We start from the raw sequence: 71309 nt of genomic DNA on the forward strand, positions 1-71309 counted from the left end.
CAATTTTCTACTAATATAATTTTCCACATCTTTCCAAAAAAAAAGTCTTGAGTAGATACAATAATAAAACAGATGCAAAAGTGTTTCTCTTTCCTGACCACAAAATTCGGAAGCATATTAAATATTAAGCTTAAATCTTTCTAAAACATGTTTAAAAGGATTTATCACAAAACAAAACCTGTTCAGAACTACAATGTCCAAGAGCACCAGATGTCGCTTTGTGACGTCACACACCCTGCTTTCGTATTGAAGTGGTTGTAGCTGGTGATGGTTGCAAAGAAGAAACAATGCAGGTTGACTGAACGCGACAACATAACAACGTTTTGGTAACCTTTCGTGCATTAACGTAGATATAACGAACATATTATATCGTCGTATCGTAGTGTGTGTGTGTTTTGATGACGTGTTTTAATAGGACCGAGTTAGAGCCTGAAGATTAAATAAGGCAGAAGTAGCTTAGCTTAAGCTTTCATAGTTAGCTTCTACCTCAGCCTCAGCTTCAGCCTCAGACAGATAGCTCGATAAAACGTCGGGTTTGCTACTGCAAAGCACCTAGTATTAACGAATCATATATTATAATATATTATAAAATATATATGAATATATATTTTATAATATATTATAAAATATATATGAATATATATTTTTAAATATTCGCCTCATGTTTGTGCTATAAAATTTGTAATGGTACACATTCTGACTGACTGTAGCCACTGTTCTCATTTCTTCAGTAATTCATCACTGGGTAATGAGCGCTACTGGTCATTTGTGTAGGGTTTGATCATTCTGGATACAAAGTTATATAGTATCTTACCAATTTTCAGTTTTTCCAGTTGGAAAACATCCAGTCCTTCGGGCTAGATTTGTTCTCTATTGTTTGTTTCCATCTGTATACCGCTGTCCTTAAAGGTGTGATTTGAAGTGTTTACATCTTGTTAAATGCTTCTGTCTAAATCATTTTGTTTTTATTTGTTTCGAATGTATTGTTTGCGTTTCAGGATGTTAAATCTAAAAACGAAATCTTTTTAAATTGGATTCATTCCGAATCTGAGGACCATGGAGCTTGCCGGTCAGTCGGTCAACGATCTGTTTGTTTCTAAAGGAGATTTGTCTCTAACATTGGAGCATGTGGCTCCTGTGGAAACAGCATTAGATCGCACGGTACAGGACATCACGGAACAGATCATTGGCCTTGGAGAGGAGAAACTGGACCTTTATGTCCCATCAGAAGCGATAATTGAACCAATATCCCCAGCAGAGATAATACCAGAAGAAAGTGCACTTGCGATTTCAACTTATGAGTCGACAGAAAATGCAATGACTAGTCATCCTTATCAGTCAAACGTTTCATCGGATCCGGGTCTGCCAAATGAGTTAGTTAGCAGTTCAATATCGGACTCAAATCCCAGTGAAGCAACAGAGGATTCAGCAGCCAGGATAGCTATTGCTCCATCATATGACCTGTCCCTTGGAGACCTGACACCTAACCCTACAGCTCCTGGAGAGACAGGAATCTCTAAAAAAGATGTAAGAAAATTGATCCCACCCAAGAAGGACAGAATGGACCCACTAAAAATAGATATGTCGAATCCTACAGTGATCCCGCTCACCTGTAAGTTTACCTGACCCTTACATTGAATATGTATGAAAGGCATAGCTGTTAAGTATTGTTGTGTTGTAGTTTTCTGTTTTTCTCTACCTGTATTGAAACTGACTTGAACTTGTAGTATGTCGAGAAGTTAATTGTTTATGATCCACTTGCAGCATCTCAGTTCTCACTTCAATGTCTGGAGTGTCACATCATCTTCAGCGACGACAAGAGCAAGCGACGTCACCTCAAAATGAACCACCCAACTGAGTATGAGCAGTGCATGCTTGGAGATGCATTGTTTGCATGCTATGTGTGTGATCGACATTTTACCTGCTCAACGGAGCTCCTGGCACATCAGCGTGCTCACACAGAGAAGCAGCCCTTTAAGTGCCCCATTTGTGAAGAAGCCTTCAGCCGATCATCTGAGCTTACAAGCCATAAGAAATTACACTATAATAAACAGGGTTATACCTGCTCGGACTGCGGCAAACACTTCAAAACCCTTACTTTGCTTAAGTACCACCAACGTGTACATACTGGAGAAAGGCCATACGTTTGCTTACATAAAGAATGTGAAAAGAGATTTACTATGCCCAAATCTCTCCAGAAGCACCTGGAAGCACATGAAAAGGAGGAGCTCGAAGGTGTAGAAAACATGACAAACGCTAAATGCAAACCAAGGATAAAGAGGAGTATGGGTAAGTATTACTGTCTCTTCAATTGTTACGGTCAGTTATGTTATTTATCACTGCACATTGTTATTTAGCATGGCACATTCGTACTGCAGAAGCCTTACATGGACATAACATTTGCTGACATGAAGAGGAATCATAGTACTGTTTTGCATTGGGTGAAATATGAATATTGGTCTACTTCTAGTATATCAGAATGCTTTCACATGTAATCTGTCTCTTTTTGTGACAAAGTTTATTATAAATAGCTAAACCTTCTTTTTATACATTCATGTCAAGAATCCTCTTTTGGTAGGTAATGGAGAAAATTATTACTCTGTAGATCATAATAGCGAATTATAGAATTCGAGAAATAACCTTTCGATCTTTTAAGCAGATAACCGACATCATTTTTTTATTCTTTTTGAGTCTCAAAAGTCTTTGTTTTCACAACTGAGCCGTTATTAGCAGCCATGTAGTCCTAGTCCTATCCTAAGCTATTTTACCTAGTTTTAATCTAAATAAATGTTTGCGTTTAATGTAAATGTACTTCTTTGCATTGATTTGCTATGATATAACTGCTGAAAAAAGTGAATCCTTTATATGTTGTAAAATATATATATATATATATAAGTAGTCCTCCAGCACCAGTGTGCTAACCTGTGTGTTGACAGTAAGTATAAATGGTTGGTTCTGTTTTACCCCTACTAATCACCAGAGGCTGTGTGCTACACCTGGATACCTCCTTGTGTGCATGTATCATATAGTATTTTGATGTACAATGTAGTATTTGCAATAAATCTTCAATGCTATTTGTATAGTGCTTTTAACAATAGGCAATGTCAAGAGGTCACTGGAAAGATAAAACTTGCTGAGAAGATATTAGGAAAAATTCTTGAAAGGAACCAGACCCAAAAGGGACGACACCAGATATTGTGTTTAATATCTCTTTTATAATTGTGTACTATATGGTCAAAATTGCAATCCATCAGTGAAGTTTATCTTGTTGAAGTTATCAGCTGTTCACTGATGGAGCCTTGATTTCAAAACTGTTTATGGCTATTGCCATCTTTATGGTTTTGAGGTGTCATGTACCATGTATCTCCAGGCTGTCCATATGGGGCCATGTTCAGCCTCATAGGAACCTACTACAAGTACTGCTGACTGTACACAATTAAATAGTAGGAAGTTAATTACCATCCACTGCACTGTTTGGTACAGATAGTCAATATTTGCACTGTTGATCCTTCTTTTTTCAAGACCTCTACAATTTATTTTGGCATCCTGACTGATTGTAGCCTATTCAGCCTATACATAATCAATGCTTGGAGTTTGTCAGAATTTGTGGGGTTTTGTTTGTCTACCTGCCTCTTGAGGATTGACTAGAAGTTATCAATAGGTTTAAGGTCTGGGGAGTTTCTTGGCCATGGACCCAATTTTGATGTTTTTTCCTGAGCCACCTAGTTATCACCTTTGCCTTATGACAAGGTGCTCCATCATGCTGGAAAAGGCATTGTTCCTCACCAAATTGTTCTTGGATGGCCAAGAGAGGTTGCTCTCAGAGGAGGTTTTTGTACCATTCATGGCTGTGTTCTTAGGCAAAATTGGATGAAAAGCAACCCCACACATGTGCAAGCGCTGCAGTGGTGTTGCCCTGATCCCGCAGCTGAATCAACTTTAGGAGATGGTCCTGGCACTTGCTGGACTTTCTTGGGTGTCCTGAAGCCTTCTTCAGAAAAATTTAACCTCTCTCCTTGAAGTTCTTGATCTGATAAATCAATTATTTCCAGGGATTTTTTGGGAATGAGTTTAATTTCATGGCAAAGAGAGACTTTGCAATTAATTGCAATTCATATGATAATTCTTCACGACATTCTGGCGTATATAAAAATTGCCTTTTTTTTTTTTTTTTTTTTTTTTTTTTTTGTTTGAAAGAGGGCGTTTTCCAAGACTTCCAGAAACCACGCCCACTTTATGTCATGGTAACAAATCCCCTCAAATTTAGTGAATGCCGCTGCGCTTGCTGCCGGCTCATTTTCTGCTTATCAGTCGCCGGTTACTGTTAAGCGGAACATGAGCGCCGCAGCGAGCGAGGAAATTGTAAATAAAAGAGCGAAAGTCAGCTCGTCAGTATGGCAGTTTTCAGTGGTCAGACCAATGTCGTCTGCAAATTATGCAATAGCACTAAACGTGCACTAAATTTTCAGGTTTCTCTGTGTTTATATTTAACACTTTGCACTATATTATTACACTTTATTAAGCATTTCCTACATTTTCTTTCATTTTGCACCTTAAACGTTGAGATAATTAAGTGTTCATTGTGATTTTAGACATGTTTACATTGTAATTATTTGAGCTTTCCTGGTTGTTGACATTTCTGTCTTAATAACTGATGGGATTATGATCAGGGGAAGGTTAAGTTTAAAATAAAAATGTTAAAAATATATATTTTTCTCCTGGTCCTTATTTTAAATGGGCCATAAAAAATATCAGTAATTACCGATATGAAACACTGATATCGTGATACAGTTTTCAGCTATATCGCCCAGCCCTACCTGACAGATATCTGCGGTTCATAAAATGTCATGTCAACTGATTTGTCTCTGTCTGTTAAAATGGGTAATCTCTGGCTACGCTTACTAATTAACATAATCTTTCTAGCAAATGCTTGCAAAACTAGCGGTGATTTTCTGGGTTTATCTAACTGTTATTCTATATACTTCACATGTTTTTTTGTGTGTTATTGGACTGCTAAGGTTATATAAATTAATTGTAAAATATTCAGTGATTGAATATATTTTACAGCCTATCCAAAGGCATGGTGGAAACTTTCTGCATGCAAAATACATTAATTGGGAATGTCATGATTTATGTGATATTTAAATGCACGTTTTGCTTTTTACTGTTCTAGGTACATCCCCTAGGAAATATGCATGTCTACAATGCAGTGAATATTTCAAGACTGCCAAATCAATGGTGCACCACAATAATACAAAGCACTCACAGTGCTTATCCGTTACACCATCCAACAGTGCTGTGGCAGCAGGAAGCCCATGTGTTGCCACTCTGACTGAAGTAGTTCAACTCCCTTTACCACATTTGGGCACCAATGGACAAGCAGCACAGCAAATAAGCACACTTGAAGTTGAACAGATTAAAAGACTGATAGAAAAAATGGGAAACGTCCAGAAAGTAAATCAGCTGGTCATTCTTGGACTCGATCAGTTATCTTTACAGTCACAAAATGCTGGAATACAACCACCACAAGGACTCATGCAACCGTTGCATTTTGACTTCACACAGCCAACAGTTCAACAAACTGTACTACAGCCAGTATTTGACAGGACAGGACATGAAGGAACAACAGCAGCTGTAAATGTGCAAGAAACATTATCGAAATCATTAGAGGTTGACGTTGCTGTTGAACAAAATAAAACTGAGGTCCAGGGTGAGCCAACTGTTTCTGCAGAGTGTCCAGAGAAACAGGTGACAGCTGTTGAATCAAACAGTACAGGAGAACAGGAAAACGATGTGAAGTATGAACTTCTGCCAGAACTAACTGGACAGGACATTTTACCTCCTCAGTTGGAGGCCAGTCATGAACGTATGCTTACAACAGAGGAGCAGCAGTGTCAACAAGCAATAGATGTAGAAACTCCAGAAACGGGGAATGATTCCTCTTTGACTTTGATAACTGATTTAGAAAGTAGAGTAACAAGTAAGAAGGAATTAGTGACGAAGCACACAGATATCACAGTGTTGGAGAATGTCACCACAAATGCAGAGCCAAGTCAAATGGCCTCCGAGGGTGTAGATTCATTAATAGAACCTGAGACCCAAACTGTTCAGGGGAATGTAGTTAGGCCTGATATGACCAACATCAGTGCAGATCCTCTGACTCTAAAGGCATCTGAGGGACTATGTTTATTAGTAGAACCTGAGCCACAAACTAGGCAGGAGAATTTAGATCAATTTGATGAACCAGTGAAGACCAGTGACGATGCAGAGTCCCAATGTCAAAAGGAAATGGAGGCAACAGATTCGGTATTAGAACCTCAATCAAAAAATGAGCAAAGAAATCCTAATCTTGATAATGCTCAAGAGAGTGAAGCTCAGATAGAGCAACAGCATTTGAGGGAAATTCTGTCATCAGAAGATCAAATAATAAAGGTGAGTAAACCATCTCTTGGAAATGGACAACATGATCAAGAAATGTCTCACTCGGAGCATGGACCCCATACTGAATCCAGTGTACAGCAGAGCAGAGTGGATCCCCAAGACCAGACTGTTTTGGGAGAAGACTTCCTGTACATTCAGAAAAAAATGCCAATAAAGAAAAAAAGTTCCAAAAAACAGGTGAAGTCTAAATCCCAGTACTTAGATAATCAGGATGAAGTTGCAAAAAGTGCGTTACCCATAACACCTAATAAAAAAATCAGAACTGGATCAAAGACACCAAAAAAACAAGAGAAGACAAAGAATCATTTTGGATCTAAACAAAATAAGAAAAAATATTCAAAGACAAAACTGTTAAATATATCCAAAACCAGTCTATATAATAATGATCAACAAGACACTGATTCAGAAAATGTGTCCCACAATAACATTGAAAAGTTGAAACCGAAACATAAAAAAGGAAGGAAAGCTGAAAAGTCTCCTGGGATCATCCAGGCCCTTAAACTCCCCAGTGGGAAAAAAATGAAGGTGTCACAACAAGCAGATCGAGGGAAACCTCAGAAAAGGAAGTTTGAAAACCAAAGAGATTTGGTAAAGAAAGGAAAGTGTTCTCAGGAGACCCAGCAAGAGGAAACTCCTGTGCCAAAAAAGAAAAAGCCAGGCAAAATTACTGGAGCAACTTCCCCAAAAAAAGCAAAGGATAACATCACAGTGAATAAAGTAAATAAGAAGAGCCACAAGAAGATAGCAAAACAAAGGGTGAACGACAAAAATGTATCCGACACCCCGGTCATAGATCAAATAAAGCAACAGGCCTTGCTTTTGCTGAAAGGTCATAAGCAGCCACAGCTGAAGGTGCACAAACTAGATGCTAAGACCACAGGATTAGACCACCAACTAATACATAATTGTCAAACCAAAGAAATCCATGGTTATCAGACTACAGTGGATCAAGCAAAGGTGGAGATAAGAAATGAACCACTGCAAGCACTTAGTCAAAAGAAAAAAAAAGAAAAAACACTGGGAAAGAAATCCAAATTAGATTCAAAGCAATCTTCTCCGTTGCAAACATCTATTAAAGGTGACATCCCATCTGGTGTAAAACAAAAAGTTGCGAGAAAGCGTAAGGCTTCTGCAAAAATAGATCAAGAAATTGCATTGAGCCCTCCGTTTTCTCGGATCATAATCGGATGTCACGATTGTGGTAAGAGCTATTCTGAGGTGTCTGCTTTACAAGAGCACATGGCGTCGATGCATTCTGAAAACGGAGCCCACCGGTCTGTTGTACCCTGTGATGTTGAAATGCCAACAGTTCGCCTAAGACAGAATGAAATAATGCTGACGAATGCAGTCCACTCAAGTGGCTTTGAGATAAATGTACCAACAGACTGGGATGTGGAGTCGGAGATGAGAGAGATTGGTTTGGGGGATGAACACAGGAATGGGCACAGGCTTTCATTCCCAGCCCTCAATCCTTCCCCTTCTTTTCCAACGACAACAGCTTTTGTCGAAGAAGGGGGTAAACAGGTCGACACTCTAGGTCAAGATTCTTTGCTTGGACATAAAAAGGCAATTGGTAAAAATTCTGCCTGTCATGTAGAAACAACTGAATCTAAGGTCGGGGAACAGGATGTAGATTCCTTTCCACCAGTCTCGTTGTCTGAACCGAAGAAAATCATGGAAGAGAAAGAGGCATTGCCCTCAGCTGTGAATTTAGTCAGGATTGAGGAGCAAAATGGAGAGAGTTCCCAATTACCCACAAAGTCATGTAGCTCCCACAATGTCTCTGATCCACAGGAAGGGGAAACAAGCCACAACACACTCAGTCCCAGTCCATCATGTGTTCAAAACCAGCTGCCTACAAAATCTGTTAATCCAGCGTCCACTTATACTGCTGGAGCTTCCAAAAGAAAACAGACCGATATTAAGCAAGAGGCAGACGAGATAGCAGTTCAGACAGTAGCGAGCCAAACGAACACTTCAATAACAAAAGGTAAAAGAGGACGAGGAAGCAAAGGTAGGGGAAAGAGACAATTCGGAAAAAGGCGCTCTGCTGAAAACAGACCTACAGAAGAGACGGCAGCCGATGAAGAAGACTGTCAGGTTGTCTTTGAGCTTTATTCACTCACGGGTAGCAATGAGGAACAGAAAGAAGAAACACTCAAAAACAGAAAAGACGTTAATGCCACCGCAAGTTCTGTACTCCCAGCCACAAAGGACTCTTCAGAAGTCCCGGACCTATACGTGTTACCACAACCTGTATCTGCAAATGATTTGGAGCTGATGACATCAGAAAATGGTTCACTGACGCAAACGTCTGAAGAACATGACAAGAACAGTAGCTCAAGTATCTTAAGGACGGAGAGAATCTCTGTGGCTGGAATGAGGGGACAGGTATGTTTCTAATGAACATTTAATATAGACTTAGATTTAATTAGATTTAATAATAATAGTTTGGATTTCAGGCAGAACATTTTCTCTATATGAAATTCTTAAACCAATTTATGGCCACGATGCGAATACCGCAAAGAGCTTCAATCAAGACTTGATTTTCTCAGATTCTTATTTTGAGATTAATTTTGTTTTGTACACCTTTGAAGGGCAATCTACAGTCAGATAATGGATTATCTTCTGCTGACACTTCAACCGTTGTGAAAATAGAAGCCAGTCCATCCGTTCTCACACTTCATGATGTCCAGGCTAATGATGTAGATCTTTTACAAGGAGTCCAGATGATTTTGGTCAAAGCCGAGGATCAGCAAATTTCAAACGATCCCCAGATTTTACAGGAAGCTGAAGAAATGCAAATTCATCACAATGCATGTCTAGGTAAACATTGGTTTGCAATTTCTTTGGCTTTTTTTTTTAAGCTGTTGTTTATTTTTTGAATACCTTTTCTCATCACACACTACAGAAAAGCACCCGGACCGTTCCACATTTGGAATTTCCTCTGGTTCTCCTACAGTGGCTCAGTCTACTGCCAAGCACTGTATTTTCTACCCTGTAAAGGAGGAAGAGAGGGAGATGTTGGTGGAGCCTCAAGTTAATAACCAAGGGACCTCAGGTTCAGAAGTGTTGGAAGATAGGACAGGACCATGTAAGATCAATACATTCTTGGAATAGTTTGGAAGTGACTTTCTGGACAACATCTCACTAATGTGTCCTTTTTACCTGTCCTTATGTAGGGGGCGCACCTGGATTAGAAGAGTCTGAGATAAGGATAAGATGCGCACAAATGGAAACGCACCATAATTTATACTCCAGTACTGAAGAGAGTGAGTAACAGTTTAGTTACAGCAGTATATTTCATTAAAATGTTTTGTTCTAACTAGAGGATTTTTTTAAGGGAAAAACTGGCTGATACCAAAGTAGTGAGGCAGTAAACAGTAGTACATAAGACAATAGATAAACTCTAATTTGCACAATAACCATTTTACAAAATGAGTGACGAGACTAAAATCGTCATCTTTACCATTAAATGTAAATGCTAGATTTGACATTTATTTAAGAAAAAAAGCCCTTTTTTAACGTTTAGTGCCCTCCTTAATATATTTAACTATTTGTTATACAGTTGTCTAGTGTTAGCTAAATCAAATGTATGTATATGTTGTACAATTATTATGCATATTCATATCGATCATACATATTCATTTTATTTTATCCTGATTCACGTGTTATTTTTGCCCTGATGGGGTTGGGAATGTTGCTGAAATTCTGTTGTGTTATGGTGTAAATTGGCCCCTATTATAACCCTTTTCCACGAAAAAGAACCGGGTGCTAGTGTTCAGAGCTAGTGCTGGTGCTGGTTCAAAGTTGGTTCCACTAGCGATCCTTCTAAGAACCGGTTTGCCTTTTCTATCGGTTAGAGAGCCGTCTCAGAGCCGAGTCTGACGTCACTGTATACGTCTCACGTTACACAGCAACGTTAGCACAGCAGCGGCAAACACAAATACAACATCAACAATGGTGGATGTTGCTTTACTGTTAATGCTCGTGGCTTTGTGAACCTACATCAGCATCCAAACGTGGCGAATCCAATGTGTACGTGCAGCTCTGTGTAATCTGTATAAACGGAGGTTGTAATCGAGAAAGTACATAACGTTATTTTATCATTAACACAGAAAAAAGTTAGCCTTAGCTTGTAGCTACCTACTATCATGTAATTGATCACATTGCGGTAAAGTAAAAGTGTATAGTATACTTAAGGTACATTTATCAAAGGCGCTAACAGTAGCCCCGCCCACAGCCCCTACTTAAGGTATATTATCAAAGGCACTAACAGTAACCCCGCCCACAGCCCCTACTTAAGGTACATTATCAAGGCACTAACAGTAACCCCACCCACAGCCCCTACTTAAGGTACATTATCAAGGCACTAACAGTAACCCCACCCACAGCCTCGCCCCCAGCCCCTGACACAAGCGGTTCTTAAGTCTAGACCAGCAACGTTTTGGTGCTACTTAAGAACCACTTTTCCTGGTTCAGAGCCGATGCTTTGGCTGTCGAAAAAGAAAGAACTGGTTCTAAATTAGGCTCCGAACCAGCACTCAAACTGTCTCGGTGGAAAAGGGGCATAACTGTACTCCACTGTGGGATTGCAAAACCTCTATGTAAAATGTTTAAAGGTTAGCAGGTTTGGTGAAATGATTAGATCTCTGGATATCGTGGCAGTGTAATATCATGCAAAGACCATTAAATCATTATATTTTGCACGTTTAGTTTATTTATACTTTGTCTTCTAAGACTGTACAACTGTGTCATGTGCAGGCAGTGTTGGAGCTGAGCAACAGAGTACAGAAGACGTTCTAGAATTCCTCAACCAAACGTCAGATATGGAGGACAACGATAGTGTCAATTCTGAGCCAGAAGCTGAAACTCATATCATGTCTTGTTACCATGGTGTCTACTCCAAAGGAATAGTACTACAGTGTGAAACGGCAAGCCCGGAGCAGCATGCAAAAATATCTAAGTAAGTTTTGTTGCTATAAATAATTAATTTTTTTTAAAAAGTGCCCTAAATTTGTCTCGTGTGTACCATCTATTGTCTTTTTTAATAGAAATACAGGTTGTCCTGAAGCAAATGACCAACCGACAAGCTGTAATGGACGTTGTGAGCCCATAGACTACTTCGTTCAGTATTTTAGTTGGAGTCTATGGAAAGATATTGCAGCTTGCACGCAGCAAGTGTCAAAATCGCCAACGCCTGTTACTGAAAAGGAGGTGGCTCAATTTGTAGGAATCCACATTGCAATGGGAACCCTAAAGGTGAGTAAAAACATTCACTCAAGGCCCAAAAACATATACAAAGTTATAGTTATATTAGGTGTAAAATAAAGTGCAATAATCCAAACTTTCAGCATGCATCTGGCTAGTCTAAACAGCCCCCTGGGTGTGCATGAGTGTGCAGACCTGCCAACCTTTACGAATTTTGTGTAGCAGATACGCATTCAGACATCAAAGTATGCTGCCACGATTTGTCACTTCAAAATACGCATTGTAAAAAAACATTGATGCCTTTGAGTCCAACTGTCTGTGCATCTGCACACCAGGCAATGTGTCTATGGGTGTAACCACATTGGGCAGCAACCTGGGAAAATAACAATTCGACCAATCATAGCCCCAGTTCAAAACTCTTCAACGCTACAAGCGGAGAGCCGTCAAAACGAACGTGGTTTTCATCTGTCTCTGTCCATCTTCAATTCTTCTTACAGTGACTGTTTTTTACAAGTGAGGACTTAACGTTTCAAAAGTAAATGGCCAGAATTGTGAATTTCATCCATTTTAATAACCCTGCCGAACCCCAGGCGTCGTTAGACTCCTTTACTGGGGCATGTGCCCTAGTGTTCGGTGTTGTGCCTCAAGTTTAACTTTTACGCAGAGATCAAGTTTTACTTTATTTGCCAGTATTTATATAGGAAACGTAAGTCATGCCTGTAAACACATTGCCGTCGCACACGTTTGTCGGAAAAGACAAACTGGCGCGAGCACGCAGACATCAATATCCGCGAGCGTCTGTGTCCCTTTTATAGCATGCAGTCATGCTATAACATGACGAAACTAATGTCATTTTTTAAATATAAATCGTATTCTGACTCGATTGTTACTGGCTCCTGTAGATCACATCTGATGGACATCAGATTTTTTTGTGAAAAGCAGGGACATAAAAGCAGAGAGTAGAAATGATGAGGGAGGTATTATTATATGATCAGCCAGTCAAAACCATAGTGAAGTCTAGAGTCTTGCATTATTGCTGAGAAAATTAACACATATATGTGTTGTCAGATACTGTATGAAGTTACTGTTTAGTTCATTAGATCTAATTTATGGCAATACATAGAGTTGTTAAAATTGTTTTTATGTTGCCTTTTCAATAAAAGAGTTCTTCATGGTCTACTTGTATGTTGAATAACTAGATATGGTGGTGAGTTAGAACTATGTGCTAAGTAAAAAGTTGTGATGAGTGAGCATGTGAACTTAATCAACACTGACCAGCAAATGTGCCTGACCTCACGCCGTGTCGCTGCAGTAAGTTGCTACTCAAAAATTTTTTACAAGGTTGGCAGGTCTGAATAATCCAAACTTTCAGCATGCATCTGGCTAGTCTAAACTGCCCCTAGGTGTGCATGAGTGTGTGATTGTGTATGAACCATACACAGTGTATTCTTTCATGCCCGGTGTTCCCTGGGTTGGGCTCCTGATACCCACTGATATGAACCTGATAAGAAAAAAGTGGTTACTGGAGACGGATAAATAAATGATCTCGTTATTGTTCTGTGATCGTCCTTTGACAATCCCTTTTCCTTCAGCTGTTTTTAGGAGTTTCTCCATGGAGTTTTTTCCATGGGGGAATGTGTGTATACAAGCAGCTCCAGAATTATTGGTATAAATGGCAATGATTGCTAGAGTTCACTAGACACCAGTGGAATTGGGTTATTTGATCAAATGAAACAAACATACAGATTCTTGGCAAAAGATACTCCAGCTTAGTTTACTTTATGTTTATAATGATAGAGTATCTGCATGGTGAAGGTGGTGTTGTGGCCCTATAAAGAGCCTGGGACCTTTGCTGGAGTAATTGGTTTGGCCTACTAGAATTAATACAAGATATTAAAGGTAGGGTCTCCGTTGTTTGAAAGCCAATGTCGACATTTGAAATCACCAAAACAAACACGCCCCTAACCCAAATGCGTCCTACCCCTGTATTGATAGCTCCGCCCACACATACACACATAACCCAGGCAACTAATGGAAAGAAATGTGTCTTTACCGTAGCAGAAGGGAAGAACAATATGATTGTAGATAAACAAACAAGCAAAAATGACACACAAGCATAATCATGTAAAGGACAAAGGCATATATTAGTTCTGTTTAACAAAGCAAAACCAATGTTACTCACTTATCGAGAAGGAAAACAGCAACATCGGCATCCCATCGCAGGCCTTCCTGCTCCTTCAGTTCTCTCCAGCGCTGGAAAGCTGATCCTATATTTACACGTGTCCAATTGTAAATCTGTGGTGTTCGCTAAATGACAGTCCAAAGAGAGGATTGAAGACGGATTTGGAGAGGTTTTTTTTATTGAGAAGTGAATTAGGGAGAAAAAAAATCTGTGCATTTAAAAGTATTAAATGCAGGGTCACAATTAAATTAAATTGAATGAATGAATGAAAATAATTCAACTAATTCATCTTAACCAAATGTGCCAATAATTCTGTAGCTGCTGCTACATAATAGTACGAAATCGGTGTCAAAATATGTAATATAAATTGATTTAATTTAAATCAATATATTTTTTTATCAATAGCTTTTTTTTTTTTAAGATTTGAATGTTTGTGGTGAATAAGCTGGTCTACATCTTTTTCTTTCTTTCTAATTAACCCCCAGTTTCCATGTATGAAGCTGTACTGGGATGATTTCACCCGAGTGCCATTGATTGCTGATGCCATGTCTGCAGCCATGTTTTCTGAACTTGCATCTAATCTAAGATTGGCCAGTCTTAGAGGGGACAGGCCAAACTGGAACGGACAGGATGCATGTAAGGATCAAAATGCACGTAATTGCACAGATACTTTGGTATCAACGAAAGATCCCCTTTGGAAGGTTCAGGCAATAGTGAACAGAGTCCGAGAAGGGTGTCAAGCACTTAAACGGAACGGAAATCATGGAGTTGATCAGTATCTCCTTCCTTTTCAGAGAAACCCAACACACTCATTACATCACACAGTCATGGTAAATGCTGCTGGATTGGTCATGGACTTTAATTTGCGTGTCAGTGACTGTAACACAGAGGAAATCGTTGAGAAAATGGTTTCTCGGGAAAAAAGTGATAATCAAGGAGTGGTTTTTCTTTGCAAGCCAGAGCTATCGACACCTTCCATGTTGGAGCATCTCCTAGAGGCTGGAGTGCGCAGTGCTGGCAAGGTTGGTGGTGCTAGGGGACAAATAGGTGACGAGTTTGTCACTTCTGACGGGAAACTAAAACTGTTCAGATGCCATCATGGCTTTATCCTCTCAGCAGTAACAAAGGAAAGGTCTCGCTCGACATCACTCGTCAGTGGTTTTGAGAGGGCAATCAAAGCCGCAAACCTGAACAGAGATTTGAGAAGCCTTTATCGTACACCATGCACAAGCCCATCACCCAGTGCCTGGCCACAGTCTGTACTTTGGGACCTTATTGATCTGACATTAGTTAATTCTTGGCTACAGTACAAGCAAGAACAAACCCATCAATCAGAGCCATTATCACTTATGGCATTCCGATTGGAAGTTTCCAAAGCTTTAATTAGTTCCAGCAATATTGCTGTGCAAGACTCCTCACCCCCTTATCTTCCACCACCAGTACGGCCTGGATCAAATGCATCTACGGGACATTCAGATGTCATTGAGACCCCTTTACCTGATGCAGCCACTCGATATGATGGTTTGGGCCACTGGCCAGAACAACTTTCTGAGGGTGAAGAGTCTAGGTGTAGATTTGGAGGTTGCCAGCAAATGTCTAGAGTACGGTGTCTCAAATGCTGTGTTTTTCTTTGTATTTCTCGTCATCACAACTGCTTCATTAAGTTTCACAGTCAAGGAGCTACATGAATCTGCTCTGTTTATGGCCATATTAAACCAACGGGTTTTATTCATATTTATCACCAAGATTTGTTATTTAGTGTTAACTGGTGTAGGACAGTTTCTGGTGTAAGTAATAGTTTGCTTTGTTATGATTGTTTAAAAAAAATATATCTTGTTTGCAGTAGAATTGTAATACTTAATTCCAAGACTTGGTTGAATATAACTGAAGTTTCTACTTCTGCAAAGGGGACTGGCACAAGTGTTACTAAGCACATCCATCCCTCTGCTTTAACAGTTGTAGCCTATGCCTTGGTACATGTAAGTATTTAGCATGAACAAGTGGATTTATAAATTATTATTGCCACCATGTATCTAATAATCTTCTGCCATTTAAAACAGACATTATTTTTTTTTATTATTATTTCCTCCTTTATGAACTAAAGATTTGTGTGTGTGGGGGGGGGTGTACTGTTTTTGAAATAATTTTCACAGCACCTTCATGACTAGAAGAACCATATGTTCTTGATCATCAAATGTACACCCCAGAGTTGATTTACTGAAATAATATAATAATTTATGTTTTTGAAAATATATTTTTTTTATTTTATTTTGGAGACTTTATTTATGTTGGCTTAATGAAGGCAAACTCATTGCTGTTAGATTTTTGGTTTATTTAATTTTATGTATAACGTTGACATAGTAAATTAATTGAGACAACTGTTTTTGTTTATTTAAACCATGTGTATAATGGTTTTAAAAACTCCAGGTCAGAGTATATACATGGGTCCATAATATGTAATAACTTCATAGACGATTGTATGGAATAAAGTTACCGATTCATGATGTTTTTTGTTTGTTTGTTTTTTTTTAAATAATAAATGGTAGATGTTAATAAAGAATGTGTTAATTTGGCTTTTTATGTATTTTTTAATTACGTTTATTCTGCCTGTATTTTATTTTTGTAATAATTGATTAATTAATTAATTAATTAATTAATTAATTAATTGCTAAATAAATGTGTTTTTTGTTTATTGCTTATGGGGCTATAGTATTAGGTTCATGTATTATTTCGTGCAAATGTGATGGTATGTGCAATATAAACAATAAACAATTTGACCAGTGTCTTCGACAGAAATAATAGAAACGGCTGTGCATTTTAAAAATAAACTATTAACCATTAACAATACCATTGCTATTTAAATAGGTTAAGTAGCATGAACTATATATTGTTGAAGGATAAATTAAAGGTGAAGCACATACAGTTACCCAAATGCTACCCAAATTTGCTGTAAGAATTTGCACACATTTCATGTATACAAATCATTTATTGTTTGCTAATTCTATTAAGAAGTCATATAAATTAGTAATATAGCTGTTAGTCTTATGTTTCAAAAACTGCAACAAACATTACGTATTATGTTAAGTATTATACTGCAGATTTTCTTGAAAAATAAACATACAAAGTAAAGGGTTAAACCTGTTGATAAGGAAAATTGAGTATATTTGAGTAATTGTTTAAATATATTTTGTGAACTTGAATGCAAAATAAGGCTAATTTGTTTATATAAAAAAAGATAGTGTAAGAACAACCATTTCCCAAGCTGTTGTCCTAGTAGAAAAACGCCAGTGAGCCGTTTGCTGGTCGAAAGAGTCGGATCTTATTCGTTGCCTTAAACCACGTGATTTGACTCAGTAAAAATGAATCAGAATTCTGAATCATTGTCTGCGCGTGCGCAGTTTTCCCGCTATCGGCCCATTATCTCGCGCCTGCAGCTAACCGTAGGCTACAATAACATCTTCGACGCACTTGCGCCCCCTTTACATCGTTTGCATGAGTAGTTAGTGCTTGTGTTTTCCCTCCACTAAGAAGGTGCAGCTATATAAGGTAAGCATGTTGCTTTCGTTGTTTGTGGCTTACTTTATTATATTTGTACTTTGTACACGAACTGGTTGTTGAGCAGCTAAGTGGCTAACTAGCACAAGCTAGTTTAAATTTTGAGTGTATTGTAGCTTAGCTCGCTAACAGATTAGCTGCTCATATACGACGGTTTGTTTGGACAGGTCTTATAAAGTTAGTTTTCTCAGGTACCAAGTAATAACTTGATCGGTATCGCTCTTTGTCGCGGTTTTTTGTGATCCCAGAGCCAGCTGTCTTGACCTGGGGTCTGTTTTCATGCGGTAGGACCAAGGCCGTGTCAGTTAGGCCCTGGTTTGTTAGCTTGGGAAGCTAACGTTTAACTGTTGTGCAGCTTATTACCAACTTTCTACGACGTGGAAAGTTTTGCTTTATTCGATTTCTTCAGGGGAAAAAAATAAAAGGAAATGAGCAATTAAACTTTCCACGCAGCTACATAAAATCAATCATTTACATCTGACTCGTTAGCTTTCAAAGCTAACTGGCTAATTCGTTAGCTAGCCGTGCAGTCAGTTTAACTGAAGGCAGAATTTACATGTAAGGGGATTTGAAGAAGCATGAAACAACACTGAAGAGGAGCTCGATGGTGCTGAGAGAGTTTGCTATAAGCAGTCAGTGAATTAGGAAAAGGTTTGATCGGTCGTTTTATGTACAGCTCTGAACTTTTACCATCTACTATTAATACTAAAGCACCCCGCATTTTACTTCCTGTGTGAGTGTGTGTACAGTGAACAGTCTTTAGGTCTCTCATTTTAAATGTAGAATTAGTTGTTTCATTTATATGGCGCTGTGTGTGTGTGTGTTTATATATATATATATATATATATATATATATATATATATATATATATATATATATATATATATATATATAATGATGTGACTGCAAAAAAAATAACCCACAAACTAAAAACCCCCACAAACTTCAAAAGGATCACATCCTCTTCTGGGTGTCACTAGAAAACTTGATGACTCATTTTTTTTTTTTTTTGACATATCGAATATACATATTGAGTGTTCATTATTAACATTATGGTCTTTATGGTTACATGTATTCATGTAGGTTTGTAAATATACACGTGTTACTTTTCAGTGGTGCATCTACATATATTCCCACTCTTCAGAATGGATTCTGATATACTGAAGATAGAGGAAATTGTGATGGGCGGAGGGGAGACCATTCATTCTGCTGATGTGAACGCCGAGGACACCGGGAAGCCGTACACCACGGTCATCATCCAGGATCCTTCTCCACCACCTGTCATACAGGCTTGTAAGGACACTTCTGTTTGCTCACAAGAGGCTTAAGATATTATTAATCATATTACACATAGAATACAAACTGTAAAACAAAGATGTCTCTGTAATAAATAATCCCACTTAAATAGTATAACATTTCCCATTCAAGTTTTTTTATTTTTTTATTTAAGTTACTGTAATAATCAGAAATGATTTCTTCAATCTTGCATATTTATACCTTCATATATTGTATGTGTTAATTTTTCTTTTGGCTTAATTTACAGACCAGCATGAGAGCTTGCAGTGTTTCCAGTGTTTTATAACCTTCTGTAACTCTAAAGCCAAGGAGAGGCATATGAAGAAGAGTCATCGTGAAGAATACAAACAGCAGCTGCAGCAGGTTAGTTTTAAATCACAGAGTTCCTTAATATTTGAATTAGGGCTCTTGGTACCTTTTTTAAAAAAAAATTTCTTTTTGAGGATGTATTAATACCAATATACCAGTATTAGTCTTGGTGTTTATCTACCAAAACCTCGGGTGTTCGTCTGGATTCTGTGACATCATTGCCAAAGTAATGAACAAACAAATAATCAAGAAAATCATCCAGATCACTTTTGTTAAAGATAGCAAACAAAACAAATAGATCTGTGCAAATATCAGGAAGAGATACTACAATGTTTATTTTTTTGTTGTTTTTTTTGGGTCACTGACCAGCTATTCCTATGCACTGCAGACAAAACAAGAAAATTGTGATATCCCTTATTGATTAATAGGTTCCCTTTTTTATTTACTTATTTTTTACTTTTTTATAGAATTACCAAAATAAAAAGGCACAAATAATTAGTCTTAATATTGATTTCTCTCTTAAGTTTCTTTTCTTTTTCTCTTTAAGTTTAGTACAGTGACCTAAAGTCCTTGCTTTGTGTCTGGTTAGAATGCCCTTTTTGTCTGAGTTCTAAAATGATGGAGAACATTTTGCTTGCTTTGTTTTCTATAGTGTGACACACTCTTCACTTGTTATATGTGTGATCGCACATTTCCATCTTCTGAGGAGCTAACACGGCATCAGTCTACTCACAACAAGGAAGACAAGCCCTTCAAGTGTGCCCATTGCAGAGAGAGCTTCCGTACCTTCTCAGAGGTGAAGGGAGATTACAATGCTTTTATCAATTGTTTTCCATTCATGTCTGTTGTCTTTGAATCAAAAGATCTTTTATTCCAGCAGCTTATTGTTTTGTGACATTCAGACTTCACGAATGTGCAGCAGCCTGTTGCATGTTAATATGGCTTAATTCTGGTGAAGTGGCACTTACCTAGTTTAGATAGATCCAGTGGTGATGACAGTATACCCAGGTTTGTTTGTTTTTTAAATAGGGAGCAAGTCTAAATATTAACACAGTGGTAAAAACAATCAGTCTAAAAGAAAAAGCCTGCGATTGCCTCACACATTGAATATCATATGTGCTGCAGTAAAATGGATAAAATGGACACCTGCTCCAACAAAGCCAATAGTAATGTTTATGCTTTGTTTATTTAGATTTTTTTTAAACGTTTTAAATGACCATTTAAAAAATGAGATTAAACTGATGCCACAACTGATCAAATTAATCAAATGTTATCTTCACACAATTGTAACGGGGAACAACGGTCAGTCAAACGAGGCAAGATAACTGGGTTTGTGTTAAACATTGCGAGTGATGTTTAGGAAGTGAGACTGATGTGGAAGAAGCAGATGTCCTCACATGGAAGACATTGATAATGCTAATCAATGCCGGGTTAAAATATAAAGGTGGTTTTAATATCACTACACAAATGTGATGATTCCCAATCCAGCACCAAAATAAGATGATTAATGTGTCTGCTATTGACCTAGGGACACCTTATTTAAGGCTGATGTTTACTTGTATAACCTAAAGCTCATGTGATTATCAGCACTGTTTAATTGGTGAGTTTTTGTCTTCTCATGTCCCTAGTTGACCACACACCGGCGGCAGGTGTGTCCGGAACGGCAGTTTGTATGTAAAGAATGTAACGAGACTTTCCGGAGATCAACACTTCTCCGTGCCCACCGTCTGGCACAGCACCCTGCTCGCCCCGATGGAGATGACTCTGACAATCCCAGCAAAACCCACCGCTGTGGTAAGTGTGGCAGGGGATTTGAAGAGGAATCTGAGCTGCTGCATCATCAAGAAAACCATGCTGCAAACGAGCACTGCAATGGCAGCGGCCCTGTCAAGAGGCGTGGCCGGCCCCCTAAAGCTGAAACAAGCTCAGCAACTGTAGAGAAGAAACAAAAACTGAGCGAAAATGAAACGGTAAAGAAGTCAGAAGACACGCCTCCAGAGGCAGCAGTGGAAGCAGCAGTTGAGGCAAAACCCAAAACGGGGGGAAGGCGGGGACGGCCACCAAAATCTGCCTTGCAGGAACCCAAAGCTGAAGATAACAAATCCAACAAAAAGAAAACAAAGGCGGTTTCTCCGACAGCTCGCCAGATCCCGTGCCCAGAGTGTGACCTTGTTTTCTCTGCACCAGCTCAGCTCCGAGCTCACAAGAAAGAGAAGCACACACAGCGCAAGGCACATCCATGCCAAGAATGCGAGGAGAGCTTTAACCGTGCCGAGCAGCTGGAGGCCCACATGGCTCGTGCACACAAGGCCGGCCGTTACTCCTGCTCAACATGTGGCAAGAGCTTTGGCCGCGAGAGCAATCTTAAAGCACACCAGCAGAGCCATGAGCAGGAGGATGAGAAGTCTGCTGTGTGCGGCAAGAGATAAGCTGAGCATGAGAGAGGAATGAGGCTTTGACAACAAGGGGTTAGGGTTTTAAGCGTGTTTAAAGCGGACTGTAGTGGGAGAAGACAAGAAAAACACGTTTTTGGTTTGTAGATTGGAGGCTCGTGATGCATTGAGTGGGTGAGACTGTTCAGTTTTATGTGGAAACTGGAAACCCAAAAGTCCTGTATGACTTCCTCATTTCATTTTCAAATGTTTTTATAGCTGTGGCATAGTATAAGGTTCGGGCCACATTTTAAAATGTATAGCATAATTGACCCCATGTCTCACTTATGCCAGGATTGTAGGGGCATGAACCTGATGATTAAAAAAAAAAAAGTCCACTCATTGTGAAAGGCTTTGCATTTGGCTTTTATTAAAATATTTTAATGTGATTTTTTTTTTTTTTTTTTATAAACATGAGTGAATTGTTTTTACATTATTTTTTTTAGTAGTTTGGGAAGAAAGGTATGTTTAAATGGAATTAGGTTGTTCTGATGGTAAGCATCAATTAGAGAATTAGCAGATTATTTAATTTCCTGTTGCACCACAAGGTTACTTTTAAATTTGTTACCTGTGACTAAAAATTCAGAATTGTAATAAGAGATGATTACCCATGTTATCCAAGTTTTTTAAAAGAAAGAGAAATTTCTAATTGTATTTGTTTAATCTGTGGCTCCTAATCAGGACGACACAGCAAAACAAAATGTACAGAACCCGTTGCTCTGTAGAAGTGAATTCAGTCTCTTTTCAGCTACTTGTTTTGAGAAGATTTGTATCGGCTAACTTTTTAACGATGCATATGTTCTCTGTATGTCATTAAAACTTTAACCAGCAATTGTATTACTGTGATTACTTGATGAGGATTGTTCAATGTGAACTTTATACCTCTCTTTTTGTCATAGTAATGCAGATACAAGTTCACACTCTTAAATGCAGCAGTACGGTTGGTGCACAGATGCAATATTGTTCAAAGTTGAATAAGAACTGATGAACGAGTACATGCACAGTGGCTCAAATGTTTTGCTGTCTTTTTTTTTTTTTTTTTTTTTTACTACTATTATAGTAATGCATAAACTTTGACCACTGTAGCCCTCTGTGGGGGAAAAATGTATCCTGCTGTGTCTTCAGTGTAATTTTCCCCATGTTGTCGTAATGGTTTCAAATTAAAGAACGCTATCTTAAGGAGCTGCTATGGAATCAGTGTGTAAATGTTTCATGGTTTTCTTCATTCTGTTTTCTTTTACTACTTTTTTTTATTGTAAATCTGATTCACTTGTTTAGAAGTCATTTAAAGTTTAGAAACCCAGGTGTTATTACAGGCACGTGGTGGAAACAGACAGCTCAAGGATCCAAGGCCTTACGTTTCACTTTTTGGACAATGCTAATATTTTCTGTCTTTGATCGTTTAGTGGTGTCATGACAATCAATGACTAATATGTTGTGTTTTGGGTTTTTTTTTTGTCATTCCAAATGGGTTGATTATACAATATTGCAGTGTATGTTGGGACAAAAAAATGAAATATAAATAAAATTTTTACTGTCACCAACAAAGAAAATAATAGTCTAGCAATACATTCTTCAATACAGAAAAAGGTGTAGTACTGCCGAACTGCTACGATCATCGTTATCCCCCAGTCAGCTTTATGCATCTGATGATGCATGTTGTTGCTAAAAGCTTATTTTCAACATGTGACTACAGATGGACCTGAGAACAGACTCCTGAACCCCAGCTGAGGCCGGTGACGTGACGCCTTCCCTCAGTGAGACTAAGCCAGCAAAATTACACCAATAATTCAGTCATATATTCCACCGCTCTCGATAAGCTAACGGATATTTTCCAGTCAAATGGGGTTAGGTATTAATGTGAAAATACACACCAGTTCCAAATGAATTTTATTTTTATATATATATATATATATTAGAATATTGAGTTGTGTGTGTTTGGTTGTAATTTTAATGTGCTCTTTACTCCAGTCCATTAGGTGGCGCTGCTACACCTTAGTCCGGTCTACTAACCGCCAAAGACGTCAAGAGGATATAGAAGAAGAAGGGAGGCAGGAAAGATCGAGCACACAGATACCTCACCATTTATCTTTTATTTAAGGGTTTTATGGGTTTTATTATTTTATTTACTTGTAAATAGTACTCCACCTTGGTTAAGCGAAATGTCGGACATCTACTGAACGGGTCGTTTGTGACTGTGAAAGCAGAGAAGTGAAATGCGCGTGCAGGTGTAGCAGAAATGCTAAAACTGCTTTGTTTTGGTAACTCGAGAAATCTCCACAGTTACTAATCATCTTTAAAAAAAAAGTCTGTGTTCCTGGTGTTCTTTTGTATTTCTCCAAGCATGTCTTCAGAGTTGACTATTGACATCCAGCTAACAGAGCTGGGCTTCTCTAGCTGGGATTTTCAGGTTTTAAAACAGAAAGACACGCCCCAGACCTCAGACCTGGAATATGCTTCATTATCTTCATCATCATCATCATCATCATTAACAGCACCACCACCAGCAACGGCGTGTCCAATGCCAGTGGAAATCCTGGTGGATGAGGAACCGGATGAAGAGCCAGAAGCGGCTCATCTCGCTCCTGGTGTCTCTTCCCAGTCCGTTCCTCATATCCCCAAACACGATGCCAGTTTCGTTCATGTCGATTCCACCGAAACCAGAACAGGCGAAAGCAGCAAAACTGTTTGTGGAACAAATGAAAAACGAAGAAAGCGTTTGTGGTTCGACGAAAACACGGACGAGCAAGTTGAGGAGGATAAAAAGAAAAAAACACACACACATCAAGTGGAAAATGAGAAAAAACGTGATAGAGGAGCTCAGAGGATGCTGGTGAGTGCTTCTGATGTTTCCGAAGAAGAAGAAGAAGAAAATCAGGAGGAGGAGGATGACGACGAAGATGATTATGAAGAAGAAGATGACGAGGACGAGAACAACTTGACGGATGAGGAGGAATGCGATGATGATTTGTCTTCAGGTACGTGTGTGTGTGTTATAATAGACAATGTAGATGATCTGTACATAGACACGCGATATATTGCATTGTGAAATACTTTGAAACTCATTAGCTGTGTTTACTGACAGCCCTAATTTGAACTAACAGGGAATTCGTCATCCGAATTTGATCATAAGGCCAAATCTGTGAATAATTTAATATGTATGAAATAAAACTTAGTATTTTAAAAAAGTATTTTAAAAAATGGCAGAAATGCGTCCTGTTTGCTAAGTAGGGCTGAATAAATGTATTAACTCCATATTAATAATAATGATTAGAATAATAATACTAGCAGGTCCATGACAGTAGCTGAAATGTGGCTTTGTTTAGATGCTTATTGAGGTTGCGGTGAATGCTCTGGTACACTGTGTCAGACCAATCTGTGATCACACGTTGTGTTGTTTACATTACCTACTTTACCTACAGAAGGTCTACAGACCCCTGATAAAACTGCGGGGGGGGGGGGGGGGGGTTGTGACGTAAACAAAATGAAAACCAAGATTTCTTTTTCTACCGTAAATGCTTTACAGTAACCAACAGCATTCAAGTGAAAACCAATTAGAATTATTTTAGAAATTAGAAATTGCCCTACCTGAGGCTCCCCGTGACCCGAGAAGTTCGGATAAGCAGTAGAAAATAAATGAATGAATGAATTTGCCCGGGTATATTCACACTCATGCCCAGAAGTAACGATTATCTGCTTGACGTCAGTGATTGAAGTAATTCCAATTAACCCCAAATATAGTTCCTGTAGGATTCTTTTCATCTTCCTGGTTTCATCCAGCTTTCTATAAGCCACAAGGTTTGGAAAGAGCTTACAGCTCATGTACAGGATCCCTTTCTCCAGACGTATCAGTCAGGACAGGGGGTGCAAAGAATTTCTTAAGCATTACTTGTATAGAGAGGAACACTGTGAAGGTCATGGAGCATCACGGTGACTAACAAGACTAACAGTGATTAACAAGAACAGGAATGATCTTGTATTAAAAAAAAAAAAGATCTATAACAAAATTAAAGGAGGTGCAGGAATATGTGTCTGGTCCAAGTCTGGCATGTCACAACAATCTCTCATATTCTTCATTTCTGGGCCGTGGAATATGGTGGAAAGATCATTTTAAATGTATTCATTTAGAAACCGCTTTTATTCCACTTACAAATGTATCTCTGCTTGCATTTCCACATGGAAATGATAGAAGAGATGATGAGACCAAGGTAGAACGTTGCAGGGCATTGTTTATCACACAAACAACATCAAACCCACACTGCTCAGGATCAAGGGATCAGTGTTGTGGTGTGGCCCAGTCAGAGCTCAGATCTAAATCCTGCCTAATAAACCTGGGGTATGACTGTAGGAGATCCCTCACTGCTTGAAAGGTCTGTAATACTTTAGCCAGGAAGAATGGAATAACATTTCCAAGTTGGCAGATTCTGACCCCAAAATACTGATGGCTGTATGAATGGCTTAATATATTTTATTAGTAATGGGTTAAGACTTATACAGCCATTTTATACAGTCTTAGGCTGTAGCTGTCCTTAGAGTTAAAAGAAAAAGTGTTAATGCTATTCATCTTGGTTTTATTGTTTAACAACACAAAAGCCTGCATTTGTAACGTGGGGTGATTTTTAAATGTACGTATTTTTTATTATTATTATTATCAATATTTATATGATTGACATGCAGATCCACTGTCACTAAAAAAAAGTTCAAAACTAAATAAATAAAGTAAATTCTCATGTAACAAATCTATTAAAATACATAAAGAAACAGAACTGATTATAAAATGCTTAGGCTAAGCTGTTTTTACTCAGGCTTTTTTTTTTTTTTTTAACCAACTGTCTGCAATGTACAGCCTGAGCTAAACAACTCAAACGATACACACATGTCACAGTCTCTTTTTTGGCCAATATTACTGTCTTGTTGTTTACTGATTATGTTAACGCTCGCTGTTATTTCTTCGCAGATGCAAATAGTTCAGAAGAGCATCTCTGCGAAGTGTGCAGTCTCACATTTCCCACATCTTTCCTCCTACGTGAGCATATGCGCGTGCATAACGGTGTGCGTCTCTACCGCTGTGCTGAATGTGGCAAGCAGTTCTGCCATTTAGTCAACTATCGTAAGCACCTGCGCGCGCACGCAAAAGCGTCCGTTATCCAGTGCGTCGTTTGCACAGCCCAGTTTGCGACACAGGAGGACCTGCAGCAGCATCTGGACACAAACCATTTTGAAGAAAAGTTCTATCAGTGTGATCTCTGCAAGCGCATTTTCACCAGCATGGCAGAGTGCAAGACTCACGTGCACACACACCAGCGGCGCGTGAAACGTTACCCGTGTCCAAAGTGCGAACACACCTTCCTCCATCACAGCTCCATGCTGTACCATCTCAAGCGACACAATAAAGGTGTATTCCTCTGTACAGACTGCGGCCTGGCCTTCTCGACAAAAGGCGTCCTCCTGCGCCACAGCTTTCATCACCTGGGCCTTTTGCCCTACACGTGCATACGATGCAAGCGGCACTTCCGTTTGGCATCTCTGTACTTGAAGCACGAGTGCAAACCGGAGCAGTTGCAATGTGTCGCGTGTCTCGTCACCTTTCAGAGTCAAGAGGACTTCCTGAAGCACAAGAAGGACACAGGTTGCTGGGGTCATCAGACGGCTCTCAGCGCCAAGACGAATGACATCCGCTGCATGGAGTGCGGGCAAGTCTTCGACAATTCAGAGGAACTAAAGAAGCACGCCGGGACACATCAGAGGGTCATGAGGTGCTCGGAGTGCGGGATGGGTTTCCGCTCCTCCATCATGCTCATGTCGCACATGGGCGGCCATGTGGCTCAGCGGCCATGTCTTTGTAAGGAGTGCGGCCTGGGCTTCTGTCATCAACAGGCTTATGACAGTCACCTTAAAACCTGTGGCCTTGTGAATGCAGCAGAGGTAATTACATTTCTACAATATTAGTGTGTGTGTGTATATATATATATATATATATATATAGCACAATTTATTTTATTGGAATGTTTAAATAATTGATTTTACATTAGTATAATCTTGATCTATCCTATTTATCGTCATTATTTTATTTAGCGTTTATTCAGCAGTTTCATTTCTAAATCTAATTAAAATGTGTCTCTTACATTTGTATAATTTGAAGTAAAGCGGTATGTATTTTTAATCTACTGCTCATGTGGCAGAAACACAATATCAAGAGCTTTTATTTAACACGAAAACTTCTCGGTCTTCCTGGTGCGCTAATCTGGGAGACGAGACGGATCAACCGGACTTGTTTCTCTTAGCTCCAAACATTTCAGTAGAAGCAGACAAGAAACGATTCGGACTCCATTCCCAGTCAACATGCAAACATCTTTACAGATAGATTAATCTCTTTACAGAACAGTTCCTGCTGCCCACAACACTAATAATCCTTCACAATGTTCCTTCCTTCACTCCTGTTTTTTTTTTTTGTTGTTTTTGTTTTTGTAAAAACTCCGCAGATTGATAGACATCGACGGCGCTCCTGTTTATTTTCCTGAGTAAGCAGTAATTAGGGAGTAGGCGTGATTCACCTGGGACCTAATGCCGGCCTCATCTGCATGGTTAATATGCATATTGCTAAATAAACGATCGTCGGAAATGGTCTAGTATTTGGATGCTCATCCATTTGGATGCTCATCCATTTTAGATTTATTTTGTATAAACAGTAAATGAACAAGAAATGATAATCTGCTGTGTTTTAGAGTTAATGTGGTGCCCAGCGTTCAGGTCAGATTGTTATTGTCCATCTTGTCTGAACGATGAGCTGATAAAGCTGACGCGTGTCACATTTACATGTTACATGTCGACTCTGCACACGATTGTAGTCATTCTGATCAAATCAGTAGTGATGCGTGGGTCACGGTTTTACTCACTGGCACTGCAGATAAAAAAATTATTGATCTGTCAGTAATGATGAAAATATTATCAACATACTCTAAATATCGGAGGAAAGTTGCTTTCGTTCCGGAAGAGACAAGATCGCTTCCCACGGCCGCAGCGGCTTGCTAGTAGAAACTTGTGCATTCCTGCAACAAGCCGTGTGAGCGAACGCTCCTTTAGCGCAGCAGGCCGTGATTTAGAGACACAGCGGAGTCCCAACAAAGTCGATGCTATTCTGTTTCCGCCAAACAAGATTAGTTATCTAGTTGCCGTTTAGGCTAAATTGAAACCGTTTTTTGTCATAGGGCTGTAAAGCTATGGTGTGTTCTGTAGCCTATAAGCAGCAAGTTATTGGGAAAACTAACTCGCCTGTTCGGGAAGTTCAGTATCAGGTTTATTGCAGGGTTTACATGTTCAGGAAGGTGTGTTGGCGCTTAGTAGTAATAGAGAAGAAGCATAAATATAGGAAACGAAGGTTATAAACGTTGACAGCAAGTCTGAAAGGGAGTAAAACCTGTGTTTATGCTATTAATAAAATCTAGTTTAATCTGGCCAAAGAAGAACCGTTGGTTTCATTAATTAATTAATTAACTAACTAATTAATTAATTAATTAATTAACACTTAAATGCAGCATCCGTCCAGTGTATTATGTCTCATGCAGATCACTCTAACTTTACTGAACGTGCTGTTAAAGAGCCAACCACTGACCACATCATCATGCTGAAAACTAAGAATTAGTATGGCTGTCATGTGACGATGGAGTGCGGAGAGCTTATTTAGACAAAATGACAGATTATGAGATTTATTTGAAGCGGCGTATTCGGGTGACGTTTGAGCTCATCTATATTACACAGATACGTTGATTAATGTTCTGCTTTTGTACTACAAATATATTGACAAGGATAAGGAAGGCCTTCAAGAGTACTTTCCCTATCAAAAGTACACTGGTTTTGTCAGCAGGATCAAAAATGAACCACCAAGAAACAGCAGCCTGCCAACCAACCCCATGTTTAATACGTATAAAAAGATCAGAAAAAGAAAAATGCCAAACAGCCGTCAACCTACCGCTTTCATACCCAACAGCCATACAAATGTTAGATAGAAGCAACGTGCTGGTTTCAATATAGCTATCAATATATGAGCAGATAAGGAAGCATGCATGTAGCCTTGGTATACAACTTGTAACACAAGTCTGTAAACCTAGTGAACCAGAGATAATGTATTCAACGATAGAGACTTAAAAGCACGTTTGTACGTCGCTCTGGAGAAGGGCGTCTGCCCAATGCTGTAAATGTAACACAAATTTTATTTCTGATCCCAGATGTTATGTGTAATCATCGACAGAAATGCACTCAACAACTAAACGCACCTTTACAACCCTGTGTTTACAGATTGCCCTCAAGAAACAGAAGCCAAATTCAACGAAGAAGGATGTTGTCGCCATTGCAAAAAACAAAGAAGTTCAAATTCTACCGAAGCATGCGCCGTCGCATCCACCCAACGTAGTAAGCAGCCAACCAAACCCTGCCGACAGTCTGACCACAGTCAGCGTGAATAAAAAGCCCCTTTCTTCTGTACCCCTGTTTATGCTTTTGCCCGTTCCCTCCACATCCGCATCCAACAGCATCCCGAATCCTGCAAAGCTTACTTCAGATGTCTCAAAGAAAAGTGTTTCAGCTCCACCGGTCATTCATATTCCGTTACAATCTAATAACGGTTCTGTACATAAAGAGTCTATCAAAACAGCAGTGGTGAAAGACCTGACTAGCCTTAGGCCTGCTTCAAACATTCTGATATCCATGAAGAACACAAAAACAGGATGGTCGCTGTTACAGGGTCCAAGCACACCTGGACCGGTCACTAAAATCTACGTAGTGAGAGAGGAAAGTAAACAAGCGACTGCCGCCAACTCCATCTCCGAGCAGAAAACGAGAGTTTTGTCAAACTTGGAGATCCTACAAATCTTAAACATCCTGAAGAAAACCGGTGATAAGAAAAAGGAAACTCTGTCAAGCTCAGAGAGCACCGAGATGACGGCAGATGACGGAACGCAGAAAGGGTCGAGTCTGGAAACCTCTAACACTTCACTTAAACAGAGCAGCGATTGCGAATTAACAACAAAAACAGGGAGAGATATTCTCTATACCAAGCCTCAGGGTCCTGACTTTGATTCTTCAGCAGTGACGTGTGACAGTTTACCCCTGAAAACGCAGCCTGAAGAGGATCAAATCCCAAAAGCGTCGACCGAGTTATCGTCAGAAAACCGCGGACAAAATACAGACAATAACGCTGACGAGGAAAACTCGGACCTGGACAATGCAGCCACGGAGTTAGGTGACGAATCAGATGTCGTACAGTGTGAAACTTGTGGGAAGATGATTTTAGACAAAGACTTGGTCCAACACACCATGAAGCATTCAGTCTCCAATGTTCTCACTACATCCTAAGCCCTGGACATTAAGTAAACATTATTAAACGGTACGAGTTCATTTTACTGTAACATTTTTTATAAACGTAGATGATCTGAAAAGCTTTCAGAATCTTCCTTCCTTCCATTCTGCCTTCCTTTTAATTTAAAACACGGGAAACCTTTCTATTAAATCCACTATTTCTGGAGAAAACAATAATAGGCTGTGTGTATTCATATTCAAATGAATCAAACACTGAATATTAGAGAACTGTTTACTGACTATGCAGGTGATTTGCACAAATAAAACTATTTTCCTTAATGTTGCTGTGTATGAGGTTCAGGACATTGTATTCAATAGATCATCTATCTTCCATTTAATAGATAATTATCTGCAGGTTTAAACCAAACTCAACTGATTTTCTGTTCTATTTTCTTTTAACCTTTTGGGGGTTTTTTCCCAACAGATCAACACAAGCGAGGGTGGAGTTTATGATTAGAGGTTTATGGTTTCAGTTATGATTTGGATTTCATTTCTGGTTGGGAGCAGAAATAAAAATGCAGTCAAATATTCTAGTTTTGCCCTCATTCTTTGTGTGTGTGTGTGTGTGTGTGTGTGTGTGTGTGTGTGTGTGTGTGTGTGTGTGTGTGTGTGTGTGTGTGTGTGTGTGTGTGTGTGTGTGTGTGTGTGTGTGTATGTGTGTATACACAACCCCTGGCAAAAAGTATGGAATCAGCCTTGTCAGAAGATGTTCATTCAAATGTTTCATTGTGTAGAAAAAAAACAAGCACATATATATATACCACAAAACAAATTTCACTCAACAATCCAAACTTCTGGCTGTATAAAACACTTAAAACAAAAACAAAGGTTGTTTGATTCCATATATTTTTCCTCTGTTTTATCTGTAAAAACAGTTGTAATTGACTATAGTTATCTTTCTTTGTTTTGTTTTTTTTTTTAAGTGTTTTACACAGCCAGAAGTTTGGATTGTTGAGTGAAATTTGTTTTGTGGCATATATGTGCTTGTTTTTTTTTTCTACACAATTAAACATTTGAATGAACTTCTGACAGGGGTGATTCCATACTTTTTTGCCAGGGGTTGTATATGTATATACAGTGATCCCTCGTTTATCGTGGCTAATGGGGACTTTTCACTGATGGTCATCATCTTCCTCTTCGGCTCACTAGAGGAATCTTTCGCAGTTGCACGGCGCATTGTAAGGGCTTAACGAAAAGTTAATTTCGAACACAATACGTGAAACACAGGTGACAGCGTGTCCGTGGGTATGTACAAAGCCTCTGAGAGTTTCTTTCTTTGTCTGGCATCCTGGGAAACCGTTTTTATTTTTATTTTTTGATGAATATTTTTGAAAAATCAGCGATGCACAGAGGCCGGGAAACTTGAACCACGAAGTGGTGAGGGATTACTGTATACTGTACTGTGCAAAAGGTTTAGTCATATGTGAAAAAATGCTGTAAACAAAGAATGCTTTCAGAAATAGAAATAATGAGTGTTTATTTCTGTCAATTTACAAACTGCAAAATGAGCAAACAAAAGAAAAATCTAAATCAAATCAATATTTGGTGTTACTACCTTTTGCCTTCATGAAGTGATGCATGAAGTGAAACCAGCATGAAGTGATGGCACGGCCCCCACAGAGCTGTGTCTGGGATTACATGAAGAGACAGAAGGATGTGAGAAAGCCGACATTCACAGAAGATCTGTGGTTAGATCTCCGAGATGTTTGCAACATCATAACAGCCGAGTTCCTTCTAAAACTGTGTGCAGGTGTAATTAGAAGAATTGCTGCTGTTGTGAAGGCAAAGTGCGGTCACATCAAATATTGATTAGATTTAGATTTCTCTTTTGTTCATTCACTGCATTTTGTTCATTTATGAAAAGAAATGTTTAACACTTCCATTTTTGAAAGCATTCTTTGTTTACAGCATTTTTTCCACACCTGCCTAAAACTTTTGCACAGTACTGTATATATATATGGCCAAATTCATGTGGAGACATAAAACTCACACAGAGCTGTATAGAGTGTCTTTTACTTTACGACTTCTCTTCACTGAAACACCTTTGGGATGAACTGGACCACTGTCTGCACCCTAACATCAGTGTAAACACAAATCACCACAGTCATTCTCCACCTCCATTCTCCATTCTCCATTCAGTCATTCTCTTAAGTTGGTATTTGGACATTCAGAAAGCACATGTGGTGTAGTACTGTATGTCTGTTTATACGAGACTCAGAGAGATCCAGACAACAGAAATCTTTTCACCCTGTTTTCCTGAGATCCCCAGTTTAAATCTTGACGATTCTACAGCCAACAATGTCTGGTAGCCTAGAGAGACAAACTGACTGCTTTGTTTGGCTGTTCTCAAACTTTTGGTCATTTCCAAATGTATGAAATCTTATTATGAACCAGCAATATGTTGCCCAAGTTCATGACAAACCAGTGCATAACACAAGCTTCACAGTGTGATGATGTTTGTCAATGTTTTTCAAATCGAGTTTCATTCCATCCTTCGACGTTTCCGACCACAGCGTTGCGGCTCACTGGATGTTTTGTTTTTCTTTCCGTTCTCCGTAAAGTCTAAAGACGTTCACAGCTGCGTGTGAAACTTCCAGGAGTTTCTGAAATACTTGACTCAGCTTATCTGTCAGCAGCAACCATGCCATGGGAATGTCACAGACATAACGTTTACCAGAGCTCTTGGTCTGTGTCAGCTTGTTCTTATGCCTTGTGCTGCTGCCGTGTGATTGGCTGCTTGGATAATTCATTGATAAAATATAAGTCTCTAATAAATTGGATAGTGTGTGTGTGTAGCAGAAAAGACCGTTTTGAGACAAATTCACAAAGTGGCCGTATATTGTAGATATGTTTATATACTGTTGTAAATGTCAGACCTCATGTAAGGCTTTGAGCTACAGTATATAAGTAATAAGTAATATTGACTATGGCCCAAGTTAGAAGAGCTCTGCAGCTATTGACCTTTCTTTGGTGGTGGTGATTGAACATCCACCATTTTATCAAAGATCTAACGTGTAGCTCAACCCTGAGGAACGTACCTAGGTTGCTGTATGTGCTCAGAAGTCCAGCCTGTGTGGTACCTTTTAAATACGTACAGCCTGGATCATTGACTCGGTAACTAAATAGGTCTTGTGCATGAACTGAATGGATGGTCATGGAGCTTGGGTTCTTAAAAGTTGTACTCTGAACACTAAAGAGTCCTGTGGAGCCTGCAACATTGCTCACGGGGAAGCGACTTGATCAGAGCAGTGATTTCTGATGACAATATCACACGGGTTAGGCTTCCCTGAAATCTCCCTGGTTCTGCTTCTAAACATCCAAGTGGGATTAAAGCTTGGGGGCTAAACTTTCAGTTTCTACTCAGTGTACTTTGTACTTCAGAAGAAAGACTGTAGTTTCTGTCTAGTTTTGTGAGATCAGATCTAAAAAGGAGAACAGACGGTCTACTGGACACACAAAAGAGAGGTGAGCGTTTATTTATTTTTTTAACTTAATTAAGAAGTTTTGGTGTAGTTGCTCATCAAGAATATTCATCAAATCTAAGTCGTAAAAAGTTAGTATGGTTAGAGAGCACACTTTTTAACGTCTAAACTGTTTTTCTATGGTTTAGTCTGAAATAGAGTGATGGAAAAATCCCTACTCATTCTGCATGCATGCTCTGCAAACCTTGCTCACAGCGGTCGAATGGAACATCTGATTAGTTCAGAATGTTTACATTAGAATGGAAAGACTTTCTGCTGAAAAGTTTGGCAAGGAAAATGACTTTAAGCTGTGACGTTAATAACCAATGTGAATAAACACCTAATAACTTACTATGTGAAAGTACAAACTAGACTTTTCGAATTATTTTTTATATTATTAGCATAGTGATGATAAACAATACTGTGTGTCATAGCAAATGTTTCTAGTGTTAAAAGATACTTTAGATATTCTTCTACTTCTTCTACTTCTTCTTCTTCTTGTTTTTATTTAACATCCTTTGATAATCGGCTCCACGTTTTACAATACGTTAAGGTGTTTTGTGATTTTATTACAATTTTATTTATATATAATCACAATTTAAGGATGTAACAAAATATGTTTATCGAGTTTGTTCATCTGCCCTGATTTACTTTGTACTTGCATCTGGTTCTGTTTCTTACCTAAAAATGTTTCAAAAATTCAGTCAGAAAACAATATACAGAAAATACTCTTTTAATCTACAAAAAAATTATTTAATAAATTATTCTAGATGTTTTCAGTAGATTATTAACTTATTAACCATTTTACAGGATATATTATGTCTATATCGACAGTGAAATGTACATCACTATATATTTTTTGCTTAACATTGTATTTTCTTTTGGATATGATTTAATAGAAAACGGTAAAAATCGTTCGTTAATTCAACTTAATTTATCATAAAGGCAAGAAAATAGAATAGAAATAGTCAGAGAACAGAAAACAGGCAGTGATATCTCTCACTGCCTGTTTTCTGTTCTCTGATATTTCTATTCTCTTTTCTTGCCTTTATGATAAATTAAGCCGAAGTAAGGTAAAGTAGCAGGAATAATGTACTGAAATGAATCATATCATTTTATTTCATTTCATTCACTTTAAAGAAACTAGACAAATTTGCATGAACTGCTCACCATCATGATGTGCCTGTGATTATTTTATTTAATCGCATTGTTCCATAAGAGCCGACTGCACTGTAATAGGGGAATTTCCTTTTAACTTAAGATGATGGTAATGAAGATGCATGTGTCACAGGGTTGTTCCACCCTCCTACAACAGCAACAGCATCTTGTAGTGTTTGGGTTGAAAAGAGAACTGCTGCTTCTCATCGTGCTGACTGATCTTTAAGCAAAGAGTTCCTCTTTTCGGTAAGCGTCATTTATTTTATCACTGGCAGTCCCCGCGATAGGTTAGGGTTATATTAGCCAAATATAGCTTTCTTATTTGCAGTGTGATTTTCAAAAAAAAAAAAAAAAAAGACCCTTTTTTTTATGTTTTTGAATAGAAATATTGTTTTGGGCTTTAAAACTTTTATTCAGCAGAACATATCATGGGAGTAAACATGATTTTGTCTGGTGTTTTAAGGAATTGTTATACACGGGTATGATGGATCGATTGATAAGAGGAGCTGGTTTAGTACAAATGGCAGATCTGTTTGTTTGTTTTTTGACTAGCACTTGAATGATTAATATTTTGAATGAATTTGAATCTAACATGAAGCAAGATTGGGTCAAACACACACCAGTGTCTTTAGGTGTATCATGAGAATTCAAATCTGGATCCCAGCAATGACATCAGATCAAAACATCACAAAAGATATAAGACATATAAGTGTTAGGCTGTTGTGTTTCAAAGTTAGATAAGCTGTTGTTTGCTTTGCAGGTGAAAACAAAACCCCAGTAGGCTTACAGGAAATGACACATCGAACTTGTTTTTTGTGTCTATTCCTTTCTTTCTTAGGTAAGTGCATTGCTTTTCTTCACACCTCAGCCCTATACTGGTGCTCGCATGTGAAATGAGACCACCAGAGATGTGTTTGTGTGGTCTACTGATTTCCTGCGCCATCACGTTCTCTTTCCACCGTGTTACTTGTTCCACATAACGCATAGAGAGGTTGTTAATGTCACACTGCGGCTGTTTAAAACCATGTATATTTGTGTGCATTAATAGATTCACTAACTTTTCCTCATTAAAAGCAGTTCACTAACCTATTTTACTGTGTTTGCAGTGTGTGTGTATGTGTGTGTGTGTGTAACCCTGGATACTTAAAGCCTTGACAATATGAATACATATGTGTAGCTCTATATGTGGGCGGGGGAAATGTTGATTCCTAAGCCTCAGAAATCTATCCTATACTATGAATCGAACCCCCGACACTGATATCTAAAAAAGTAATCCCAGTATTGATTAATAAGTAACTAATCCCAAGAATTGACTGTATTGACTATTAAGAAACTTTTTTTTTCTTTATCTGTTTACATCTGAATCTCATAATCTGTTTGTGTCTTCCAACCACAATCTTTCCATCCTTTCTGTCACAAGCCATGATCAGTGCAGAGGAAACAGGTAAGCATTAGCTCCTTACTAAAGTAACACTTTATTTTATTAGATAAGGTGGTTTTAATAATCATTTTTTTCCCCTAGAAAGGGGTTCATGCTACCGGATAGCTACTGGAGCGCTCGCCGGTGTGGTGTTTGGTGACATCACACTTACGATACTGATTGTCGCTGCTACATATTACTGTGCTAGTAAGCGCAGAATCAAGAAGGAAAAGGGTAAATCCTCACAGCTGCCGCTTCTCATTTTACCCAGTTCCATATATTGTCTATTTCTAGTGACATTAACATGTATACACGTGCTTACACAGCTGATAAAGTCTACATGAATGTCAGAGCCAACTGCAAGAACTAAAAGGGATTGAAGAGGATGAAGAACTGAAATCAACTCTGCCAAAAAAAAACAGCTTGTGTGTTCACACTCTTACTTTTTACACCATAAATTTATATTTATACACCATATTTATTTGTGCTGTATAAATCTGTTTAGCAAAATCTTCAACTACTTTTTCTTCATCCAACAATTAAAGTAGCTAGATGTCTTCGTGTTATTTATAGTTCATGTATTAAATGTTACCCAATGTTTTGAGTGATTCTCAGTCACTATTATTAGTTAAAAAGGAATTTTATTTAATTCTATTGGTCTGTATTGAAGCTAAATGTTTAATGCACACATCATACGAGTGTATAATAAAGAAAAGAGATTTCAGGGAAATTTCTTAGGCAACTAAATTTAACTAAATTTGTCTTCAGGTTTTTTGACCAAATTATTAACACAACTATTAACAACAATACTTTGCATCATACAAAACTATACAAAACTCTTCAATAACCGTCGTGAACCTTATGTGCACTGAATCTTGATGTTTACTAACGTTTTTTTAACTGACGGAACCACCACGGCTTTGTAAATGCTCTTTTCCCAGAGCATAAAGAGCTTTTTTAGAACCTGGCAGTCAAAAAGTCCAACTAGCTATGGCCCAAACGCCTGGTCCATCTAAAGTCTCTCTCATTTTATCTGTCAGTAAAACCGACAGATCTTTAAGAAATCAGACATCATGTATCATTATTCATAGGTGGTCAAGTTTCACTCTTGACACCTTGAACTTCTGGACACTCCTGGAAGCTTGCAGGTCTAAAATATGGTGGTGTCGGAGACTAACAGATTCCTTTTAGTCAATGGAAAGTCTTTTGATGTCAACTTGCACCCTTTCTACTCCACGAGTTTTTGCGTCCCAGTCGTGTATTCATAACAAAGTTTGCCTGTCCATTTTCCTTTTGTAAAGATGCCACCTGATAATTATGTACACCTCATACAGGTGTTACTCACTTAAAACAACACAGTTTAAATAAATTGAAGCTTCTGTACATTTGCGCCATGTGAATCATTTTACGCTCATGAATAAATGTATTTCGATCACATTTTGTTTTTCGCCCTTTTTTTCATCCGTAGTACAGTGTGATAAGCCGATGTCATCGTTTACCAAAAAATCACTGTATCTGTTTAAAGTATGTAACATTACACCAACAATACAAGAATTACTTTTGTAAAAATGTACATTACTGTTTAAAACAAGTTGGGGATTAACTGCGTATAGCTATATTTTATTTCGCACACAATCAACATGTACATGCAGTAGTAGTAACAAATTTATTGTGCTGGTTGAAATGATCTTGTACATTATTTCCCTGATAAAACAAAATAAAGCTAATCTGATTATAAAACTGTGAGACTTCTCACTAATCTCTCATCTTATCCGTACTTGCATAATTTTGTGATTTCTTTGGTTCTAAGTAAAATGAAGCAGAATTGTTTGCTGCATTCGTGACTCTGTGCATCCGGTGACCGTCTAAAGCTAAGAGGTCACTTTATCTTTCATCCTGATAACTAACCACATAACAACACTTGTTTTAACAAATCCTGTGGATTTAGCAACGTCGGCAGTGTAATTCAGATTAGACGAAATGTCATCTTAACCAAGCAGTATAAATTATGTGCACTATCTTTGTATGCTTTAGTATTAGAATGACTCTACTGGTACTCGGGGGCTGCCTTAGTGGTTAGCACGTTCGCCTCACACACCTCCAGGGTTGGAAGATGCTATCGCTATCCAATTTATAGCTGAGGGGATGTGAGCATTATATCATAGAAACGACATTTCCCTCAGACGTCAGTGTTCAGTGATGTTATTAGAAATAATCAGAGATGGGAAGTAACGGAGTAAAAATACTTCGTTACTGTACTTAAGTACATTTTTCTGGTATCAGTACTTTACTCCACTATTTATTTTTCGGACAACTTTTTACTTTTACTCATTACATTTTTACACAATACTCGTTACTTTTAGTATTATTCCTTCTCATTGAGCGCTGTTTCCAGCCCATCATCCTATCATTGTGCGGCTTTTTCCCCATGTGACTGGTGTACTGTATTATTTACTGCCTATCAGACATAGACTAAGGAGAGCGGAGCTAACAATGAGCAGCGCCTACAAAAGGAATGGCTAATGTTAATTCAGACGGAGTCACCGATGTTAAAATAACTAACAACGAGGACATTCCTGAACACACATGGCCATATATGACGGAGATGTTTGAAATAATCGGCGTCAAAAAGGATTCCTGGCGAATGCGTTGCGAATTGTGTCACCCAGGGGCGGTTCTAGCCCTTTATTAGGGTGGCTTCAGCCCCCTGTCTGTAATCTCAGCCACCCTAAAACTATAAGGATCATTTTTACTTTCATAAATAAACAATAAAAATGACGTTAAAATGCAGGACATGTCGTCGATGGGAAAGAAAATTATTTATCAGTTTGATCCAAGAGCGATTTTTTTTACTTTGCTTTTACACGCGTGTGTTGTAGTCTTTCAAAAGTGCGTCATCAGCTGTCTGCTGTATTTGAACGGAGAAGCACAGGTACTCACTCACTCACTCTCTACCGCTTTATCCAAACTTCTCGGGTCACGGGGAGCCTGTGCCTATCTCAGGTGTCATCGGGCATCAAGGCAGGATACCCCCTGGACGGAGTGCCAACTCATCGCAGGGCACACACACACACACACACACACACACAGGACAATTTTCCAGAGATGCCAATTAACCTACCATGCATGTCTTTGGACCGGGGGAGGAAACCGGAGTACCCGGAGGAAACCCCCGAGGCACGGGGAGAACATGCAAACTCCGCACACACAAGACGGAGGCGGGAATCGAACCCGGCCCTGGAGGTGTGAGGCGAACGTGCTAACCACTAAGCCACCGTGCTCCCCACACCCAAAAAACACGAAGTGCTTATTTTAATTAACATTAATTTTGTCATTTGTAAAACATCACAATAATTTTGAGTTGTTTTCAAGGACAGAGCTGGAATCTCCCTACAGTTTGGGATATGGCCTTGGTGATACACTTGGTATACATTACATTTCCAAAAGTATTGGGTCACCTGACCTTTCCTGCTATATGTGGTTGTGTTCTGATCTCATCCCTACTGAACACCTTTGGGATGAATGTGAACGCTGACTCCACCCTACCTCACCTACATCAGTGCCTGCCTTTCGTAACACTCTTGTGGCTGATGAACACAAATATTCATCAGCACACTCCAAAATTATATATACATATACACACACACACACACACACACACACACACACACACACACACATAAATATAACATCCAGTTACCAGAGGACACTAAACAGGTATTAGTAACGGCGACTTTTTACTTAAGTACATCTCAGAGCCCATACTTTTTAATTTATCTTGAGTAAAAGAGTGTAGTCACTACTTCTACTTTTACTGGAGTCTTTTAAAAAATGAGTATCTGTATTTCTACTCGAGTAAAGGATGTGTGTACTTTTGCCACCTCTGGAAATAATTTATCATTAGTTTCTGTTTTACAAGCAATTTATTATGTATATGATTTTAAAGGGTGACCTTAAAAAAAGGGCTGGTGATGGAAAGGACACATGTTTTCTATGTACCTGAGATGTAGTTGTGTTAAAGAGACAGATTACTGACTTGAGTTACAGGGGCCTTGGCCACTATTGGGCCCTTATCAACCATAGATATTAAGTGCTTTAAAAATGTTTATGCTGTTTCAAAGGAATGTATTAATGGAATGCTATAGAATCTGAAATAAAGTTGGGAGATTGTTGTTATTGTTGTCGTCCTTTAGCTGCTCCCTGTTTGGGCTCGCCAAAGCAAACCATGTCCACGTTTAATTCTTTGCAGGTTTTATGTTGGATGTTAGTCCTGACACCATCCTTCCATTTTATCCAACTTAGGACCGTCACTGAGAGTTAAATCGTAAGTGGCTGGGTCGGTTCCCTGCGCAGGATTCGAACCCAGGCCACGGTGGTGAGAACATGGGAACTGTTAGAAATAATATTGGAGTAAGGGTCTGAATTTGTAATCAATGGATTAATAAACATGGGCAAGCATAAAGCTATACCATGTGTCTCACTGAAGAAAAAAAAACACTTACAAAGAAAGAGAAGCCAGAGAATGTTCAAAATGATAAAATATGCCAAAGGGTCATCATGATCACATGCGGTGGCAGAATATGTGAGAAGCTGATTTGGTGGAAAGTTGAAGTGTGAGGTCGAAAGTAAGAAAACAGCCATTAAAGGCTGTGGATCACTGACACTACTCAAATAGATAAAATGTAAATAGATGTGTCATTTTGGTGGATTTGGCCTCAGGCTAAAAAAGGAGAGCCTGCCCAGGTTCACAAGATTTATGTCTATGTTCACATGTTCACTTAATGCTGTTTGTAAGCATCAAATATTCCTGTGATGAAATTCTCATCTAAATAAAATAAAAAGTATATAATTATCAGGTTTTACTACTGACGGTGGAAAACCCCACAGAGCAAAAGAGTGTGTGTGCTTGTGTGTGCATGTGTGTGCGTGTGTGTGTGTGTGCGCGTGTGTGTGCGTGTGTGTGTGCGTGTGTGTGTGCGTTACAGAGAATTGATTAATATCATATCTCGAAAGAACTGTTGTGTTTGTGTTTGTGGGACTGTGCTACATTTCAAAAAGTTTCATATCTATTTTATATCTTGTGGCTCTTCCTCTATACAAATTGTGTATAATTGTGTCTAATTTAAAAGGGGAAAAAACATTCATGCATTTTTTAAACCTCGCCTGTAATTTCCTCTTTCACTGTGGTTTTTTTTTCCCTAACTACACTGAACTATATTTTCATTTTCATTGCAACACTGAACAAAACCACATAACCAGCTTCACTGACAGAATACCTGATGTAGTGTTGATGTTTCTGCAACATGAACAGTAATATAATCATGTTTGAAAGAACGTCCTCTGTTAGCGAAGGCCGTGAGAACGCCTGAGAGAACGGCGTGTCAGGATGTGCTTGTTTTTACTGAAAAAACAAACCACCTATCAGTATAGACATACTTGACATATGAAAGTGTAGAGCCACAACTCAAACTAAACCACAGGCCGAGAGAAAAAAGAACGCTAATCTGGCCTGGTCTGAGTACGGAAACAAGGTGACTACAAACACGAAACACATTTTCTACAACACCTTCATGCCAACTCACATGTGAAAGGCTTATAAATATGTTTGAAATATTAATTCTTCATTCATTTTGAGGGAAGATGTCATTGATTTCACCTTGGACAAAGGCTTTAATTGAAATCTTGACAATTTATACAGTCAAACAGTGGCAAAAATGTTCTCATTCTTACTCAGGAATGTTTTTTTTAATTAGTGTTTGAGTTTATAGCCTGTACTTTTTTCTCTGCTGATTAGCACTGCATTGTAATGAAAGGCTAAAGAGGAATGTGTTAGTGTCCATGTAAAAAAAAAAAAAAAAAAAAAAAAAACAACAACAACTCATGACTCCTCCTAGTATCACAATGACAAGTCTTCACTCAGTCCCTCACCACACTGTCCTTCTTTAGGTTTCAGTCAACTACAAGAACCTTGCGGGCTTCTGTACACAAAAGTCCGGTTTAAACAGAGGCTAAATATTTGTGTGTAATCATCATGGGCTGGATTCTGCACTTTATGGCTCTTCTTAGTGGACTCATTGGTGAGTTTGTTTGTCATTTTTTATTATCTTTTAAAACAGGTTATTACTAGCTTCGGGTTTTACCTTTAAGCGTTTGTAGGATGTCTAATAATGTTGATTGATAATCAGACTCATGTGATGAAACAGATAAACATTTGGATATAAATAGCATGTGAAATTTTTTAAATAAAAAAAACAAGTTGCTGATCTCTAATGTTTCTAACATTTTCTCAGGTTATGCGGCAGCAACTCAAGGTAAAAGTCGATAAACATCGAGCTTGCTGGAAACCTGCTAATGTAATTTATTTCTGATTGTAATATTGTACAAAAATATTTGAGCTATCTCTCTTTTTCTCCTTCAGACTGTGGCACATGCTATCAGCTAAACATGGAGATTGTTACTGGTATCATTGCTTGTGATATAATTCTCACAGTTCTTATTATAATCTCAGTCTATTGTTTTGCATCATGGGAAAAAAAGAAGAACAGCTTGCATACACGGAAGAAATCCATCGAGACAGGTATGTGTTTTTTCATGTGTTTCAAGAGAAAAACAATCAGATGTAAACATCTAATAATAACCTAGAATTTTTATTCTGTAAATTCTTATTTCTTTTATTATTCGTTATTTCCATTATCATTAATTATGTTTACCTTCTGCTCTATGTTTATGTTCTGTAAAGCTGCTTTGAGACAATGTCTATTGTAAAAAGCGCGATACAAATAAACTTGAATTGAATTGAATTGAATTGAATTAAACTTAAACGAATTTGATGTTTCTTCTCATCGCAAGAGAAAGGCAAATTTCGGCAGTCATCGAGCAGACCGAAGGAGGTGGAAATTACAGAGTCGCCTTATCAGGTAAAATGTCTGCATGCAAAGATTGAATAAAACATCAAGTCTGATAAATGACAATAATATAAGTAGAAGGAAACTGTAAACTTGTAATGAAATCCCATAAAGACTAATGTAAAACATGTGTCTTTGTTTTGTTTGTTTTGGAATAGGAACTATATGGAGTACAGTCAGATATATACAGCGATCTTCACCAGTATCGGAAATAATTTCTACAGGTGAAAAGATGTCTCGCACTTAACAGCGACATTTTATAAACTCACAAGACCATTACTGGTCTTTCTATATGTCTGTAACTTGTCTCTGTTTACAGTACCTGAGGAAAATGTTTTGTCTCTGTGTGCCTGAGACTATTGTGTAATTGGGCCAGAAAGCCTGGATATCCATCCTAAAGATGGATAATAATTTTTGGTTAATTTTCTTCTTTTTTTTTAAATATAAGTAATGCTTATGTTCGTTTAACATTAACCTTCATGTGTTATGACACCAAATATGTATCGCGTGTATAGACCAGTGTATCGATGTTTCTATAAATTATATATGCAAAAGATGAAGAAAAAGTGTGCATTTTTCTAAAAGAAACAGCGTGATACAGTAAATCATGCACAGAGCTAAACTTGTACTTCCCTAACAAGGACAATTTTGTCACAGGACACAAATCTTCACATGCTTATGAGTCAAGGTTCTAAACTTCTAAACAACCTGCCACTTACAATACATCGTACAAAGCTGAATCTTTGCCATACTCGATGATTACGTAGTTTCTTTGACTTGAATATTAAACCTGAAAAAGGAAAGAAAATTAACTGCGATGGGAAATTAGAAAATTTAACAAACGAATGTGACAGCGCAAAATATTAAGCCCAATTCCACTCTATTACAATTACATTTCCACTCGGCTACAATCTGCTGTAAAAAGGACATTATTTACATTAACATTATTTCCTGTCCAGTGTCATTCGAATGAGGATGCGGTTCACTTCTGTGTCTGGTTCCTCTCAAGGTTTCTTCCTCATATCATCTCAGGGAGTTTTTCCTTGTCGCCGTAACCTCAGACCTGATCATTAAGGATAGACGTTTGGGATGAATAACAACTTAATTTAAAACTTTAACATTTTTATTCTGTTTCTACACTTCTGTAAAACTGTTTTGAAAGATCATAAGTTGTTGAAAGAGCTATACAAATGAAATGAATGATTAGTCTGAATTAAGCACACATTTTTAAGAAAAACATTGAGAAACTCAATCAAAAATTATATCACAATATGTCAAGTAACGGTATATGGTTTGGAGTATCACTCAGCTGTGGTCATAAAAATATATCAAAATTTTGGGATGCTTCTCTATTTTTCTTTTTCACTTTTAATGAATTTGACATGAAGCAGAAGTGAAACGTAGCGAGTAAGATTCTTGGCTACTATTCGACTGCTGGGTTGTTTTTTTTTACATTATACATTTACGTTTATATTTAGAATGTTTATGTTTAGCAGATGTACTTATTCAGTGTGTCTTTGAGAGTTCAATTCAATTTCATTTATTTGTCTAGCACCTTAGGGATGTGGTAGCCTAGTGGTTAAGGTGTTGGGCTACCAATCGGAAGGTTGTGAGTTCAATTCCTACGTACACCAAGCGGCCACTGCTGGTCCCCTGAGCAAGGCCCTTAACCCTCAGTTGTGTAAAATGAGATTTTAAAAAATGTAAGTTGCTCTGGATAAGGGTGTCTGCTAAATGCTGTAAGTTTAACAGTAAACATGGTCTCAAAGCAGCTTTAGCACAGAAACCTGAAGTTACTATTTATCTCTAACATGTATCCCTAATGACAAGCCTGAGGTGATGGTGACACAGAAAAGTCCCATAGGGATATGAGAAAGAAACCTTGAGATGAAACAGACCCAGAAGGAAACCTCAGCCTCATTTGGGAAACACTGGACAGGAAATAATGTAAATGTAAACAATGTCCTTTTTTGAGAAGTGCTTTATATTCTCCATCAAAACATATCTTCATCCTCATGCTAGTAAATAGCTCACATTTAAAAATACTGAATTCATTGAATTATTCATTTTCAGTCACTACTCTATCCAGGGTTATGGTGGATCTGGAGCGTATCAAAGGAATGTTGGGCACAAGGAGAAGAAACACTCGGAATGGGACACCAGTTCATTGCTGCATACAATGAACACGTATTTTCACAAAGCAAGGTGCAGTTTAAGCAGTCAACCTACTAGAATGTTTCTGAGAGTTGGGAGGAAACCAGAGAACCCTGAGGAAACGAAGAACAGATGCTTCACACAAAGCTTGCTAACTCCTTAAATGCCATAATCTTGTAATCTTGTAACCTTTCACTCTACACATTCCTCTTCAATGCCATAGCCTTAGAACCATTTCTGTAATTCTGTAATATTTATTTACTGTGTACACTTTCATATATACCGCCTGCTGTAAATATGCTAGATATTTATCTGCACTTTTGCACGACTGCTACATTTTGCACTTCTGGTAGATGCCAAACTGCGTTTCGTTGCTGTGTACCTGTACTAAGCAATGACAATAAAGTTCTATCTATCTATCTATCTATCTATCTATCTATCTATCTATCTATCTATCTATCTATCTATCTATCTATCTATCTATCTATCTATCTATCTATCTATCTATCTATCTATCTATCTAAGCTTAGGAACTGTTTCTTTATTTGCTTTATTTATGTAAGAAAACACATCGATTCTTTATAAATTGTTTATTATATTTAAGATTTATTTAACAGTAGCTGTTTTTGTTTAGTGAAGAGGTAGGTTTTCAGGCTTCAGTTGACGACAGGCTATGTCTTGCTGTTCAGACAGCCAGGGGCGTTTGTGGTAGCTTAGTGGTTAAGGTGTTGGACTACTGATCGGAAGGTTGTGATTTCAAATCCCAGAACCACTAAGCTATCACTCCTGCTTAGTGGTTAAGGTGTTGGACTACTGATCGGAAGGTTGTGATTTCAAATCCCAGAACCACTAAGCTATCACTCCTGGGGCCTCAAACAAGACCCTTAACCCTCAATTGTTCAGCTGTATAAATGAGATAAATGTAAGTCGCTCTGGATAAGCGCGTCTGCCAAATGCCGTAAATGTAAATCAGCTGTGGGCAGTATTTTTAAATTGAATTACGATTCGGAAACTACATTTTTAAACGTAACAAATGAATACAGCAAAAAATTGGTTGGTTTATATGGTCTGTTTGTATACAGTCATTAGGACAAGACATGACCCCCTTGACTCCGACGTTAGCAAGTGATATGGACCAAACATTTCTTCATTATATTTTGATTATTTATCATTACTTAGTTTTCATTATTCTCATTAATGTAGCTGCTTGTATCATATATTGTATTAAAAAAACATCATCAGTAGTCTGTTTTCTTGCATTTGATTTTCTGGTTGCAATGTTGTAATTAACAATAAAGAACCTCAATAATATGAACTGAGGGATTTCAACACATCAGGACTTACTGTACAAGGTGATTTCACCACATGAGGGAGACATGAGTCTTGGAAATTTGTAAAATACTGTAGAATTCTCAACAACTGAATTAACATGAACTGGCAACCTGAAGAAATGTCCTGGGACAGATGGAAGTTGCACCTCAGGTAAACTATCAGTGATGCGCTCTGGGCATTTTAAAAATCTCCGCTCTCTGTGTTATAAAATGATTTCTCATTATCTAACAAATAACATACAATTCACTCATAAAAAGTCTGCAAAGTGTATTTGTTCAGGTATTTGGACAGGTGTTAACAGTATAGAAACCAGTCATTTTTATTTATTTATTTATTTATTCTTTTTTATTATTATTAATATCTTGTCTGATACTGAGAGCCAGACATCAACATTATCTGCTGTTAACTACAAAACATTTCTATACATAAAAACATATTTTATGAGCTGTATGATAAGAAAATGCAATTATACAATTGCAAATATTTAAATATAATAATTAATTATTTTACCACATGAAATATATAAGATTTAAAAACAAACAAACTATCTAATAATAATAATAATAATAATAATAATAATAATAATAATAATAATAATAATAAAGTTGACTAATCTGGTTACTGCTTTATGCAATATGAAATCTTCCTAAAATAGGAAGTTCAGTGTAACACCACTGCAGGTTTAGAAGGACAGGAAGAACGCTTTATGTTTATGAGGTCAGTTGGAGGCCGTGGGAATTTGAGATTTCATCAGATATATGATTCAAAACATCCAGATGAGGTCAGATGTTCCTCAATGCATGAGGAATTGGTGAAAGAATTGTTTGTACTATTTCAGCATTACGTATATATACATAGACTGTTTAGTATGTTGTGTATAATTCACAAAAATGACACCTTAAGAAACCGAATAGTGTATTTTTTGCTTCTAAAGAACATGCACTTTGCCATTAGTAGTGGTTTCATGACATAGAGAAAATTACCAGGGCAGTGGTACCTAATGGATGTGAGATTAAATGAAATAGAAATTGGGGGCATAAAAGCCTTTATTATTGCCACATATACATTACAGCAGAATTCTTTTCCTACCCCAACTGAGGAGGTTAGGGTTGGAGTGCAAGAACAGCTATGATTCAACAACCATTGATCCACCACTGCTCATATAGTTTGAATCTCAGGACCACTACGCTGCCCCTGCTGGGCCCTTGAGCAAGGCCCTTAACCCTTAAATGCTTACTTGTATGAATAAGATAAATGTAAGTTGATCTGGATCCTGGCGTCTGCCAAATGCTGTGAAAATAACAATGACTTGTTCAGTTTAAGCTTTCTGTGCAGTTCTCTGTTGCCCTGCTTCTGATACACCAGCAAGGAGACTAAGATGTAGGAAAAACAGATGATCCATAGCTGCTCTTTTGAGTTGTCTCAGTGCACAGCTCAGAGAAATGATTTCTAGCAAGTTACAATGTTTTCTATTAATGGGAGAAACATGAATGGTGCACCAAAGATATTAATGACACAAGTTTATTTCATTCTGTTAAATATTATATTACGTCAATAGAAGTAAAGTGTGTTTCCCTCCCTGAGAAAGAAGAAGTGAAAAAATAAAAAAGAACTGAACCATGTTAACATGTTTTGAAGGAAAATCACTTGTTTACATACACCAAATGATGCAGTGCTTACAAAGAGCTTAATCAAGCACTGCATGAGTTAAAAGCCACCTTAATTCAGAAAGAAAATAAGTGAAAAATCAAATGAAAAGTAGATTCCAAAGGCATGCAAGGCATAAGATAGCCTTTTACTGTATATAACCCTGCTGAACATTGATGTTTTTACACCGTATGAAGTTTCCACTTTTCAAATTCATTCATTCATTCATTCATTCATTCATTCATTCATTCATTCATTCTCTACCGCTTATCCGAACTACCTCGGGTCACGGGGAGCCTGTGCCTATCTCAGGCATCATCGGGCATCAAGGCAGGATACACCCTGTACGGAGTGCTTTTCAAATTCAATTTTTAAGTTAAATTTATTTGTATAGCGCCTTTAACAATTCCCATTGTTTCAAAGCAGCTTTACAGAAGTATAGAAACAGAAAAAAGAAAGAAAGAAAAAATATGTATAATAATAATAATAATAATAATAATAATAATAATAAGATGAAGAAGAAGAAGAAGAAGAAGAAGAAGAAGAAGAAGAAGTACGAATAAAAATAAATAAATGAATACATGCAATTAAAGTTTACAATTAATTTAAAATAGTATTTTAAGATTTAATTTAAGATTTTGAGAGAACCAGGTGTAGAAAGGATCAACATTGCATAACATTGGATCAAAGAAGGCATGACAGTCCACAAAGGTATCCATCCACAAGAAACCCATGAGACAACCAGTCGATGAGACTCAAACCAGGGGAAGAACATCAAGATTGATGAAGTAGCTCCGTAAGAGGAGACGATCGGCTAGGAACTCAGAGCACTGGGAGCTCGGGGGTGGCATATATAGCTTGGCAGCAGAGAGAGAGAGAGAGAGAGAGAGAGAGAGAGAGAGAGAGAGAGAGAGAGAGAGAGAGAGAGAGAGAGAGAGAGAGAGAGAGAGAGAGAGAGAGAGAGAGAGAGTGAATTGTTAGGTATGATTGTAACCAGGTTATAGACAACATAAATTATATGCAGACTAGCTATAAGAGCATAACTGAAAGGCTAGAGCCAGAAGGTGACACAGACATGAGGGCTTCCTGGGATGTAAAGCATCCCACCACTCCACAGTCTGCAAACCTAAGGAGGGTGCGAAGGTGGTAAGCCGACAGCATCCAGACATCCCAGTTCACCGAACATTCTATGCTCATGAAACCTTACAGATCTGTTCCTTTACCTAAAAAAGATATTCATAAAAAGTCCCGAACACTAACTGGAAGTCTGTTGCATAACTGTGGGGTTCTGTGAGAAAAAGTTCTGCCCCCTGGTGTAGCCTTTTGTACTGGAGGTACTACCAAATAGTCGAGCTACTCCTGAGCTCCATTTTTTGTGTTTTTTAGTTTCATGAACTTTTGTTTGCATTCTCAACTCCACTCTCCAGTGTCACCCAGATGAGGATTGGTTTCCTTCTGTGTCTGGTTCCTCTCAAGGTTTCTTGCTCATATCATATCAGGGAGTTTTTTTCCTACCACTGAACATTAAACATTAATAACTTTTTTCATTATATTTTAATATTTCTGTAAAGATTCGTTAAGACATTGTCCATTGTTACAAAAAACTACTCAAATAAAATATAATAGAATTGAGCTGCATTTTAATTAAATGTTAGATGCCGGCATTTTCAGTCATAGTTAGTGATGTTACATGCATTTACATCACACAATTCTTTAACCCCTTTAGTCACATAATAATTTACTGTGATTATTTAAGAAAATGCTTCAAGATTAGTAACTGTTGAGAGCGGAATTAATCTGGAGAGATTAATCATGACTGTATCTAAGGCTGTAGACAAGATGGCCATTACAGCATGCTGATTATTTAAGTAATGTTTTTGTGGCTTAGAGCACAGTGAATCCTTTTAGCACCCTAGTGACCTGCAGAGTGGATTTATGAAAGCAATTTTGCTGTTTATTTTATATAGCAATTGTTCTGTTATTGAGCGTATCCATAATTCTGTATATTAAAATATCCCATGTTTTCAGATATATTGCAGCCCAAAAAGCAGAGAAATATGATGTCGCTGTGTGTATAGGATATAAAGTATACGAGATCTGAACTTAATCTACATTTATATGAACTTACATCACATTTATAGACATATAACATTAAAACCTCCTGCCTAACATTGTGTAGATCACCTTTGTGCAGCCAAAACAGCTCTGAGCCATCGAGGAATGGACTCCACAAGACCTCTGAAGGTGTGCTGCTGAATTTGGCACCAAGATGAGAGCTGAAAGTTGAGGCCACCGTGGATTAGACATGTTTGTCCTACAGATGCTTGATTTGGATTGAGATCTGGGGGATTTGGTGGCCTTGTCAACACCTTGCTGAATATCCTACTGAATGAGGCCACTGCTATTAGGAAATACTGTTAACATGAAGGGGAGTACTTGGTCTGCTGCAATGTTTAGGTAGATGAAACGTGTCAAAGTAACACCCATCTGAATCCCAGGACCCAAGGTTCCCCACAGAACACTGCCTAAAGCATCACAGCTTGATTTCCTCCCATAGTTTCTTCCCATCTACTCCCCATGTAAAAATGCACATGCACCAGCCCATCCATGATGTAAAAGTAAATATGATTGATCAGACCAGACAATCTTCTTCAATAGCTCCATGTGCCAATTCTAATGCTCTGATGTTCTGATTGTAGACATTTTCTAGACACCTTAATGTCACAGCCACCATTAATCAGCAATTTGAGCTAGCTCTTCAGTGGCATCCGAATAAACTGCCTAGCCTTTATTACACTTATACTGTACCTCAATAAACTCATGACCCTGTGAGTTGTCCATCCTTGGACCTGCTGTTTTGGAAATACACTGACTCTGTTTTCTAGCCATCACAATTTGTCAGAGTAACTCAGGATCCTTATACTGTACTTGTCATTTTTCCTTCTTCTAACACAGGAACTTTGGTGTTTGTGTGTCTATTTGGTGTTTGTGTATTATAACTGAAAGATAAAGCAATACTGTTTTAAACGATTAACTCTAACTCAACTTCCAACTTCACAAGCATGACATATTGGTCCCGCAGGGTCAGTGGTTAAATTCTCAGTCCTTGTTGTTTAAAGGCTCTTTGTTTGCAACTCTGAGGTACAAACAGAGTACTGAGATAAAACTAGGTGAAGCTAATCTTTTAATAATCTTACATCAGGTTGGTCCTAAGAGGATTTCAGGGACTTGCTTTTTTGTTGGCTTGCTTGCTCTATTTATGCAAAAGCCTTCTTAGAATAAAACAACCAGAATAAAGAACAGACCTTTTTTTTTTTAAAAAAAAATGGACGTGTAATATCAGTGTTTATGTAGACTTACTCTTTACATCTAGCAGGATAATGTGGATATGTATTCACAGATTACAGTGATATTTAATGTACAGCAGGTTGTGTCAAATGAAGTGAGTGACTAAAATTAAATTATGTTTAAAGACGGCTGGTTGGTTATATAGAGGCGAGACATCAAACGCTTTATTTTATCATCATACAAACTCGGCTTAATTGTCATAATGACTAATTGGGAGAAAAACATCATGATTACCTGTTTCCGCTTGAGCCCTCAGGCAGATCACATTCCAGGGCCTTTTATGGTTTTAGGAAACTGACACTGGTTAACAAGTGACTAAACAATTTAATTATTCCCCCTGAGTGTAACTGCTTCATCCTTTATGTCCATAACATCCATAAAAAAGATTAAAGCACTTTCTGATGCTGAAAATGACACACACACACACACACACACACACACACACACACACACACACACACACACACACACACACACACACACACACACACACACACAAAGCCATTACGGAGAGCTTTCTTTACTAATTTATGTTAATGATAATGATAATGTTTTATATCTAAGTGGCATAATTAATAATACTTTGTAGAAATCTAGAAACTGTTCAAGAAAGGAGTCTCAAAGCATCTAGAAATCTGGATTGCGAAAAGGTCCAGAGTCCATGGTGTTTTTTGGAACAAGAGTATGAGTATGATAAGCAGAGCAGGTTAATAATTGCTGGAGTTAAGCAGGAACAGTAAACCCCTCTAATAGTGTGGAGTGCTATGAGTCTCTCTCTCTCTCTCTCTATTTATATATATATATATATATATATATATATATATATATATATATATATATATATATATATATATATATATTTAAAATATATGAAATGAGTATCTGAACTTAAACTGGATTAAAACACCTCTGTTTATATGGAACGTTAGTTAATCTTTTTTATTTGTCATGTTTACATTTGTCATGTTTGTTGTGCTTGGGGCAAGGCTTTGTGCAGGATCTGAGCTGTATTTTGTAGTTTTGATGCAAAATGTCTGTTCTTGCTTTGAGGGATGTACCAGATTGCTATTTATCTTGTACATTCCGTGGTATTACTGCATGATTTTGCAGCATCACAAACTATCCACTTTTTGTTGTTAATGCTTGCAAAAAAAAAAAAGAAGCTTTATGTCTTGAGGCTAAAAATGTCTAAAAAAAAAAAAAAAAAGAAGCAAACATTCATTCATGCATGCATGCATTCATTTTCTACCGCTTATCTGAACTACCTCGATTCACGGGGAGCCTGTGCCTATCTCAGGCTTCATCGGGCATCAAGGCAGGATACACTCTGGACGGAGTGCCAACCCATCACAGGGCACACACACACTCTCATTCACACACTACAGACAATTTTCCAGAGATGCCAATCAACCTACCATGCATGTCTTTGGACCGGGGGAGGAAACCGGAGTACCCGGAGGAAACCCCCGAGGCACGGGGAGAACATGTAAACTCCACACACACAAGGCGGAGGTGGGAATTGAACCCCCAACCCTGGAGGTGTGAGGCGAACGTGCTAACCACTAACCCACCATGCCCCCCTAGAAGCAAACAATTAAGCATATTCATTCCTATAAAAACATAAACGCCTAGATGTTTAAGTCCACCTTACCTTAACCGTAGTCTTGATAAAATTCACCTTTTCTGATGAGAACCAGCCAAATAGAACCGAAGGAAACCCCGTCCTAATCAACACACAGAAAATATTTCCACACAACATTCCAGCTCAGTGGAGCCAACAGATAACTGCAGGTTTTTGTCATTTTAGATTCCACACATCAATTACTTTCACTTGTCCATTCTACTGACCAGGTTCGGAAATGAAGTCCACTGCTGGCCAAAAACTGTCCTGGTTTCCTTGTTCTTTAAAAATGTCAACAGATTTTGCCAACCACCTAGATTTCTTTCTCACTTTTGTCTTGGCACATTTCAGTACTGATTTTGTTCAGGTTCATTTTTGGAGGGTTAGACACAGCGAACGATGTGACAAACAGCAAAAAAACCACAAAGCAATTTAAAAGAGCAACTCCTAAGAGAATTTATTATTATACAAGTCTATTAAAGAAAAATTAGAAGAGTTATGGGGTTATGGGACAGTTTTGCAGAGGTCTATAAAATTGCATGAAAGTATACACCCACACACACACACACACACACACACACACACACACTCACACAATGTACTACAGGGTCAATCAAAGAGAGCAAGTCTAATGTGTGTCACATCGATGATCCTCAGCTGAGTAGAAGTCGGTAACACGGTTCCTCATCCTGTCAGACTCTGGATGAACTGAGAGCTTGTAGATCTACTCTGAAGATCAACACTGTCATTTCTCTTAGCTTTTTTTTATTTTGGTGAATATCTTTGAATCTTAATTCAATTTCTATAACAGCAGCTCTGTGATTTTTAATAATGTTTTCTATCAGTACAGTATTAGCATTTTCACAAGATCAACTCATTCACAGGGACCTGTATAGTCGACGCTCTACATTATCTGTACGGAGATATTTACTTAGTATTTAAGGAAGATCCAGTATCTAGTATTTCCACATGAACTTTCAGTTCATAGGAGTTCATGCTTTGCAGATTTCTCAGTGTAACATGGCAAGTATTTTTCTGAGAAAAATGTTAGTGATAACAGGAACCAACCTGGGGTGAGATTTCCAAAATGTTCCTGATGCTAAGACAAGATAAGATAAGATATACCTTTATTCGTCCCACAATGGGGAAATTTCTCTGTTACAGCACCAAAGAGAAAGAAATCAAGTCAAGTCAAGTCAAGTCAAGTAAAGAAGCTTTTATTGTGAGTACACAGTGAAATGAGACAACGTTTTTCCAGGATCATGGTGCTACATAAAACAAATACAGGGCTAAGGACTTAGTAAAATGCAAATATATAAAGGAATAGAGACATAATATAATGTACAATAAATACACAACACAATGTATAAATACAGAGAAGGAAAAAAGAGACCACAAGTAAGCAGTTACAGACATATTGCACATTTTTCAAAATTTCTGTTATTGCACATGTTTAAAATACTTTGTTATTGTTTATTATTGCAGTGAAACAGTAATAACAGTGTGTATTATGGTGACTGGTTCACTGGAAGCAGCTTTGATTGTAAAGTCTAATAGCAGCAGGGACAAAAGACCGTCTGTATCGCTCCTTCAGACACTTAGGATGTAACAGTCTGTCACTGAAGGAGCTGCTCAGAGATGAAACCGTTTCATACAGGGGTGAGAATCGTTCCCCAGCAATGATGATAGCTTTGCTACCATCCTCCTTTCTCCCACCTCCTGTACAGTGTCCAGAGGAATCCCCAGGACTGAGCTGGCCTTCCTGATCAGCTTGTACGAGACTGTACGGTACTTGTTCCTTTCTGCAGGAAGAGTACTTTGTTATCATTTTTGTTAGAATATTATTTAATTAATAATGATTTCATGAAAAAATTGGTATCTAACATGTGGATAAACTGGACTCTAAGTATTTAGAGAGTTATTGTTTTAGCTTTTGTTTAGTTCTACCTCCTAGAGGCTTTTTTTATATATATAAATCATGTTAGCCAGACAAAAATTTATGAAACTCCATTTAAAAATCTAGAATGTTTAATTTAAAGAAAAAAACAGAGGTACAACATTTCATTGGTGTGGATCCAATGTGAAATTTCTAATCCAAGACTGATGCTGTGTGGCAGAAACACTAACCACTACTATGCTATAATATTATCCCAAAAGTCTCCGTACATTGGGGAAATGTACTTTATCTTTTGATCAAAATGTTACACATACACTGTATACAACATCCTCTTCGTACATTTACATCTGCTACTGCAGAGAGATTTACCAACAGTCTCCCAGAATGATCATCCATGATTGGATCGCCAGCTGACCCCACAGAACTTGATCAGGCTACACTCTAGATATTGTAGCTCCACTTAAAAGGAACGTAATTAAAGAGAAAAAAAAATGGTACAATGACAACACACAAACTTTAAAACAATCAGCTAGAAATTAGAACATACATAGCATCAAACTAAATTATCACTATTTCGATTAGCATGGAAGTAAAGTCATCATACTGTAGCTACAAAAAATCTCTTAGTGCTGCTAGATCGGTGTATTTCTCCGGCTTAATTAAAGAAAATTATAACAAAAATAATCCATTCATTTAATAATGTAGCAAAATGAACTAGGAATAAAAACACTGTTGAGAAGCGCACACCATGTATTTGTAGCAGTAATGACTTTATGAATGATTTCAATAGAAAAATTTATAACATCAGGCAGAAAATTCAGACCATTCATTTAATACCAAACAATTTGATAGATAATTCTGTAGGTAATGTTTCTGTTTTTGATCAGTATTTAGACCGTTTTAATCCCCTTCAAGAGACTGACTTATTTTTACTGATTTCTTCTTCAAAATTATAAACCTGCATACTGGATCCTTTACCCACATGTTTCTTTACACAGATACTACCAGTAGCTACCCAACCCATTCTAAAGATAATAAATTCTTCCATAAGCACTAGCTATGTGCCAAAATCTTTTAAGCTAGCAATTATCAAAGCTTTGATTAAAAACCTGACCTCGACCAAAGCCAGCTTTCCAATTATAAGCCAATATCAAACCTCCCCTTTATCTCCAAGATCCTAGAAAAGGTGTAGGACAGCAGTTATGCTCAGACCTACATAGGAATAATATTCATGAAATGTATGTGTCAGGATTTAGGCCTCATCCTAGCACAGGGACAGTGCTGGTTAAAGTTGTAAATGACCTGTTACTAGACTCTGATCAGGGTTGTGTCTCTTTGCTGGTGTAGCTTGATCTCAGTGCAGCTTTTGATACCATTGACCATGCTATTCTACTTGATAGGCTAGAACATGTTGTTGGTGTTAAAGGGACAGCCCTCTCCTGAATCTGGTCTTATTTGACGGATCGATATCAGTTCGTAGATCTAAATGTTGACTACTCTAAACAAACTAAGGTAATGTTCGGTGTTCCGCAAGGTTCTGTTTTAGGCCCATTGCTTTTCTCCCTATATATGCTAACCCTTGGTGCAATTATTCATAGACAGTGGCTTCCACTGTTATGCTGATGACACGCAGCTATATGTTTCAGCTAAGTCAGATGTGAGTCATCAGCATAATAAGATTGTGTGAAGATTGTGTGAAGGACATTAGACAGTGGCTGCTTACTAACTTCCTCCAGCTTATCTCTGACACGACAGAAGTGCTTTTACTTGGTCCACATGCAGCCAGATGTAAGCTTTCTGATTACAGAGTAACTCTGGATGGACTTTCTATTACATCATGTGCAGCAGTAAAAGACCTTGGTGTGATTATTGATACCGATATCTCATTTGAAGCTCACATATAAAGGGTAGCCTTCTTTCATCTCAAAAACATTGCTAAGATAAGAAATATGACGTCATTACAATATGCAGAAACACTAGAGCCCCAAAGTTGTGGAACAGACTTTTAATTAGTGTTCGGGACTCAGACACAGTCTTAGTGTTTATGAAGATTGGGAACTTCAATGAGAAGAGGCCAATCCTGTGTGGATCCTGAGGCATATACTGATGTACCAGCTACAGCTGGATTCTTCGTCATGAAGATTCCAAACATTCTAAGAGAAGATGCCAACTCCATGTGGTCTTTGTGAACAACAACCTCCTAATCAGTACATAACTGTCATCTGACTGTAAAAAGAACATTCTCTGATGTTTATAACACTTTATAATCACACTATTCAAAGTCACCCAAATGAGGATGAGGTTCCCTTTTGAGTCTGGTTCCTCTCAAGGTTACTTCCTCTTACTAAGGGAGTTTTTCCTCACCACAGTCATCTCATTTGCCTTAGGCTCGTTCATTAGTGATAAATACAAACACATTCAAATGTAAGTCTAAAATTAAACTTTTCTATAATTTTACACTTTTTCTTATGTTCTTTAAAAGCTGATTTGAGACAATGTCCATTGTTAAACGCACTTTACAAATAAAACTGAATTGAATTGAATATATTAGGGACCAGCAGTGCAAAAAGTAGTGCATGTGTATTAATTCCATATAGATTACACCTGTATGTACTTGATATGCATCGCTCAATGCTCCATATCATGAAAGGCCATCAGCATCTATGTAGAAATTAGACAGTTGGGAAACATGGGGTGCTGAGATGTGAAAAAGGGATTCGAGGAGGTTTGGGGTCTGACACAAAAGCATGAGACATGTGTCTTGGAAAGAAAAAAGAAGGATGGATTTAAAACGAGTCTCTTTGATGCGTGTGAGAACAGTGTGGATGGCACAAGCAATGTTTCCCCCCTAAAGACACAGTATGATGTAAACCCTGCACACATACCAAATGCCAAATGCCACATGCTGGTGGATTGAAGACGTAGTTGTTTTATGTGTATTTTTTGTGTATCATTTTTTGTTGCTTTATGTATGGCCTTGTGAGGATAGTGTGATATTGACTCACATTTTTGCTAAGACTTTAGTGGATACTAAAACAATGTCCACCAGTTCAAAGCAGTGATGGCTTAGTGGTTAAGGTGCTGTGCCATAAGGTTGTCGGGTTAAATCCTAGCACATCACCTGTTTTTCACATGAGAATGACAGTTGAACATATCTTCCTGATATTTAGGGTATGAGCTTTACTTGTACTTGTAAAGGTTATGTAGGTCTAGTCCACTATAGTCACTAGTGTGAAGATCAGTACTGCAGACTGGGTTTCCTCGGTGGCAGAAGAAGGATTTGCTAAGGAGTTTTCTTCCAGATGGTTAAATGATATCTCATCTTGCTGATAATGTCAGAGCAAATTTGCTCAATCAAATAGAATAAAGTGATGGGGTTTGTTGCTCAGTTATGAATGAGTTAAATTTTTTTTAGCTAAGCTGACCATCAGACTCGGTGGTTAGCACATTTGCCTCACGCCTCCTGGGTTGTTGGCTCGATTCCCACCTCTGCCATTTACATTTACATTTACATCATTTGGCAGACGCCCTTATCCAGAGCGACGTACAGAAGTGCTTGTCTCTATCATTCGATACATTAACTCTGGTTAACTAGGACACATACTTAAGATACCATGAGTCTAAAACCTTGTTCAAAGTTTTTTTTGTTGTTGTTTTTTTATTGATTTTTTTTAATCAACATATATGCAACAAACAGAAAAGGAATGTGCTAGTTGAAGTGAATTATGAATATGTAGGTCTTCAACCGGTGTTTGAAAATAGCCAGTGACTCAGCTGTCCGGACCCCTAGGGGAAGCTCATTCCACCACCTTAGTGCCAGAACAGAAAAGAGTCTTGTAGTATACTTGCCCCTTACCCCGAGAGATGGTGGAACCAGTCGACCTGGCATGTTTGTATGGAGTTTGCATGTTCTCCCTGTACCTCAGGAGATTCCCCTAAGTACTCTGGTTTCCTCCCAAGTCCAAATCATGTGTTGTAGGCTGATTGGCATCTCTAAATTGTCCGTAGCATGCGATTGCGTGTGTGATTGTCCAGTCCAGGGTGTACCCTGCCTTGAGCATGGATAGGCTCCAGGTTCTCTGTGACTAGTATAACCGTTATCTTGATAAAGAGGTTGTCTGTGGAATATTATTACACATATTAAAACCTTAAAAGAAAGAACATCTATCATCAAGCAGGCATTTCTCACAATCCTGGAATGTAAACATCATGTTCCTCTAGAAAGGTTTTTATACAGTACTGTAATTACAGCTTTAATTTAGGTTAGGGCAGCGTTTTTTGTACATGATAAGCAAGCATTTTGTGAGTCGTGTTTTATGTCATTAGAACTTCGGTCTGGGCAAAATCATCTATTCCATTAGTACAGCAATGCAGGAAAACTACTGCAGAGTGTTTAAAAGAGATTTTGTTAGGAATCAAAAAACTTGATGTGTTGCAGTCGGAGTTCTGTCGGCCAAGGAAATCCTGGAAGCTACACCTCCCCTGATAACAATGTTTACAGGAACAGAATGTTATTTTGGAGGATGAGGGGTTTAGGATTAACAGTGTCTTACAACATTATGCAGTAAAATCTCTATTATACCAGAAATACATTGCTGATGTACAACTAATAGTCTGTTGCGTTTGACCATATAGTTTTAGACAAAAACTACTAGCAACCCGGATTAAATTAAGAAGATCTCATGATATAAGTGCATTAAACAAAACCTGCATGATGTGGGCCAATGTTGGGACAATACTTATATTTAGAACAATCCCATGTTAAATATTTCTGCAATGTCACTCACTCACTTCTAAGCTAGCAAACTTCCTCTGCAAAGCCTTCATCATTGTCATATGTGTTCCCCTGAGTAGCAGTGGAAGGGTGGAGAATTTCCTTTGCTGTCTCTTTCTTGCTTTCATTTTCTTTTGCTTTTAAATTTTTATTAAATTTAGAAGAAAAAAAAATACAACCAGTTAGCTGAAATAGCTAAGCATTGAAAGTTTGTCTTTCATTCATTCATTTATTAATTTATTAATTTTCAGTAATTGCTTAATTCTGCTTAATTCTTAAATCCGTTTTACAGAAAATCTGGATTTTAATCATTAATTTGTGCCACACAATGAGGATCAATTAAACAGTTTTTCAGCAAAATGATGCATGTGACTGACAGAGAAAACAACTTATTAAAAATAATGAAAGAAAAGCGTAATTTATAATTAGCATTTAAATATTAAATCTTACTTATAATATTTAATCGTCATAAAACAAATTTCAAATATCTTACAGCATAGTTCAAATATCCGAGTCCTTTATTAAAAAGCGCTTCATGTTTTAATTTAATACACTGCAGTGTATAAGTGGCTTACTTTTATAACAATGTGAACTGGCTTCCTGTTGTTCCTTTCTGCCTCTGAACCACTGTAGCACCGAGGGCCAGGGGTTCTTTTCTTTCACTAACGGCTTCTGACAGCAATGTCAGTGCATGGCAATGCTCTACATTTAGCAGGAAGAGCTGAAAGAGCTGATGCGTATGAATTTCCATGGTTGGATTTTCATTCAAATTTAATTTCAGCCCAGTCTTGTGCATTAACATCTCAAAACCCAACAGCAAAGATATAAAAAAAAAAAAGAAAAGAAAAGGGAAAGCACAGCTACATTATGGAAAGAGAAAGCACAGCTACATTATGGAATATGCTATAGACCTATGGTATAACTGTCCTACCAGAAAAAAAGGTTTCAAAAACCCAGATTGCTGCCTTTAGGTTTATATTATTTTTGTTCACTCTCCCAACACTAAACAGCAGATATCGTGTAGACACTGGACTGTCTGTGATTTTTCCACTTGTACCTGTCAGATCAATCATTTCATCAACTGAGTGTGGTTAGCCATGACTGGGACGTTACTGAACACTCACACAAGCACTTGCACTTTCACTCAATTGGATGTTTGCACTAGGTTGAACACGATGCACTTTATTTAGGACAACTTCCTTTAAGTCCTTAGCTCTGTTTTGTTCAATGTAGCACCATGGTCCTGGAGAAACACTGTTTTATTTCACTATGCACTGTGTCAGCTATATGACCCATACCCATCCAAAGTGCACACACACAGCAGTGAACACACACAGCAGTGAACACACACCCGGAGCAGTGGGCAGCTATTTATGCTGCGGCGCCCGGGGAGCATTTGGGGGGAGTCCGGTGCCTTGCTCAAGGGCACCTCAGTCGTGGCCGGCCAGAGACTCGAACCCACAACCTCTCAGAGTTGAGTCTCAGTTCCTATAAGGAGTCTGGATTCACCTACAAATCGTAAGCTAAGAGAAGATAGGTTATTCACTAGAGTGTGTAAACCTATTTCACCAGAGCGGTTAGCTGTTGAATAACACCAGTGATATATTAAGATTGAATAACAGAATTTCTTGAATCAGTGGAGGTGGTTCTGAGGGTCTCCTGCTTTTTGGACTGTTTGGCAGTTTTTGTGCTTTTAAAAAGGTCAGAACCTTCCAGACAGAATGTAATTCCAACAAAACACAACAAACCTCAATTTGTTTTAAAGGCTCAGTGGGCATCCCCTGGGCTTCCAGGTAGCGCCTGTCTGTCTATTAGCTGTCTAGGATGAATGACATAATTTTTGCATGAGGCAGGTTGCGGTCAAAATGTAAGTTTATTTATTGATGTAAGTTTATTTATTCTCATTTTCATTTTATTTATGATATTGTTCTGAGATCTGAGCAATACACACTGGAATCTGGGTTAAAAGATGTTAATTTAATCCAAGTACACAAAGGAAATGAATTAAGAACAAATTTACAAAACATTGAAAGCGCTATATTTATTTATTTAATAAATTCTTTTTCTTTTTTTTATTCTATATCTTGTTGCACAAACAATCAATATTATTCAATACTATTTTATTTGTATCACACTTTTAAACAGTGGGACATCGTCTCAAAGTAGCTTCACAAAAGTATAAACAATCAGAGTAAAAATGAGTTTAAAATGAAATTTATATTGATCTCTGATGAGCAAAAACTAACTGAGATGATATGAGGAACTTCATCTGGGTGACACCAGAGAGTGGGATTATAAATATGTCCTTTCTATAACTGTATATAGTCAGTGGAGTTGTAACATCCTGTTCTGCTTTTCAGTAACCTAGTTTTCTTGTTGTAATACATGGTGTTTGTAGGGTACCGTTTCCTTTACTACTTTTACTGTGCTTGAGTATTTGTACCTGTTATGAAATGTTTAATGATAGACTGTATAATTGACTATAAGGAGAAAATCAATCCTAAATCTTAATAGAGTGATTAAAGTTACAGGATTCTTCAGATCCACACACACTATTAAGCATTTAGCTTGTGAGAGTGCTTTCATTCTAAACAGGTGTCTGTCAAAGGATTACTCCAATTGTGTTTAAGGAAATCTGTGCTAAGGTTCAGCAAATCCCTGAAGCAAATACAGAGCTCATCTGAAGTGGAATTAGATATGGCAAAAAAAAAAAAATCATCAAGACAATAAAGCTTTTTATTCCTCTTCCACTAATTAGCATAATGTTATTGAAAGGGATCCTTTTATTTCCACTGTGATTCATATTCACAACCGTTTCTTTGAACTTCATGGGTTGAGCAGCGGAATTACAATTGAATCAGTAGGAAGGATGTTGATAGTTATCAGTTCACACTGCTCAATCAATTGTTCTCACTTCATACAGCATGAATTCACTTCTAATGGATTCTAAGTTCTTATTTTAGGTTAAAATTGTATAGCTAATTCTTTTCTTTGCCCAGGTGCTTAGAAATGATAGTGATGGACCATTCAAATAAAAAGTAGTCTCTAATTTCATGAAAACATTCAATTAGATTGTAGCATCTTATTTCGTTGAAGTCCATATTTTTTTTCAACATAATATCACTCCTGTGTTAGGAGCGTTTTAATGGCTCATTAATAGACAATAATAGACAAAACTCTCTATCTGACTTTAATGACCACGCATGTTTCTACTTTTCTCCCTCGGTGATGATGAATGATGGGTTCAGATCACATGGAGACCTTCCTGCCTAACCCCCTCCTTTCTGAGGTCTCTGCGTGGGACTCTGCAGTGCAAACACTCTTAATGTTTCCATGGAAGTAAAGGGCAGTGAGCAAGCCAGGCTTTGTTCTTTTAACACAACAGGCAGTGGAAGATAACATTTTAAAGTGTGCAATATAGAGAATGTCGAGTGCAGAAGGACAAGATGCTTAACCTTATTTCAAAACATGAGTGATAAACTGATAAAAACCTAATAAAAAATAATACATTATGGAATTAATAGAAATCAACAGTGTATGTTCAGAGGTGATTTAATCACCTAATTCAAGATTGACAACAGGGGTAAAGACATCAGAGCAGCTTGTACGTCAAGGACTGGACCACTGTTCAGTTGGTTCACCACTATTTCTTCAGTTTGAGTAGTGAATTCTAAACTCTGGAAGGAAGAATGGTTTTGTACGATATGAATACACTCGTAGCCCTGATTTAGACGCTCTTAATAGAAGATGGTACTGAACTTTTCTGAAGCCTTAACTTATATCTGCACGTAACAATTTTATATCAGAAATTACCAGTCCTTCAGATAGTGCCCTGAAAATTAATGTGCACAGCTGCTGAGATGTCGGAATGCACAAATGCATTTCCAGTCATGACCTTATAGAAAGCAGCAACAAAGATAGATTATAATTTCCCCAAGAGGCGAGGAAGTAGCCTCAGCAGGCAAGGAAGTGGACTTCAAGAGATTGCTATAGAAACCACCTAAACCAATCATTAAATCAGCAGCTAGGAAGAGCTGTAAGCCTTATGGGTTGACAAAGCATTCTAATAAAAAAAAAGCCATTCTGTTTACATGAGGCAAGGGTCATACAGAGAAATGGCAGTAGGTGATGAAGGGACCGAAGGGGTAGGATGTAGGCATGACTGCCTCTACACTCTAAGTGGCAAATTATATAAAGACAAAAGATGGAATGGAGATTGGTTTGGTTTAAAAAAGCAACTCATGTAGGCAGGGAATGGTCTAAAGGATGTCAGAAATCATGAGAATTATAAAATCACAGCCAGCCAGTTCACACCCTGTAAATATAGTGGGGGAAATAGCCTGATCAATGGTGATAAACCAGTATAAAAATCAAGCCGCCTATGGAGAGAGCTGCAGAGCCATGAGTAGCACACAGGTCAGTAATGAAACACTTCTTGATGTATTTATGTGGCTACACCAACAGGTGTAATACAGCCTGTGAAAAAGTAATGAATAATGAAAAGCACTATTGTAAATCCGAGACCTTTAAGCTCAGGAGACATTTTAGGCAGCAATAGGGTTAGGATTGTCCAAATCCATTCACTCACACAAAAGCCTTTTGATTATAGTTTGCATTCTCAAAATTCTATTCTCCAAACTAATCTCAAGATAAGAGTGAATTTCAACACGAATACATGAAAGCCACTGTCATTATCTAAATATTATATTATGTAATCACAGATGTTTGGTTTCAGAACATGTATCGGCTATAATGAGGCTATTTTGTGTCCGTTCCAGTTTAACATGAACAGTCTATTTGTAAATACATGTTGCTTGTCTTTGCAAATAGTTCTCTCTAACTAGCTGAATAAATCTTGCTAACTAACATATACAGTTTGGCTATTGTTTATAATAGATTTTAACCATTTGTAGCGATTTGTAGTGATGTGGCCATACTGAAACATTTTAAATAAGTTATTGCTCAGATAAGGTGTTGGACTAGTGATCCGTGAGTTCATATTCCAGGACCACCAAGCTGCCAATGCTGGGCCCTTAACCCATAACTGTATAAATGAGTTAAATGTAAGTCACTCTAGATAAGGCTGTCTGCTGTAAATGTAAATGTTTAACAGCATTTGGATTCTGAGTCAAAAATGACCCAATAAACTCTGCTCTGAAACACAATATTATGAGACCTGAGATATGGCTATATGGAGTTCTGGTAGACCGACAGTAGATTGAGTCATTATTGAGCCATTGCATGGGGTAGTCATAACTAAGAGCAAATTAACTCCACATTTCTGAAGGGATTTACAGTTAAATTGCGTTTTACATTAAAAGTTACATAAACTGCACTCTATGAAGATTTTGTGAAGGAATTTCTAGCTGTTGTGTACAACAGCATCAGACACTTATCTTGCTTAATAAAGGGGATTAGAAAAAAAATGTTGGTAGCTCTGAATGTTTGAGAAGCAGATTAAGACTTTCAGAGGGATTTTAACTTTAGTCCCTAAAACATAATCAAAGATAGAGACATTCTGTATTTGTTTAAAGTTTTGTTTTTTTGCTATTGATAATAGTACATTTGGTTACATACTGTAATAAAGCGCAGGATCAGAACTCAGTCACTTCATCCCAAAGGTGTTCAGTGGGACTAAGTTCAGGGCTCTGTGCAGGACACTTAAGACCTTTCACTCCAGCCTTGGCAAATCATATCTTTATATTCCTATTTGTGTACGGGGCATTGCTGTGCTGGAACAAGATTGGGGCCAGTGAAGTTAGCTACAGTAAGGTAAAATTGCAATACGTTTAGCATACACTCTTGCTCAAGGGCCTGGCAGTGGCAGCTTAGTGGTCCTGGGGTTTAAATTAACTGTGTTAGCAGTAGTCCAACATCTTAACCACAGAGATACCCTAGACTGCAATGCTACGGCATACCGTATAGAGATATATAGTACATATAATATGTAGTTTTTTTTAAACCTAATGCAGATAGCTATACTGCATTCAACTCTTGCATATGAGAATTTCCTGTTTGCACCCTTTCCTGTGTGACTTTCACATCATAATCATGATGTCATGTGGTTTTGTTATGAATGTGTTGCTGATAAGTTTATTAATGCTAATAAAGATCAAAATATTGGCAGCACAGCGGTGTGGAGAATAGAGTTGCTGCCTCACAGCTCTAAACTCCTCTGGTTATTTTATGTGTGAAGTTGTTGACAAATTAGAGCAACTGGAATCTTATGAATATACAAATTTTTCAAAACATTACCCTTTATTAGTGTCTGGTTTTTACATTTTTGGCAAAATAATAAATTTGACATATCGCATACTTGAGAGAAATCCAACATGATAAAGTCTACATCATGCTTAAAGGCATGCTAAGAAGCAGCAAAAATCTTGACAAACTGCTCTACAGAACAGAAGGAATGAGTCATCACTAGCTCCTGCAGAAATGGTTGATGCCCCAAGCAAACACTGCTTTACTGCACAAACTAGATTGTCAAGTACGTACTGTATACACAGCCTAGGATTATCTTAGCCTTTATCTTGGGAACACAGTCAACCTTTTTTAGCTATATATATTTGATCTAGACAGGACCTTTGAACAACATTACAGATTCAGCCAGCTCTGGGAATCTTTAGTCTTGTATAATGAAGTAAATATATGCAGATTCCTCTGATTCTGTTCTCTGATGCAGTCAGAACTGAAGATGACTGCTGATGGTCTTCAGCTGGTGCCTTCACCATTGTCATCACTCACCACACTGGAAAAGGCTGTGGGGTTTTGGGAACCACTGTCTCTCAGATTACATTTGCATCCCTTTCAATTAAATGTGCCATACTAGCAGTTCTTCATAATAATGTTTACGTAATAATGTAGAGATTGATGGCTTAGATTGGGAAGAATATGTTAAGTTTTAAAATAGACCAGTTTCCACTACAATATATTATTTATTGTGTAATAAATAAAGGGAAATAGAGAACAATGAATGCGGTAACATGACCCTCAAGGACTAGAATCTGATTCCCTTTAACAATGAGGCATGCATTCTATGATTCTCTGATATTTACGTCCAAATGTGTTAAACAACTTAAAACATGACACCTCTGGTGGCAGAGCAACCAAACTGTCAGGTGAACAAAAGTATCAGGACTTATAATGAGGCCAATCATGTGAGGATCCTGAGGCATCTAGAGATGTCCAGTTGGACTCCGCTTCATGAAGTATTCGGACATACTAAGAGGAGATGCCAACTACATGTGTTCTTTGAGGACAACAACCTACTCATCAATACAACATTTGTCAGACTGTATATTAAATTAGCATATATTTATAGTCACACCCTCCAGTGTCACCCAAATGAGGATGAGGTTCCCTTTGAGTCTGGCTCCTCTCAAGGTTTCTTCCTTTACCACCCAAATGAGTTTTTCCTCGCCACAGTCGCCTCGGTCACCTCAGGCTTGCTCACTGGGGATAAATACAAACACATTTAAATATATCTAATATTAATCTTGAACTTCTGTATTATATTAATGTTTATATTAACCTTTTGTTTTATGTTTATGTTCTGTAAAGCTGCTTTGAGACAATTGTTAAAAGCGCTATACAAATACATTTGAATTTGAATATTAGAACTTATACAAATAACACTTAATATTAACACAGAGAGAATGAGGAGAAGCTTCTTCCTTCGGGGGTCTAAACCAGGAAAAATCCGGATCTAGTACTGGACCTCTCTCTCCATCTTCACTGTGTTTATGCACACCTTTTTTTCACTGACACTTTAACTCTGGACTGACACTTTAACTCTGGACTTGCACAGCACAATGCCACTTTATACACTATATACACTAACTACACATCATACTGCACATGGACACTTTAAGGACGGTCTTTAAAAACCATACACATTTATGTATATGTATATTTACGTATATGTATATACATTAATTTTTCCACTTATATTTTTATATTTTATATAGTTTTTTATATAGTTTATCCTTTTTTATTTTTCTATCTCCTTTTGGTTCTGTTTTTTTATCCTAAATTGCATTCCTTTTTTTTATGCTTATATCCCAGACAGATGCAGAAAGCATTTCACTGCATGTCGTACTCTGTATGTATGTGTATGTGACAAATAACATTTGATTTGATTTGATATTTGTTTGCATGCTGCATCAAGCCTGCTCATATGTTCTGGATCAAAAACAAACCCATTCTCACATTTTAACCTTTCTAATACTTTGGTAGAGGCTAATATTTTGTTGCTCATTTCTGTATTTCTTTGCAGATTCCCGGCCAGCCTTCTGATCCTTACTGCTGAAGAGTGGTTTGCATCCTGTGGTACGGCCTCTATATTTCCAGACCTTTAACCCTTCCCTGGGGAAGCTGATGGTGATGCTACTGATTAGTTGTTGTCAATAGTTTTTCACAGTGCTGTTATTTTCCTTTGCGGATCTGCTTGGTTTCCCTTTTTTTCAGGACATTACAAATTGTTACAGTGGCTCTGCCAATTTTAAGCAACTGTCCCTCTTTTCTCAGCACCAGAAATGGTCTTTGTCTTGGTTTAGTCACAAACACAAGCAAACAAACTTTACAGGTGAAACCCAGGACTCAAAGCAAGAGCAGATATTCAGAGCTATTAATCCTTTAACCAATTTAACAGGACTCACCTGGGCAACAAGAAACACCTTTCAGTCACACAATCAATATTTTTGTTCAATTGAAGATGGTGGATTGGCACAAAAGATGTTAGATGTAAATCTAGATGCAAATAAAAGCTGAAATTCTCTTAAATCCCAAATGTCTTAAAAAAATAAATGGTCTTGTCATGCCAGTACTTCTGTAGGGGGCTGTACATTTGCATTTTAGCAAGCATTTCTAGTCAGACCAGCTGCTTCTGAGGCACTTTATTTTACACTTTCTCTCTGCATGTGAGAGTGGCTGCAGTTAAAATCAGTTTATTAACCGAAGGCAGTTTACTGCAACCTGTAGTCTTTATAGACGTCTTTGTTCAGTACGGCTGTCTCATGTCACATTTTTTTTACACTGTGTTGTAATTATAGTTGGCCTTGACCCCCATGTTTGTACACTATGTACTTTTCTGGATTCACACCTGAGAGGCTGTGTACTGTAAGCATTACAGCAGCATTGAGGGAGACATACACTACAGTGACTGTCCATTCAGTCCACAAAACATACATTTCCAAGACAAAATCTGACAGAGATAAATATAATTCAGATCTATGTCAAGTTTCTTGATGATATGTGTTGACGTTCTTTTGCCTCAGACAACTGAGTGCTGCTTGAGCGAATACTGTGGCGAGGTCATGCTCCTGTTTATCGGAAAATTAAAACATCTTAAGAATGTTTTGGATACGACTGCAGTTATCAGCAGTTTTTCATCATACATGAGAGCCAAGCTATTTTATGCCAACCCATGCTTGTATTTATAGTTTTTATAAGATAATATAAAACCAAGATAATATAATGGCTTCTATCTCTGGTGCAAACACAGCTCCTTTTGTGTAGTCATTGTGCTAGATAATCCTTATTGCATACAATCAGCCAGTATAATTATTAGTCATATTATAATGGTTCTATGATCCACCGTATGTTATGATTAATTCAAAGTTAAAGAGATGACACTTTTTTCTTCTTTTTAATTTTTGTACACTAATCAAAGCTCCTGATGTGTATCTGCATGACTTTTTTGTGTTGTGCGGCTGCCACGAGATTGTCTGATTAGTTAACTATAGTTTTAGAGATGTTCCTAATGTGGACAGTCAGTGTTTCAGCATGAATTGTGTTCTGTCAGTAGAGGGTGAAGGAATAGAATGCTCTGTGGCTCTATTAAATGTCCAGATTATTACAGTGCACAGTAGCTTAACTTAAAACAAACCTGTATTTCAAGGCTGGTGTAAAAACACATTTTAATCATGCATCAAGCTAACAACTATCCAGACTGATTATGCATGGTTTTACGTTTCACAAAAGTGTGGAAAGTTATGATGTTGGACTTCTTATCTTTAGCTTGTGAGTTCAAATTTCCACCACTGACAAGTTGACTAATGCTCAGTTCTTTGAATAAGTATATCTGTAAATGCTTTACATTTCATAAGTATATTATACACACACACACACACACACATATATATGATTGAGGTGAAGCGTGAAATGATTAAGTATGAACTATGTATCTTCAGCACTTACAAAACAGTTATTCCAAATATAATTTATTTCCATTGTAAAAAAAAAAAGTACACAGGTCACTTTAGGCATGACCGAGATCGCAACAGGGAGCTTACATATTTTAGCTGAATGGATGGTTTGGTTTAACAACAAACTAATCATGAAAACAAAAATACATTGCTGTTATTGTAGCACAAGTTATAGTGTATTATATAAAGCAAGTTTATCGCAAAATCATGTATCCTATTTATAATCACTGATCTCGAAGAACATGACTATGATTAATGTAGTAATGCAGTGAATGTAAACAAATGTTTTACTGATCCATTGAAATGTGCTGTGGCTGTGCCCACGGAGATAAGACCAACACATAAAACAAGATGATAAATCAGGACTTTACAGGAAACCTTAACTTTGGTGAATCACTGCAGGGCAGGGACGAGAACATCGCTGGCATTCTGAGTGATTAATGCATCATCAGTGTAAATGACATGTCGGATTTACAAAAATGTTGTCCATATTGCTCCTGTTCAAACTTCCGTCTTATCTCTATATTCTAAATAGCCAACATATGCAAACAATTAATAACGTTGTACACAAGATGCCGTGTGTGAATCCTAAAGGATATTGCA

The 71309-nt window shown here is 37.8% G+C and overlaps 6 protein-coding genes across 10 annotated transcripts in view; 5 read left to right on the forward strand and 1 right to left on the reverse strand.

Moving 5' to 3' along the window:
• Positions 1-238: 238 nt before the first annotated feature.
• Positions 239-16407, forward strand: LOC113647216. The gene is made up of 10 exons (XM_027153847.2): positions 239-326; positions 999-1612; positions 1765-2289; positions 5174-8832; positions 9039-9267; positions 9353-9535; positions 9624-9713; positions 11206-11407; positions 11496-11703; positions 14320-16407. Exons 2-10 carry the CDS (start codon positions 1057-1059, stop codon positions 15520-15522), a joined length of 6855 nt encoding a protein of 2284 aa, XP_027009648.2. The 5' UTR covers positions 239-326; positions 999-1056; the 3' UTR covers positions 15523-16407.
• Positions 16408-17218: 811 nt separating this feature from the next.
• On the forward strand, positions 17219-22609 carry LOC113647233 (zinc finger protein 43-like). Of its 3 annotated transcripts, none has more exons than XM_027153869.2 (5): positions 17219-17380; positions 18504-18683; positions 18934-19049; positions 19648-19791; positions 20624-22609. In XM_027153869.2, exons 2-5 carry the CDS (start codon positions 18536-18538, stop codon positions 21422-21424), a joined length of 1209 nt encoding a protein of 402 aa, XP_027009670.1. In that variant the 5' UTR covers positions 17219-17380; positions 18504-18535; the 3' UTR covers positions 21425-22609. The 3 variants fall into 3 exon arrangements, with proteins under 3 accessions (XP_027009670.1, XP_027009687.1, XP_027009678.1); XM_027153886.2 differs by having other exon boundaries at positions 17227-17380; positions 18535-18683; XM_027153877.2 differs by lacking the exon at positions 17219-17380 and adding an exon at positions 17430-18040.
• Positions 22610-23431: 822 nt separating this feature from the next.
• On the forward strand, positions 23432-31311 carry wu:fe05a04 (zinc finger and SCAN domain-containing protein 2). Its single transcript, XM_027153905.2, has 3 exons — positions 23432-24405; positions 26385-27352; positions 29723-31311. The coding sequence occupies exons 1-3, from the start codon at positions 23772-23774 to the stop codon at positions 30776-30778; spliced, it is 2658 nt and encodes an 885-aa protein (XP_027009706.2). The 5' UTR covers positions 23432-23771; the 3' UTR covers positions 30779-31311.
• A 2813-nt stretch (positions 31312-34124) lies between these two features.
• hcst (hematopoietic cell signal transducer) lies at positions 34125-38566 on the forward strand. 2 transcript variants are annotated; one of them, XM_027148342.2, is made up of 6 exons: positions 34127-34246; positions 35534-35646; positions 36161-36238; positions 36821-36844; positions 36923-37054; positions 37147-38566. In XM_027148342.2, the coding sequence occupies exons 3-6, from the start codon at positions 36193-36195 to the stop codon at positions 37188-37190; spliced, it is 246 nt and encodes an 81-aa protein (XP_027004143.1). In that variant the 5' UTR covers positions 34127-34246; positions 35534-35646; positions 36161-36192; the 3' UTR covers positions 37191-38566. The 2 variants fall into 2 exon arrangements, with proteins under 2 accessions (XP_027004149.1, XP_027004143.1); XM_027148348.2 differs by lacking the exon at positions 36161-36238 and having other exon boundaries at positions 34125-34246.
• A 4177-nt stretch (positions 38567-42743) lies between these two features.
• Positions 42744-46290, forward strand: LOC113644442 (transmembrane immune signaling adaptor TYROBP). 2 transcript variants are annotated; one of them, XM_027149297.2, is made up of 6 exons: positions 42744-42897; positions 43111-43131; positions 43239-43397; positions 43670-43737; positions 43884-43949; positions 45799-46290. In XM_027149297.2, the coding sequence occupies exons 1-5, from the start codon at positions 42852-42854 to the stop codon at positions 43938-43940; spliced, it is 351 nt and encodes a 116-aa protein (XP_027005098.1). In that variant the 5' UTR covers positions 42744-42851; the 3' UTR covers positions 43941-43949; positions 45799-46290. The 2 variants fall into 2 exon arrangements, with proteins under 2 accessions (XP_027005098.1, XP_027005107.1); XM_027149306.2 differs by having other exon boundaries at positions 45815-46290.
• A 24415-nt stretch (positions 46291-70705) lies between these two features.
• lratd2b (LRAT domain containing 2b) overlaps positions 70706-71309 on the reverse strand; it is a 1967-nt gene continuing 1363 nt past the window's right edge. The window contains exon 1 of the mRNA XM_027160828.2: positions 70706-71309. This exon is cut by the window's right edge and continues 1363 nt beyond it. The gene's annotated coding sequence lies outside the window, so the exon portion shown is untranslated.

This window comes from Tachysurus fulvidraco, chromosome 3, assembly GCF_022655615.1.
Source record: "Tachysurus fulvidraco isolate hzauxx_2018 chromosome 3, HZAU_PFXX_2.0, whole genome shotgun sequence".
NCBI classification, from domain to species: domain Eukaryota; kingdom Metazoa; phylum Chordata; class Actinopteri; order Siluriformes; family Bagridae; genus Tachysurus; species Tachysurus fulvidraco.

Coding starts and splice junctions, on each gene's coding strand:
- LOC113647233 (XM_027153869.2), top strand. CDS start 18,536: ATGGATTCTGATATACTGAAGATAGAGGAAATTGTGATGGGCGGAGGG. Junction 18,684..18,933: donor ACCACCTGTCATACAGGCTT/GTAAGGACACTT, acceptor CTTAATTTACAG/ACCAGCATGAGAGCTTGCAG. Junction 19,050..19,647: donor ACAAACAGCAGCTGCAGCAG/GTTAGTTTTAAA, acceptor TGTTTTCTATAG/TGTGACACACTCTTCACTTG.
- LOC113644442 (XM_027149297.2), top strand. CDS start 42,852: ATGGGCTGGATTCTGCACTTTATGGCTCTTCTTAGTGGACTCATTG. Junction 43,398..43,669: donor GAAGAAATCCATCGAGACAG/GTATGTGTTTTT, acceptor TCTCATCGCAAG/AGAAAGGCAAATTTCGGCAG. Junction 43,738..43,883: donor TTACAGAGTCGCCTTATCAG/GTAAAATGTCTG, acceptor GTTTTGGAATAG/GAACTATATGGAGTACAGTC.
- wu:fe05a04 (XM_027153905.2), top strand. CDS start 23,772: ATGTCTTCAGAGTTGACTATTGACATCCAGCTAACAGAGCTGGGCTTC. Junction 24,406..26,384: donor CGATGATGATTTGTCTTCAG/GTACGTGTGTGT, acceptor ATTTCTTCGCAG/ATGCAAATAGTTCAGAAGAG. Junction 27,353..29,722: donor GCCTTGTGAATGCAGCAGAG/GTAATTACATTT, acceptor CTGTGTTTACAG/ATTGCCCTCAAGAAACAGAA.
- LOC113647216 (XM_027153847.2), top strand. CDS start 1,057: ATGGAGCTTGCCGGTCAGTCGGTCAACGATCTGTTTGTTTCTAAAGGA. Junction 9,536..9,623: donor GGAAGATAGGACAGGACCAT/GTAAGATCAATA, acceptor GTCCTTATGTAG/GGGGCGCACCTGGATTAGAA. Junction 11,408..11,495: donor CAGCATGCAAAAATATCTAA/GTAAGTTTTGTT, acceptor CTTTTTTAATAG/AAATACAGGTTGTCCTGAAG.
- hcst (XM_027148342.2), top strand. CDS start 36,193: ATGACACATCGAACTTGTTTTTTGTGTCTATTCCTTTCTTTCTTAG. Junction 36,239..36,820: donor TCTATTCCTTTCTTTCTTAG/GTAAGTGCATTG, acceptor TTCTGTCACAAG/CCATGATCAGTGCAGAGGAA. Junction 37,055..37,146: donor CAGAATCAAGAAGGAAAAGG/GTAAATCCTCAC, acceptor GTGCTTACACAG/CTGATAAAGTCTACATGAAT.